Below are 72,089 nucleotides of genomic sequence, written 5' to 3'. Positions count from 1 at the left end.
GCCGACAGTTGAAGAGGGTGGTAATGTGTAATAGACAGACATCTATCCAGACCATCACACAGGAATTTCGAACTGCACCAGGATCCACTGCAAGTACTACGGCAATTAGGCGGGAGGTGAGAAAACTTGGATTTCATGGTCGATAAGCCGCACATGACGCCGGTAAATACCAAACGACGCCTCGCTTGGTGCAAGGAGCGTCAACATTGGACGATGGACCAGTGAAAAAGCGTTGTGTGGAGTGACGAATCACGGTACATAATGTGGCGATCTGAGGGGAGGGTTTGGGTATGGCGAATTCCCGGTAAACTTCGTCTGCCAGCGTGTGTAGTGCCCAGAGTAAAATTCGGAGGCGGTGGTGTTATGGTGTGGTCGTGTTTTTCTTGGAGGGGGTTTGCACCCCTTGTCGTTTTGCGTCGTACTATCACAGCACAGGCCTACATTGTTGTTTTAAGCGACTTCTTGCTTCCCACTGTTGAAGAGCAATTCGGGGACGGCGATTGCATCTTTCAACACGATCGAGCACCTGTTCATAATGCACCGCCTGTAGCGGAGTAGTTACACGACAATAATATCCCTGTAATGAATGGACCGACCTGCACAGGGTCGCCCGCATCTCGTGGTCGTGCGGTAGCGTTCTCGCTTCCCACGCCCGGGTTCCCGGGTTCGATTCCCGGCGGGGTCAGGGATTTTCTCTGCCTCGTGATGGCTGGGTGTTGTGTGATGTCCTTAGGTTAGTTAGGTTTAAGTAGTTCTAAGTTCTAGGGGACTGATGACCATAGATGTTAAGTCCCATAGTGCTCAGAGCCATTTGAACCATTTTTTTGCACAGGGTCGTGGCCCTGAATCCTATAGAACACCTTCGCAATATTTTGGAACGCCTACTTCGTGCCAGACCTCACCGACCGACTCGATACCTGGCCTCAGTGCAGCACTTTGTGAAGAATGGGTTTCCATTCCCCAAGAAACGTTCCAGCAACTGATTGAACATATGCCTCCGAGAGTGGAAACTTTCATCAATGCTAAGGGTGGGCCAACACCATACTGAATTCCAGCATTACCGATTGGGCGCTACGAACGTGTTAGTCATTTTCAGCCAGGTGTCCGGATACTTTTGATCACATAGCGTGTGTAGTATGCAAAATTCTGAATAGGTCGCAGAGGGAAAACTCATTGACTGAATACAAAATGATATTATTAATGCAATATTGCGCATTTTGGCTTCTGCCATCAGGTATCTTGGAACTCCAAGTAACAAGGTGATAAAATAGTTACATGTTGTAGTGGTAACAAAAATTGAGCAGTGCGTCTCCGATGAGACAATGCTATACCCACCTCCTAAGCTGGCGAGTATTGCCACCGCAACTGCTGCATACTTCTGTTGCGACCTTCGGCCAGGACATTGGCGCGGGCAGGCTTTTCCTTGCACCAGTAGCGCCTGCCGTGCGGTTATTGCAGCAGAATCCGGCGCCACTTGATTCCGTTGTTTACGGTCGGACGGAGAGCTTAGGCCGGACCACGGCCGGCTCCAAATCCACGTTCACAGTGCGGTCCGTGCCAAAGCCAGCCGCCCATACAGCCGCTCGTCGCCAAAGCCCGCTCACACCCACCTACCGAGGGCCCACACACGCGCCCCAAATCTCCCTAATACCTGAATGGCGTGGCAGTGGGTAGCATGTTCCATCCATTATGTTTCTCAGTTTTACAATATCTTCAATTCGCAGGGGCTCGGGGTACTTCAGGAGTAATAATAAATATTATAGGAAGCGGTGGTGTAGGCTAATTCGAGTGAAACGTTCCATACAATTTTTAGTTGTTATGAAATGTATTCGCCGGACTGGGACTCGAACCTGGACCTCCTGCTTCACGCGATCCGTCGTCTTAACCAGTTTGACTGTCCGTGCAAAACTCAAGGCCAGACCCAAACTTTCAGATGTCGCCGTTCCTACGTCACAGCCTGTGCTCGTACAGAGGAGGCATTTCAATTGAAAGTCTCTGCTTGGTATCGACGAATAAATACGATAATGTACTTCCTATTTTACTAAGAAGAACGATGCAATATAGCTTTATCGGTTGCACAAGTACTTATTTCACCAGTTCGTACTCTGCTGTGGGTTTGTTTAACAGCTGTTATTTTTGTTTTCAAGGACAAGTTGTGAACTTGTGCTTGAGTTCATTTAACTAGATTTTTCAATTGTTATTATGATTATGATTCATCGATTCAACTGCAACATTTAAGCATGCCACACGTTTTACAAATCCTGATTATCCCAATGCAAACGGCCTTGCCGCAGTGGATACATCGGTTCACGTGAGATTACCGAAGTTGAGCGCTGTCGGGCGTGGTCGGCACTTAGAATCGGTGACCATCCGGGCCTCCATGCGCTGTTGCCATTTTTCGTGGTGCACTCAGCCTCGTTATGCCAATTGAGGAGCTACTCGTCCGAATGGTAGCGGCTTCGGTCAAGAATACCATCATAACGACCGGGAAAGCGGTGTGCTGCCCCACGCCCCTCCTACCTGCATCCTCCTCTGAGGATGACACGGCGGTCGGATGGTCCCGGTAGGCCACTCGTGGCCTGAAGACGGAGTGAGTATCCCGATATGGTACAAGGGCTACTCGGAAAGTGAGGTCCGATCGGGTGCGAAATAGAAACCACAGTGGAAATCCGATGAGGATTTGCACGGATGTGTTCGTCAATGTCATGTCGCTCATCAGGTCTGAGCGCACGGTAAGAAAGTAAAAATACCTATAAAATAGTGTCCCCGCCAAGTATGAGGGGCTGGTGACAGATTCCGCCTTATGACATGCAGCCCACATAATGTAACGGGGTGTATTCCTTCTTCATAAAAATTCTCACCCGCAACTTGCATGGTCAATGTAGGTGCTCCTGCAGCATTTTCGACAGGAAGTCTTTGACCACCGACAATACAGCCCATAATTGGCTCCCTCTGAATTTCATCTTTGATCATTTGAACTGCTGGCTACGAAGACATTTTGGCACAGACAAGGAGCTGTACACCAGCTTAGAGAATTGGCGAAAAGTACAAATGGCTGCCTTCTGGGTATTAGAAAGTTGGTACCACGCTATGGCAGATGTCTAATTCTGAGCGGTGACTATGTAGAGAAGTAGCTGGAAGGTGTAGCTAACTGTTTCAAATAAACTTTTTTTTTTCATTGTGGTTTCCATTTCGCAGCCGATCGGACCATTCTTTCCAAATAGCCCTCTTATATACAGGGTGTAACGGCTATAAGCATAGGTAACTGTAGATGGGGTACCTTAATATATACACACATCAATGTGTTGGTTATTTTTCCTCTTAGACGAAGGAGGAGGTTGGTTGGTTGGTTTGACAATTAAAGGGACCAAACTGAAGGAGGAGGAGATTTGTGTTTATCGTCCCGTCGACAACGAAGTCATTAGAGAGGGAGCACAAGCTCAGATTGGAGTAGGATGGGAAAGGAAATCGGCCGGGCCCTTTCAAAGGAACCATCCCGGCATTTGCCTGAAACGATTTAGGGAAATCACGGAAAACCTAAATCAGGATGGCCGGAGACGGGTCTTCCAGGAAGTCTTCCCACAAACACTTCACATAATTTACTGCCCGATGTTTCCTACAAGTTCGTAACAACAACACTAAGTGGACTACCCCTGTCAGTATAGACTAGGCATTTGGTGTCCATGCATCCACACCTGACCTGGTGTCCAGGGGAAAGTATGCATTAATGGCTTGCTCTTGTCATATGTACTTGGAGGAACTACCCAACCAAAAAACATGCGAATTGTGATAACTACAATTATTAGCCTGCAAATGATGTAATGTTGTTCAGTATAGCGTCCTCAGTCACCAACAGAAATATCTGAACTTACACCCATTGCACTCCATATGTAAGTGTTCTGTAGTGGATACACCGCTGTTGCTTTTAGAGAATACGGTAGACGATTTTCTGACCTCAGGGTATCAGATTCAAGAGTGTTCCCAAGAGCTTTCACTAAAGTGCGGATGACTGGTATAGTACGCAGCAACTGCAGTTCATCTGATCGTGAAGATGAACAGAGAGTAGATGAAGCAGAAGACATTATTTAGGTGGTAAATCGTAGTCCTTCAACTAGGACACATACCGGAGTTCTGCGTACAAGAATATGAAAGAGATTATACATACATATTCTTTATCATTTACAACGGATTCAACATCTTTTAGGAGATTGTGGCAGATGATTAGAATTTTAGTGTTGGCTAATTGCAAATTACCGAGTAATCCGATTTATACTGCCTACTTGTTAAGCCACTTTTACTCATATCTTTCTCCGTTACATGGGTAATCCACATCGGTGGCGAAACGAAACCCCACGTGATTTTTGGGACACACATTTTCAAAAAGCCTATCTGTGGCATTATAATCAGCTGACTGGGCCAGATGTGTTGCCACATCGTCTCTTCTTCCAGTAGGAGTATATTCCAAGGCTATATTTAGAACTATTTTTTGTCCATCTTCAGTACGTGGTTTTCCTAGTTTTTTTTTCTATTCTGTTTCCCAGACTCTTATGAGCTTTCAGCATTGTTAGAAGAGGTATTTCCTACAGTACGATTGGACCGCTGAAAATTTTAATCATCAGGTGAGAGATCATCTGAATCTAGTGTTCCCATGAAAATGGATCAGCAGATATAGTCACTTTTTTTGACCACCAAAGTCCTGTGCCTTACTTATTTGGATTTTTGCCTTTGGGGATGGTTGAAAGACGAATTCTACAAAAAGCAAATACGAGCGTCGAGCTAATCTGTCTGATTTCAAATAAAACAACGCCGACATGAGAAAGGCTACAAGTGGTGTTGTCAACAGAATTCCAAGTGCATGGACGTCTTATTAACTTGTTCTTCATGGGCAACCTTGTAGCCTGTTCCGACCTTAGATTTCAGACCATCTTTTTATGTAACGATCAATGTCTCTTCTTCGAGAAGGAGGATATTCCTAGGCAAGTTTCAGGAATCTTTTGTCTTCCATCTTCAGTATGTGATCTTCACAGGTTTCTATTTTGAAATATAGTGTTTAGTCATTCAATGAAAAAAAATGTTATTTTTGTCTCATTTCTTCATCCCTTTCCTATTGCTTAGAGAGTAACCTATTACTGATATCCGAAATCTCATTTCCAGTATCCACACTATCTTCAGTATTTTATTCAAGCACGTCTTAGTTCGTTACAGCAGAATCAGTTCGGTGATAATTTTACAGTACTTTTCCTCTCAATGTTTCTTCGAATTATTCCTGTATTGAAATCTATGAAGTTTCTTTGTCACTTAGTCGTCGTCAACAAAAGAAGGTTCACGACCGAGGTAAGAAAAACTAGAGATCTGTTTTTTACATTGATAACCTATTTTATCTTTAATAGGATGGACCAATCGCATTGCAGTAAGTTTTGTTTTCTTCCTGGATATGTGCAGATAGTAACTTCTTCTATTACCATGTAACATATGCATGATGTTCGAAGTCTGTCTTCGTCTTGCTGTAGAAATAATTGGCCTTCTACCAATGGCCTTACTTTTATATACTTGTTGATAATTTTTATTCAGGGTAAAATATTCTGTTCCCAGTTTCTAAACACTTCAGCCATGTATATATCTAAGAGAAGTAGACAGAGGTTACAGCTTTGCTGTACACGGTTATTAATTAAAGTTTATTGTATTAGTTTCTATCTCGGACCTAATAAATTTTCGTCGTTTTACAAGTATTTTGCATTACGTGAATCATATGTTCCGGATGTCCATTATTTTGTGTTATCCTCCACGGCTACTCATAGATTTGTTGAAATTCCTCCCGTTAGTTTTCTTTTGGAACATATGCGGCTATCAATGTTTACACTGCCTATTTGGTGCCCAAGGGCTAAAATACTTTCATACAGGGTGTTTCAAAAATGACCGGTATATTTGAAACGGCAATAAAAACTAAACGAGCAGCGATAGAAATACACCGTTTGTTGCAATATGCTTGGGACAACAGTACATTTTCAGGCGGACAAACTTTCGAAATTACAGTAGTTACAATTTTCAACAACAGATGGCGCTGCAAGTGATGTGGAAGATATAGAAGACAACGCAGTCTGTGGGTGCACCATTCTGTACGTCGTCTTTCTACTGTAAGCGTGTGCTGTTCACAACGTGCAAATGTGCTGTAGACAACATGGTTTATTCCTTAGAATAGAGGATTTTTCTGGTGTTGGAATTCCACCGCCTAGAACACAGTGTTGTTGCAACAAGACGAAGTTTTCAACGGAGGTTTAATGTAACCAAAGGACCGAAAAGCGATACAATAAAGGATCTGTTTGAAAAATTTCAACGGACTGGGAACGTGACGGATGAACGTGCTGGAAAGGTAGGGCGACCGCGTACGGCAACCACAGAGGGCAACGCGCAGCTAGTGCAGCAGGTGATCCAACAGCGGCCCCGGGTTTCCGTTCGCCGTGTTGCAGCTACGGTCCAAATGACGCCAACGTCCACGTATCGTCTCATGCGCCAGAGTTTACACCTCTATCCATACAAAATTCAAACGCGGCAACCCCTCAGCGCCGCTACCATTGCTGCACGAGAGACATTCGCTAACGATATAGTGCACAGGATTGATGACGGCGATATGCATGTGGGCAGCATTTGGTTTACTGACGAAGCTTATTTTTACCTGGACGGCTTCGTCAATAAACAGAACTGGCGCATATGGGGAACCGAAAAGCCCCATGTTGCAGTCCCATCGTCCCTGCATCCTCAAAAAGTACTGGTCTGGGCCGCCATTTCTTCCAAAGGAATCATTGGCCCATTTTCAGATCCGAAACGATTACTGCATCACGCTATCTGGACATTCTTCGTGAATTTGTGGCGGTACAAACTGCCTTAGACGACACTGCGAACATCTCGTGGTTTATGCAAGATGGTGCCCGGCCACATCGCATGGCCGACGTCTTTAATTTCCCGAATGAATATTTCGATGATCGTGTGATTGCTTTGGGCTATCCGAAACATACAGGAGGCGGCGTGGATTGGCCTCCCTATTCGCCAGACATGAACCGCTGTGACTTCTTTCTGTGGGGACACTTGAAAGACCAGGTGTACCGCCAGAATCCAGAAACAATTGAACAGCTGAAGCAGTACATCTCATCTGCATGTGAAGCCATTCCGCCAGACACGTTGTTAAAGGTTTCGGGTAATTTCATTCAGAGACTACGCCATATTATTGCTACGCATGGTGGATATGTGGAAAATATCGTACTATAGAGTTTCCCAGACCGCAGCACCATCTGTTGTTGAAAATTGTAACTACTGTAATTTCGAAAGTTTGTCTGCCTGAAAATGTACTGTTGTCCCAAGCATATTGCAACAAACGGTGTATTTCTATCGCTGCTCGTTTAGTTTTTATTGCCGTTTCAAATATACCGGTCATTTTTGAAACACCCTGTATATATAATGGTGTAATTTGATATTTTATTTTTTTCGTTTTCTATTTAGTAATATTGCCATTCGTGCCGCAACGTTATCTTTACGTGAAACTCCACTATAAATCACTGCATTTCTTTTACTTCTTTAGTCCCCTGCATTTTTTGTCCCAGTGATTAAAATATTATTAATTTAGTTTCAAGACAGATCTGATCTTTAACAAGTTTTCATTCGTTTTTTATACGTTTTATATTTCACGTTCCCTCTTAATTACGATGTTGGTGTACAAAGGAAAATAAATAAAAAGATGCATTCGGGAGCTTCTCAGATGGTGGGTCCACCCATCGCCCCCGTGGTTCAACAGGCTGAGTTCTATGAAAAGCGTAGGTCAATGTGGAACTCACTTCGTATGGCGCCTCAGCTGATACCTGTGCGGTACGAGTGACCCTGCCAGTAGCTATGCTACTGCTGGCTTAGCTCTCGCCTGCGAGCCCGCCAACCTCTCCAGACACATGTTCAGTGCTTAAATAATGCGGTGTTCCCTGTCGAGGTGCACTGGCTTCAGATGTGTAATTTATGAAAAATCAACTGTGAACATAATCATTCCCCTTGGGTTGACACCTTCTGTGGTTATGTATCCTGTAACCGATAAAAAATGGCAAATGTTAATTGATATGTATTATTCGAATTAGTCTCTAATAATACGCACCCGCTTGTATAGAATAACTCGCACCCCGTTCACTTGGGAAACAGAAAGAAGAAACAGACCTGGACGGAATCAGCGCAGCGAATCAATTACCGTGACTCCCGGGTTCGATTCCCGGCGGGGTCAGGGATTTTCTCTGCCTCGTGATGGCTGGGTGTTGTGTGCTGTCCTTAGGTTAGTTAGGTTTAAGTAGTTCTAAGTTCTAGGGGACTTATGACCACAGCAGTTGAGTCCCATAGTGCTCAGAGCCAATTACCGTGACTGGTGCATCGGGAAGCTTGACAGTGGATTTTAGGTGGTTTCTCGCGCTCGCTTGGGCAAATACTGGATTGGTTTCGCAATTTCCACCTCACAAAATAAGACTCACAAACAGCAAACAAATTTTACACAAGAGACAGGAAGATGGCGCACACGGCTTCCTTGTGTAACGGTCGGCTGCGCTACAGGAAGGTCATGCAACTGTAAAGTTAAATCAGCTAGATATTGCATTATAAAATACATATCTATATCTCAATTGTTTATTGTAGACATTCGATTTCAGTCGAACACAAATGTTACTTTGTTCAATTAACCTTTAGGATCATTATATGAATACGCGGTGTCTCGACATTTGGACATGTCCGAAAGAACAGACACCTTGAATTCACATAATTGATTCGCCTCGATGAGCAATGATTCTAAAAGCTTCAGTGCAGATGCACCTTTACGTTCGACTTCCGGCAGGAATCTAAAATTAGCGAGAACAGAGGACATGGACGGAGACTTCGGATGGGTGGCCCCAGGTGGGAATGCGAGCCGGCCAGGTAACATGCCGAGAAAGTCTGCGGTGTTGCGAAAAACGCTGTGTCTGGGTAGCGCAGTGGTTAACTGCCTTGTGAGCTGGCGATACCGAGTTCAAGTTCCGCTACGCACACATTTTCACTCATCGCTGCTGATTCCGCATAAACTCCCGATATCTTTGTTGCTCCATTATGGACTGTGGGACAACGGCTGACATGCATTTCTTGATACAATTAATTTTCTTGATACAATTAATTTTCTTGCCACAATTTATTTACTTTATTATTCATTTGTATTAGTTAATTATTTTTAAAAAATTTCTTCCACTGGGCATATGATTGTATGCAGTACATTTCAGTGTTGTGATGCATGGCCTATTACAACTGTGTGGTACGGAATTATGAATAATAGCGTACACATATTTTCATCTATTATGCTATATTCGAATAAAACAGTGAAAACTATTAACAACAGCATGACATAGGCACAAGCATATTTACCCTAATGGTACATATAGTTTTAATGATATACAATATGTCCTTTTGAGCCACTTACATAGTTAACTTAGATACCTGTCAATCGTTAACATATATTCTATACGTTTAGAATAGTACATTTGTTCTACTCATTGTGCAAGGGCCTGAAGATGGCATCAATATAATGCCGAAACTGGTTGCATATAATAAGTTCATAAAATAAATTTCTACAATACATACGGCTGTTGGTTAATATTGTATCAAGAACACCCGATATAGTTGCTATCATTAGTTCCTTCTCTTCCCTTTCCTTTTCCCCCTGCCCTTCAATTTAAATTACATTTACGACCAGTCAACATGAAATTCAAAACACAACAACAGAGCGCACACAACCGTCCCTCATGTTGACTGGTCATATCGGATTCGCACAGACAGTTAGTAATGGAACAGTCTATAAGCTACAGTTGGTATGAGTGGTGGTTGATTTGCTTTTGAGATCCGAAGATCGTCTGATGTTGAGAGTTGTGTATTTTATAACGCAGTTCTTATCCTTCATATACTGTTCAACACTGCCTACACAACATATTTTAAGTGAAATGAATTTGCCAGATCCTGACAGCAGAAGACCTCGTATTAGAGGGGATTAACGCTAACAAGGGAAACTCTCCATTGCATCCAGCGCATACTTAGTGGTAAGGTGGCCCAGTGCATAGTCCGTCAAAAACAGAACACAGATCAAGCATGAAAATAGTAAGAAGGTGTACTGAACTGTAGAAAAAAAACCAAAAATAAGAACAGTGAGAGCCGCGCGGAGCAGCCACGCGGTTCGGGCGACTTTTCACGGTCTGGGCGGCTCCTCCCGTCGGAGGTTCGAGTCCTCCCTCGGGCATGGGTGTTCGCCCCGAACAAATGAAACGAACAAAAGGAGATGGAAAAAAAACGTGGCTTCTTGGTTAAGCGGTCACGGTTCAGACTATATGGCGGCCGCGCCGTATTCGGAAGTCCCTTGATCCTTTTTTTTTTCAAACATCATTAACTCTCCGTCCGGTCATTGAAATGTTTGTTCTCTTTCTGTAGTCTTGGCAGTTGGCATATTACACAGTGGTTATAGAATGTGAGCCACATGGTAAGAATATGTTAGCGTCGCAAGTAAACGTGATGAATAGTTGCAGTAGGCGAGGTACCATATAGGCGTCTCAGAGAAATGAAAACAACAAATAAACAAGCGTGAACTATGTTACAACAAAAGAATTCAAAAGACGAAACTTCCAAAACGGAGCCTAACTTCAAAAGAGTTAAAACATATGTTTCGACGAAACACAGAGAAACTGTGTGAGTGTGAAACTGTTAGTTCATTTGTTGCAGCTTATGTGACAAACTATTATGTTTTCAGAATTTCCTTGGGAGCTGGGATGGGTTGTTTGGGGGGAGGAGACAAAACAGCGAGGTCTCCGGTCTCATTGGATCAGGGAAGGATGGGGAAGGCAGTCGGCCGTGCCCTTTCGAAGGTACCATGCCGGCATTTGCCCGGAGCGATTTAGGAAAATCACGGAAAACCCAAGTCAGGTTGAACCGTCGTCCTCCCGAATGGTGCTTGGGAGTGATCACACTCACATTCATACGAACACCTAATCGGGAAAGTAGGCATATCTCGCTTACTATGCGTACGAATTAGGTGCGTCGGTAAGAGATTCCTATCACATGACACACGTACTGTCACTGATGCCGTGAATCACACGTCAGACCTGTTTTCCGGTGGCGGCTTCGGTTGACTTGCCACCTTGTTATCAAATGTTTGCGGTTCTCGTTTGAAAGTCACTTCCTTTACCTCAGATGTTAAGTCCCATAGTGCTTAGAGCCATCACTTCCTTTCGGCTGCTAATAGAGTAGGTTGCGCAGGATCAACTGACATTAAAGGTCCCTTCATTATACCTCGCTGTTGCAAACGGACGTTACACCACGACACATACACAAATTTGAATACAGCGAAGAGCGAAAAACAAAGTTTCTGGCACAAGGTAGGTTTGAACACGGCTCGCCCGCTTCGCAATCAAACAACGTGATATCCACGACGCCAGTGCTCTGTCAAGTTCCTATATCTTCTGTGAAACAAGAAAATCAATTATATTTAGAAGTAGAACATCTGTATGAACGAGAATCTTTAGCTTGTTTACGTTCTGCTCCTACAATGCGCGAAAAAGCGTGTGACTATCTATATATCCCAGTATGTACTGCAAAATTAAGGATGTGTATTGTGTATAGCAACTGCACAACAGAAGCAGACATCATACAATGTTAAACTGTAAGTTAGTTTCATATTATTAACGCTGATAAACCTATATCTACAATGTACCATGTTGTAACAAAATGGTTCAAATGGCTCTGAGCACTATGGGACTCAACTGCTGAGGTCATAAGTCCCCTAGAACTTAGAACTACTTAAACCTAACTAACCTAAGGACAACACACACATCCATGCCCGAGGCAGGATTCGAACCTGCGACCGTAGCGGTCGCGCAGTTTCAGACTGTAGCGCCAGAACCGCTCGGCCACCAGCGGCCGGCACCATGTTGTAACACAAAATTGTAATATCAACAGGCAAACAAATAAAAAACCTGATTTAAATCACTAGAAAGCACCTGGAGATGAGCCTCCAGGGCTCGAAATGCATAGTGCAGTAAATAACGCAACTTGTGACTGAAGGCGGTTTGTCCTTCATTTTACGAAACTTCCTCTGTATTGGACTTCCTTTCTTTGCACCGTTCACTATTTCTATTCTTTTTTTTTTTTTACTGTTTTCGTGCTTGATCTGTGCTCAGTTTCTGACTGGGCGCTCTTACCACTGAATCTGAGGCGGGTGCGATGTGGAGTTTCCCTTGTAAGAACAGGAATAACAACAAGACAAGGAGAAGAAATCTGTGCTGAAGCACTGTGCATATTCTACGTCCGAGGAAACGAAAGAAAAAGGTGCAGTGGAGTGTTGCAAAGAACATACGTCAGTAGTGGTAGTCGAGAACTGAGCGCTGGGCAACCGCTCATTGGGAAAGCAGGCAGGGGAAGCACAGGCGAGGGGCAGCAAAGGCGGTAGGGTAGGGCAGGGCAGTGGCTAACAAGCCCGAGACAAGTGTTGGCCGGCTGCGTCAACAGCGCCGAGCTGGTCTGGCGTGGCCGTAGCCGACCCTGCCGCGCTGCCGCCCTGCCACGGTCGATACGCCACGCCACGCTGGACTGCGCGCTCGACAACGGCTGGCCGGAGCCGGTGCAGCTTCTGGCTGCGGCGCTGCGTCTGCGGTTGTCTGTAGCTGCGGGCGAGTCACACGGCGTCTGCGTGATGCTTTCTGCACAAATGGCTCTGACAAGGGAACCTCTCCATCGCACCCCCGTCAGATTTAGTTATAAGTTGGCACAGTGGATAGGCCTTGATAAACTGAATACAGGTCAATCGAAAAAACAGGAAGAAGTTGTGTGGAACTGTGAAAAAAATAAGCAAAATATACAAGCTGAGTAGTCCATGGGCACGATAGGCAACATCAAGGAGAATGTGAGGTCAGGAGCGCCGTGGTCCCGTGGTTAGCGTGTCTGTGTTTTACGACCTCACCGCAAAACCGTGCGATTAGTAGACGAAAGGACGTACCTCTCCAATGGGAACCGAAAACATTTGATCGCAAGGTCATAGGTCAACCGATTCCTCCACAGGAAAACACGTCTGATATATTCTATACGACACTGGTGACGGGATGTGAGTCACATGACAGGAATATGTTGTCGACCCACCTAACTTGTACACTTGGCGAATGGGTAAAAAGATTCTTCTACCTTGCCCGATTTAGGTTTTCTTGTGGATGAAAACATAATAGTTTGCCACATAAACTGCAACAAATGAATGCTACAGTTTCACAGTCGCATAGTTTTCCCTGTGCTCTGTCAAAACATATGTTTTTAACGTTCTCAAATTTTTCCGTATGTAGACCGTCAAATCCTTCTTATGTCCAATCAAATCTGAACATGTCCTGGAATTTTGGAGAGCGAAGTTGATTATGTGTGAGTGCCTGAAATTTGATAATTGTCTGAAAATAAAAAATTAAACTTTTTACTCGAGGGAAGACTTGAACCAAGTACCTCTGGTTCCGCAGCTGCTCACGCTAACCACGGGACTGCGGTGCTCCTGAACTCAATCTATCCTTGATGTTGCCTATCTTGCCCATGGACTACTCAGTTTCTATATTTTACTTATGCTTATTTTTTTCGTAGTTCCACACAACTTCTTCCTGTTTTCTCGATTGATCTGTGTTCAGTTTTTCAAGGCCTATCCACTGTGCCAACTTATAAGTAAATATGAGGGGGGTGCGATGGGGAGGTTTCCTTGTGAGTACTATGGGACTTGACTGCTGAGGCCATCAGTTCTTTCTGCACATACAGAGGTGGAGAATACTTCTCGACGTGCCCCATATCCAGGCCCGTATCGAAGGGGGGGGGGGGGGGGGGCAAACCGCGGTATCTGCCCCAAGCGGTAATTTCAGGGGGCGCCAAATTCATACTATTGAAGAAAAATGTCCTGATCCACAACACACCTATCATCCAGCACACTTTGCTCTATCGATTATTCATGTCATTTTGACACCCATCCCAGTTGGTTTTTGAACATTTTTGAACACATTCTAAGTTCATTTCTGAACGAATCATAAGTTGATCTTTGCATGCGTGCGTACTGTACGTGATTTCTTTGTTAGGTGAATCCCCGTTGCATTTAGAATAAAAATAAGTTTCCTTTCATTTACGTCTATGATCACAAACTTTTTTGTTAACAGATTACGGGTTTCGGTCCATAATGAGAATCATCTACTGTTCAAAACGGTAGTGCTACTGACAACGTGACTCGTGCATGTGATGTTATTTATACAGGGTGAAAAGTATGAAAAGTATTTAAAACGACCAATTCTGGGACGTTATAAGGGACATCAATACAAATATTTTTCCCTGATGTCATTTTTTCCTTTGACGAGTATTTAAACCGGTAGAGGAATTGTGCTCTGGGTGGATAATCAACTGGTTCCAGGTTGTGGACACACTGTAAGTGAAATGGACGTAACAATTGCTCTCGAAGTACTGTTCTTACATTCGTCTGATTCGTCCCCATGTTACGTGCAAATGCACGAGTGCTGATTGAAAGATCCCGCTGCACATGCTGCAAGACAGCTTCCTCAAATTGCAGCGTTCTTACCGTGCGACGGTGTCCCTGTCCAGGTAATCTGCTAAATGACTCGGTCTCAAGCAGACGTTGGTACACAGCAGAAAAGGTCGTATGATCCGGGATACGTCGATTATGATATTGATGTAGATGAACCCCATGTGCAGCACGTCGGTTGAGGTGTGCTACGCAGTACGCACCAACAATATCATTGTACTCACTCCAGGTGTATCGCTCCATTAGTAAACAGAGACAATGCCTACAACTGAAGAGCGTAATACTCCCTCTAACAACTGAAGATCGTAATACGGTCTCTAACAACTGAAGAGCGTAATACGCCCTCCACCGGTTTAAATAATCATCATAGGAAAAAATGACATTAGGGAAAAATATTTGTTTTGATGTTCCATGCAACCTCCCAGAGTTTGTCGGTTTAAATACTTTTCACCTTGTATATATTTGACGGCGCTGGTGCTGATTTTGCATTTAACATCTGACGATGCTACTATGACTGCAGTACATTAGGACTTTGTTTTTATAAAACAGATCTGATGATGCTCATTATACACTGAAACCGGTAATACGTTAACAAAATGTTTGTGACCATAGACGTACATTAAAGGAAGCTTATTGTATATACGGGTCACTGATTATGTAGAAATAAAAAGTTTTCCCGCAGACAAAAGGGGAGGGGGTTACACGAGTTGACCCGAATGAACCCGAATGGATGAATGCCAATTGCTGTTCGTTTGTGTGGATGATTGGATGAGCGAATGATCAGTGTTGTCATAATTACTATCGGAATGCATAATTCAGATTACCAGAGTGGAAATAAACAGGAATAACGTGTTAGAAAGATTACATATTATCTTCTTGATGTATCCAAGAAAATGAAATTTTGACAGAAAATTTTTGCCAGTTCGCTACACTATCAGTTGGACAGTCCCCGGTTAGCAGCTCCTTTAAGCTCTACCGTAGGAAGATGGCGAAAACCGTGCCGTACGAAGACGTAGTAACGCCTAATCGGCGTAACTGAACCTGTGATTCTGGCATGCTTAGTGAAGCTAACAGGAGAATAAGTTTTCATAATGGCAGGAACAGTTGCAGAATTAGTGATGAGAAGATTGTGTGTTAGAACAAGGAAAGAGCAGAAATGGCGACATCACACAAATTATATGGAAAAATATAACGATTCCTAATTTATATAAAAAGTTCGTACTACTACTTTTCGATCTCATGGTTGAGAAACTGGAGCGTACGAATGAAATGTCAAACTATTTCCTAACATAACACTTTTTGCTTGTAGTAGGACTAATAAGCGTTTGATATTGGTATTTTATGAATTATGTTCTGTCGTGTTATTCATGTAAATGAGCTACATAAGAATGACCAGTTGTGCTAAAAGAGTCTCGCTTATTTGGCGTGTGTTACGTCAGTCTTGGAAACTACTAGTGTTAAAAGCTTTTTCAGTATTAGACAATGGCACTTAGATTTTTCGTGTAGCAAAATGTTTGACGAACTTTGAGGTAAGAGACTGTTTCACAGAAAGGAATGCAAGCCGTGTAAAGCTGTAGCAAGATCAGAGAGAAAAAAATACCGCGACCAAAGGATCGAAAAAATGTGTATTGTTTTGCTGGTCTCTTATCTTTATTGGTTTTATGTTTCTTATATTTAACTTTATGTCACGAAAGAGAGAAACTTATTAGCTAATAGTCAATGAAAAGTGCAAATTTCTGGAGAGTTCTTATTCGCCCTGTTACAAATAATCCTACCAAGTATTAATTGTGAGTCCTTTTTTAAGCGGGTAGGATTTCAAACCGGCCGACTAAGACCAGGAGGGGCACACAGCGTATTTCAATTTCCACTGTCCTGACTAAAGGCTTGATGGCTTCCATTACAAAACATACACGTTTGAATACCACAGAGCGAAAAAAGTGTCGTGAGACAGAAGAATGCTATGTGAAGAGACGTAGCACTGCGCTTTGACACACTTAAGACCGAATAACATGTCTTAAATTTCCTCGAACATATATGTTTTATATATCAAATCCTTTAGAAATATATGCGCTACAAAAAGAACAGATTTTTCAAAAAAATATTCGTTTAATTTCTGATGTCCTATCTCCAACTCTCAAGGGGGGGGGGGGGGAGGGGGCGCCACTATCAAGTTTTTGCCTCATTTCGGAAATATCGTAGATGCGGGACTGCCCATACGACAAACTCCAGGCGTTTCCCACCGAAGTTTCTGGCAACGCGAGGGTAAACGCCACATTGCGTCACTGTTTCTGAGTCACTCTAGAAAAATCTGTACGCTCAGGTAGCTGTCGCTGCTGCTACTTAAAGTAATGCGTGTTGTGATTGCCAATAATGACACTACAGTGGCCAACACAGCTAAGCTAACATTAATCAAACAGAGCAAGCCAAGCTAGGGCACGTTGCAGCCATCGCTCAGCTTGCCCTAAGTAGCCGGAGCATTACTTCTCCAGCCCACCTGTCTCAATACGCGACCGTTCACTCAGTTGTTAAAATAACAGTCTATAACGCAAAGATATTTCTTTATTATGACCAGTTTCGGCTTTAAGTTAAAGTGACCTTCAGACGTGAACACTGCAACAGTAGTAATAGGAGAATACAGAGAGTACTGAAACGTATGGCGTTACAAGAAAATGCAGAAATCATCTAGCACCTGTTGCTGGCGGCTCCCCGGCTGTTCTCGTGGTAGAGCGATTGTCACTGTGACTGATGGCCGTAGAGCCACGGATTAAATAACTTGCAATATCCGAGTCCAATACGGATTACGTCTGCACCACCCAATGGCAAACACAACACAAAAGTGAAATGTTGATCTTATATGAAATTTACAGACTAATTTCTCGTAGGCCAAATACAAATATACTGGTTGGAGAAAAATTGTGCCACAAAATTTTAACCCTGGACGGCTCATGCCAGTAGGAACCAAAATTACTAATGTTGTGTAGGTCGAAAACGCACCATTTTTAAACAACAGAAACTTGGGGCCACGCGCTCCAATTGGCCAAGAGATTGCCCTATTGCCAGATTCTCTGGACAACTCATTACCGCGAATGCTTTGCGTGTCGGAGATCACGATGTATCCAAGAAGGGACGTTTGTATGTGTGGACCGACAACCATAGATTTGCCCGTCAACCGACGAACGGCAACAGGGCAATCCCACGGCCAATCGGAGCGCGAGGCGCCACGTTTTCGTACTTTAAAAATGATGCGTTGTTGACATACAAAGCATTAGTAATTTTGGTTCCTACTGGCATCAGCTATCCAGGATTAAAATTTCGTTACACAATTTTTCTCCGCCCTATATAAGAAATTAAACCATTGCAAATTGTCTGACAATTGGTCTCCTATGTTAAAAGTAGGCTAGCTTACAAAACGAGCGAGGGAGCCGTATCGCCTAGTGACACTGGTATGAATAACAAAAACATTGTTCTTACCAATATTTTGGTGATAAACAAATGGACTAGAGAAAAGTAATTATAAGTACGTGCAGATATCACGCGAAAATATAATCGGGAAGTAGATTACATTAAAAGATAGACACATTAAAATAGATGTCGTAGTCTATTTGCTATACAGTATCTTCTAGAGTGTATTCTAAAATGATGCCGTTGTCAGGACAACGCAGTGGCCAAGATGGAAATGCTGTGTGGCTAGGGCCTCCCGTCGGGTAGACCGTTCGCCTGGTGCAAGTCTTTCGAGTTGACGCCACTTCGGCGACTTGCGTGTCGATGGGGATGAAATGATGATGAAAGGACAACACCAGTCCCTGAGAGGAGAAAATCTCCGACCCAGCTGGGAATCGAACTCGGGCCGTTAGGTATAACATTCCGTCGTGCTGACCACTCTGCTACCAGGGGCGGACAGTGGCCAAGACGGTATCCCTGAAATCAGAGGAGTGTGCACTCAAAGGGACACCTTTGTCACGGTAACTTAGATCACTGTTCTCCTATGGGTAATGTCGTTTACATTTATGACTCTTGCAAAGACAAAAGGTATAACTGTAACTGGGGACGCTTCTACGGCGTTTCGGCAAGTGAGGTACAAGATACTTGGGGCATCCACTCAAACCGTACTCATCCAGGCACGTAAAAGCACTGCTCGCCTGGTCAAGGTGGGGCATCAAATCGCCGAGTCACAGGGTCGGTGTCTGCTGTCCTGTGGACTTCCGCTTTGAGGTCGACATCGCTCAGCAGTCATACTGACAAGATCGCCTGCTGAGGGATCCAGCCGTAGCAATGATGCGTGGAGGGTCGAAGTGAGGTTCCACAGCCACCGGTCCTCCTGACACCTGCCATACGCCGAGGTAGCCCGCCAGCCGCCTTGCCTATAGATTAGCCAGGTCGAGTGGATTCGCCAGCATCCGACGATCCCCCGTAAGAAAACCCATTTAGGTGTTCGAACTCGGAAAATATCTAACAAAGTGGGCAGCTTTTAGAAACGGCAGCGCTATTACACTCCAGTTAAAAAAATGCGTGAGAAAAAAATCTCGCAATAGTAAACTATATAACTCGCCTGTTATCTATAGTTGGGGCATGAAGAAGATGACTCGCTGTAAGAATAATTTGCATCTAAGAAGTATGAACTGCGTTTCTCTCATTTAGATAAGATCACTGCAGGTTTAAATTGTACCTATACTTTTCATATTTTTATTGTCCAAAACGTTGAAATTACGTCTGTTCAAAATGGCAATACGCACCAGCCACAACCACATAATTCTCCTGCAAGAAATGTACTCCATCTTACAACAGAACTGAACAGATTACTTTTTAACATACGTTGAAACATTTTAGGCCAAGAACAACAGGGATATAAAAACTCAAAACACAGCGATCTTACTCAGTATCAATTCTTGCATCCAGATAAATTTAAATTTGATAAACTATTTTTTTTTACAAATGCTTTCAAATTATTAACAAGAGTACACTGCAGAAATAGCAGTAATGTCATTAACAGGCTATCAATAAGAACAGGCTATCTTTCCAAATTCAAAAAATTATAATCGCTTTTAATTTGTATCTCTTTATCACTTTGTTTCATATAAGTAAATGATACTTTATGATTTTGTTTAACTTAAAAAGCATTTATTTTTATGAAATCACAAAAATTTCTCTAGGTGGCATGATCTGGTTGTCTTAGTGTATCAGGTACTCCGAGTATTTTTATGTATCAAGAAATCGGATTGCTTGAGTGTAGAGTGGTTCCCGGTTTGTGGTGAAAACAGTGCCATTAACCATTTCGATTACAAGCTGCTGACCCAGCACAGCTCTGTCACTGAGGAAAGCTAGCCTCGTAAAGTCGTCCCATGCTTTGCGTCTGCTAGCTGTAACTATCCACACATCGTCACCGTGGACCGTAGACGCCCACGGCACGAGTCTTCCGTAATAAAGCTATTGGGAAATAAATAAGGATTCAGCTGTCTCGGAGCAGTCTGTAAGTTGAGCTGACCACCTGCCTCCAAATGGCTCTGCGCACTATGCGACTTAACTTCTGAGGTCATCAGTCGCCTAGAACTTAGAACTAATTAAACCTAACTAGCTTAAGGACATCACACACATCCATGCCCGAGGCAGGATTCGAACCTGCGACCGTAGCGGTCGCCGGGTTCCAGTCTGTAGCGCCTAGAACCGCACGACCACTCCGGCCGGTATCACCTGCCTCCAACAGAGAGCTTCGGCACTCCCACATCAACACCAATGCTAAGTGTTTTGCGAGTGCCTCGAAACACGTTCTGCGGTCAGACTCGGCAGAATGACGCTATTGGCTGCCGCATCACATGGTACCCCCTCCTCGCCACAGCGCAGACTCTCTACCTTTTTCTTTTTTCTTTTCTTTTTGGTCATCAGTCTACTGACTGGTTTGATACGGCCCGCCACGAATTCCTTTCCTGTGCTAACCTCTTCATCTCAGAGTAGCACTTGCAACCTACGTCCTCAATTATTTGCTTCACTTATTCCAATCTCTGTCTTCCTCTACAGTTTTTGCCCTCTACAGTTCCCTCTAGTACCATGGAAGTCATTCCCTCATGTCTTAGCAGATGTCCTATCATCCTGTCCCTTCTCTTTATCAGTGTTTTCCACATATTCCTTTCCTCTCCGATTCTGCGTAGAACCTCCTCATTCCTTACCTTATCAGTCCACCTAATTTTCAACATTCGTCTATAGCACCACATCTCAAATGCTTCGATTCTCTTCTCTTCCGGTTTTCCCACAGTCCATGTTTCACTACCATACAATGCTGTACTCCAGACGTACATCCTCAGAAATTTCTTCCTCAAATTAAGGCCGGTATTTGATATTAGTAGACTTCTCTTGGCCAGAAATGCCTTTTTTGCCATAGCGAGTCTGCTTTTGATGTCCTCCTTGCTCCGTCCGTCATTGGTTATTTTACTGCCTAGGTAGCAGGTTTCCTTAACTTCATTGACTTCGTGACCGTCAACCCTGATGTTAAGTTTCTCGCTGTTCTCATTTCTACTACTTCTCATTACCTTCGTCTTTCTACAATTTCTCTAAAACCATACTGTGTACTCATTAGACTGTTCATTCCGTTCAGCAGATCATGTAATTCTTCTTCACTTTCACTCAGGATAGCAATGTCATCAGCGAATCGTATCATTGATATCTTTTCACCTTGTATTTTAATTCCACTCCTGAACCTTTCTTTTATTTCCATCATTGCTTCCCTCGATGTACAGATTGAAGAGTAGGGGCGTAAGGCTACAGCCTTGTCTTACACTCTTCTTAATACGAGCACTTCGTTCTTGATCGTCCACTCTTATTATTCCCTCTTGGTTGTTGTACATATTCTATATGACCCGTCTCTCCCTATAGCTTACCCCTACTTTTTTCAGAATCTCGAACAGCTTGCACCATGTTTACTTGGCCTCAAATCGTGTACGTCGCAAACATGACACTTACCTTTTCCAGCTCGAGACGAGAGCCTGCATCATAGGGAGATATAACAGTGCAATGACGATTTGCGTCAGGATCTACTCACACTACCCTCGTGCCTATCACATAAGAGGTCTTAGACATTCACCAACAGCACTATCCACTGTCCCATTGAGACACAATAACACGAATGCCAGGTAACCTAAAAAAAAAACGACGCATGCTCTGTGTGTGTGTGTGTGTGTGTGTGTGTGTGTGTGTGTGTGTGTGCAGACATCTCTAAAGGTTTCGAATCCTCGCAAGAAAATATATTTTGCGTAGAAGATCATGGTGTACAGGGTAGCACACAATTGCTGGACGCAGTGGCGTAACTAGTAACTGGCATAATTAACGTCCGGGCCAAACTTTGACCTGAGAAGCGCTAGAGCATCACACCGTTTCCAGAACTTCTCTGTCACCATAATACATGCACGTACATGAAAGCTGATATACACCGTCTACATCTCCTACTAGTAAATCGTTATGTCAGGGACCATCGTATCTGTGGCAGTAGTTTTCCACTATGTATAGGCCCTAAGAATTTTTTTCTTCCAGTGGACTTTAAAGTTCTATTTTTCCTGTCAGTTGATTTCTTTACTGACGTCGCAATAGCATCGTGAATGACGAGCCTTTGCAATGTAACTTACTCGAAATTTACGTTACGCAATTCCATAACTTGTGGGCCTCAAACACCATGCCCAACTCGTACCTCTTCCTTAATTTAGTCTGAGAGCAAAGTTGTCTATTGTCATTGTATACACTCTGCGTACCTTTCATGGCGTGCGACATTAACGAAAAGATTTGATCATTTGCATTTCAGACTGTTGGAGGGATACTGAATGGAACTGGTGTGAATTGCACGTAACTATAACGAAGACAATGTAAAACTATGGTCGAAACTGGGAGAAGTCGTAACTTTTTCCCCCTGGAAGCAGTATAAATGTTTTACACAGCAGGTACACAGCAAATTGCAGGAGTCCTAGGAACTTCATTATGTATTGTATTTTATTGTATGTTAAACGGGGATCTAGAAACGACGGAGAGGCTCCGTCCCCGCCTTTGTCCAAAATCCCACGACGACTACCGAAGCCCACTTCACCCCTCCGTCGCCCCACACCGAACCACTCTTTCAGGATTATTGTGCGGTTCGGTCCCCAGTGGACGCCCCCCCCCTCCCCGAACACCCCCTCCCCCCCACCCCCTCCCCACCCCACAGGGAACGTCTCACACTAGACGAGTGTAGCCACTATGTTTGCGTGGTAGAGTAATTGTGGTGTATGCGTACGTGGGGAACTTGTTTGCGCAGCAATCGCCGACAAAGTGTAGCTGAGGCGGAATAGGGGGAACCAGCCAGCATTCGCCAAGGCAGTTGGAAAACCGCCTAAAAACCATCCTCAGACTGGTCGGCTCACCGGTCCTCCACACAAGTCCGCAGGCGGAATCGTGCCGGAGACCAGGCGCTTCTTCCCAGCCCAGAAATCTGTGCATTAGACCGCACGGCTAACTGTCCAGGCAACTTCATTATGACTAGAAGTGTAGCATTTATTTTTCGCTTAACGTATTTTTGTCCTCAGTTACTCGAGTGGTTGGCCAGTGATTGTTTACACGACGTGCAGCACAAGCTACTGTACATGCACATGCATATATTTTACAAATATTAATTACTGTTCATATGACATAATGGTACATACAATCTGCAGATGGCTAAGCTCGAATGCCGGTCCGACATAATAAATTTCAAAAATAAATCCTGTGCAGTCGACGCCGACTACTTGTCTTCATGAAGCTCCGGAGGTTCTGTTACTGTTTCAAAAGTTTCAAGTGACCCACAGCAACAGAGAAAAATGCTGTGTGATCTTCGGTATCCTGTTTGTGGTCCCATATGTTCTCCTCCTCCTGTTTTTACGAGTTAGCATTATTCCTACTGTTTGTGTTGTTGATGTTACGACTACCAGCATAGAATACAGAAACCTCCCTGATGAGCGTTTAACCATTTCAAACCCACTGTCTACAATTGTGTACATTAATTTTTGCTGTGTATTACGTGCAACATACACCTTTTTTCTCATTGGAAACCTCATGTTCTCATTTGCGAATGTTCAGTCGTCTCATCGCCGGCCGGAGTGGCCGTGCGGTTCTGGGCTCTACAGTCTGGAGCCGAGCGACCGCTACGGTCACAGGTTCGAATCCTGCCTCGGGCATGGATGTGTGTGTTGTCCTTAGGTTGGTTAGGTTTAATTCGTTCTAAGTTCTAGGCGACTGATGACCTCAGAAGTTAAGTCGCATAGTGCTCAAAGCCACTTGAACTCAGTGCGCAAGTGCTGCCACATGTTGTGCATCACTATAAAAATATCAGTAAGTCAATGTAGCAGTGCGCACCAGCTTCGTTGAATAATTCAGTGCTATTATTGTTATTTTGCATTTTAATTATTAAATGTTCAGTTAATTTATTACAACAGTGAATATTTCAGAATCAATTATTTTCGTCCACAAAACGAAGCCTCGTGTACGGAGTATGTTTTGAAAACAGGTACATATATATTTGTATAAATCTTGCATCTATAATCATTTACAAAATTATCTAAGAGCGACTTTCTCCAAAAAAATTCATGTCTGAAAGTGTTAATAATTTATTTTCCCTTTCGTCATTGTGTCGTTTTCAAGCATAGTGGGATACGCCCTCTCTACAGCGTTAACTCGTCATATGCCAGAACTCTCCTCATTTTACCACTGTTGTAATCCAACCACCACATTGGTTACATGAGTTTGTATGGTGTAGAAGAGAGGGTGTGCTCACACTACCATGCGCATTTCCATTCAGTCGTTGGAAACTGTGTTCCAGCGAGCACGACAAACGTTGTAGATAGGCTTTGACATCCCACTAAGCTTGAAAATGACAAAATGTCAAAAATATTTATTGCGAGGGCAGTTTCAACAGCCATAAGCGGACTGACTACTTTTAGCAATCACAATCTTTTGCCCCATTTCTCATCAAAAATTCTTCATTCAGTGTTGCATAGGTACTCCTTAAGGTTCTTCTTATCAAATGTTGCATATGACGCAGTACGATCTCTATGAGCACACATTTTCCCGCTTAAGAGGGAAGTGTCCAAGTAATTATTCATTCCCTATTGCTGTCGTATTTCTTTGCTCTATCTTGTATAAGTACAAGGTCGTAGTAAATCGTTTGATCGTAGTGGACGTTAGTCCTCGAACAAACGGTACGGGAAAACAAAGCACATATTGTCCTCGCTTTATTTCTTCTGCGGAGAGGAAAGAAAAGATGGACGCTATAAATCACAGTACACTGGGGTTAAGAACTTCGACAATGAAGTGTTTCCTGTGTTTTAAGGTTGTGACACGTGATTTATTACGCCAGAAGCGGATTGTCCACTACCTTTTCGAAACATTTCATTAAATCAGCTTTGCGTCGGCCGAACGCCCCTGTGAACAATGTAATCCACATTTTCTGCAGCGCGGGCCCTGTTCGCTCTCTGAAACACGACACGGTGGTACAGTCGCTCGTTAATCCACCGCTGCCGCCACACTGCCTGTTCGGCTACCATGTCACAACAACAAAAATAATCGAATGAAACTTAATTTTTTACCAGTTACTCACTAGATAATCACATTCGCAATCAGACTGTGAACACGGCAGGATCAGGTGTAACAACATTTCCATTTCAGAATTTATTGTACGTCAATATAGATGCTATGTGAGCCCAATTTTTGCCACGACAGTCGTCTCAATGTGCTTCAGCAGAACTGTCTTGCAAAATGAGGTTATTCCACTCCTTCATGCACGTCACATTTCGCATACGTGTCGTAAGGGCTGAAAGCAAGTATGTATTTAAACAGTTAAAAAAAAACATAAAAACGCTTCATCCGAGCTGTAACCGAATCAACAAAATACTACGCTACAAGTCCCTGTTTATAAAAACCGTGCGCTATGTGACGAGTGCTTACTGTATATGAAAAATTATTTACGAATATATTTTGTGATATCAAGACCGTGTACTATGGATCGACCACCACAACTGTGTCTGATACTTGACATTTAATTGTTATTGTGGTTCACTGTCTAATACTGGTTAATAAATTTAAATATGACGTTGATTGGACTTTCGGACTGGAGCCTACGTCGTGATCATAAATGTACTTGAATTCTATTTTTTAAAATAATTCCTTCTACTGTATGTCGTAAATGTCTTGTACGTCTGTAGATTCGTCTCGTTTGATGACAAATGAGTTAACATATTTATCCGTATCTCACATGGAATATTTATCGTGCTGTTTTTTCTTTCGGGTAGATATCTTCCATCGATTACTGTATCGTGTCCCTCCCACAATAATAAGCACATCATCAACTTCCGCAGCATTGACGTTTTTCTTGCATATTCTGTTAATTTTTCCGTGTGCGCTGTCACTGTTTTTTTTTTCCTTCTTATCAGGAATAAATTTTATTTTGTTTACAATAGTTTTCCACTGTAAGGAATCAACACACACTACGTACCTAGAGAGCAGCTGTGCTTCTGCGCAGCATCCATCAACGCATCAAATTCGTCCGCCGACAGAGCTGCCAGCTGCCAGCAGAGCACTGTCAGCTGTGGTCTATTGCACTGTGCCTAGTACTGACACGGATGGAAATTCTTCTCCTAGTCTCAACAAAAGAAGAAGGGCCACTGATATTCACGCAGTTCCTGCACTTCAACCATTCTTAAAGTTCCAGCATTTCCTGCAATTACACTACGGAGCACACTTTCGCGAATTGCATCCACAAGACTACAGGTCACTATTTACGTATCAGAAACGCTCAACTACGAATGGCAGCATAATTACGTTCAATTAAATTAAGTATCGTATCACCACTATAAATAAATAACTTCTCTGGCAGTGTGGATGTTTGGACTGAATTGAGAGTAACATTCAGTTATTTCCCAACAGAACGGGTCGCTTGAAATGAGCAGATCAACTGGTGTTCAACGAATTACATCTGATAAGTTTCGGGCATAGAACATCTTCAGAATGTCATACACAATGTCTCCATACAATGCGTAGCGTCAGTCACGTACGTTCTCATTATCAGTGCTTAACCCAGTTGAGTACTGATGGTAAGGACTATGTATGTGATGCATTGCGTTGTGTGACATTCTGAAGATGTGTTACTCTCGAAACACATCAAATATAATTTTTTGAATAGCAAATGATCTGTTCATTTAAAACAACCGTTTCAGTAGTGACATACGAGGAGGGAGGGGGAGGGGCGAGGATTCCAGAGCTCCCTATTTTTGTACGTAGTCTCCATTACATACGAGGCCTCATATCACCTTACTGGGAGTGTCTTCATCCCGCATGGTACTACTCTACTGGTTGACGTCGGAGCCAACATCATCCTGCATCTATAAACCCCATCATCCACATACTTCTTCCCGTGGACTGCCTCCTTTATTGGGCCAAGCAGATGGAAATCGGAAGGTGCTAGACGGGGGCTGTAGGTGATTGAGGAAGAACAGTTCATTAAAATCTTACGCTCTCCAGTTGGGTACGCAGACTTGTCTGAGGCCTCGTGTTGTCACGGAGAATAGGATTTCGTTTGCATTTTTGTGGCGACAAAAACGCTGAAGTCGTTTCTTCGATGTCCTGAGGGTAGCGCTGCAGCAGTGACAGTGCCATGCGGGAGGACGGAGAGGTCTGCGCGAAGATGACAGACGCCTCGTCCAACGACTCGCTTTGGTTTTGTTCACTGCCAGCTCTCGGTAAATATTCGGCAAGCGCCTCTGCATATCTGCGATACTCGGTTTTTCCGCCAAAAGAAACACAACAACAGTTTTCTGCCTGGAATGCACCTCCTTTGCACACGCCATTTTCAAGGCTACGCATGATGCCACCCCATATCGGAACATAAAACTTCTAACAACCCTACCACATCAAAGGTCAAAATTTAATAGTGGATGTGGTGTTGCTCACGCTGCTAAATACTGCATTTTCGAGTAACAACAAAGTTATTATGTGGCAGGTGTCGTTAGAGCACAGTTAATAAAGTCATTTCATGTAATAATAAATAAACTAGGCACTATCTTTGCGTATTTCCCACGCTGGTCTCGTTGTAAAATCATGGCTCAATCGTCGAAAATCTAGGTGGTGATGATTCCAAGCTCGAATGCAAAGAGGCCTAGGTTTTTATTCTGCGATATTAAAAAGTTTTATAGATGTACTTCACAAACCATTCTTGAAGATTACACTTTTGCAGGACAATGGTGACGTAAAAAAGTAATTAGCACTCCGAATTTAAGTTACACTTCCTTTTAATTGCCTTTATTGCAATATCACATAACACACAAAACATCACTTCACAATACAAAACATACTTGAAAACATCTTCCTCACTGTTAAAGTTCACATTTTATAAGCTGACGACAATATGCGTCTTTCCAACATGACGTCCAAGACTTGACTTTCTAAAGGTCCGACTCTCTAACAACTAACTAATCGCTTACGCGCCCAAAAATCACAGTCACAAGAAGGTCAAAGATCATTGTGACAAAAGAAAGAATACACATAAGAATAACATCATTGCAACATAAACATATCGATGTATCAAAGTGCCTCTACATTAATGAAATCAAATCTGAATTTTGTCTCAGACATATGTCAACTACTTTACAGAAACACAGTAGAATATTGCTGGTATCGAGAGGTTCAGGTGAGCTGCCGTAATGGTTACGTAATTCAAGTACAATTACAAACCGTAGGGGCGATGTCCCGTAACAAATTCAGTTTTTTTTTTTTTTCATCCGAGATTGCCGAGAAAAAAAATTTGTTTCATTCTTTACTGAACGCCTCTCGTATGAAGTTTGTATCTGATCATGTGATCATGCTAGTTCTAACCACTTCCGGCTCTACTGTTTGTTGTACGAGTACTAGATTCACTTGTTTCAACTGGCTCGCGCCAACCATTCAGGTCACGTGCGCTCTCCGCTCCCCGCAGGTAACTTCCCGAAGTGGACCCTTGAACGCGTAGCGGCCGTTGCGATAGCCAGGCTCAGACTAGCCGCGCCTAGCTGCACAGGCAACCCGCCACGCACGCCACGCCACGCGACACGGCGCCGTTGGCTGCAGGCCGCCCGCAGGCACGCCCCAGCGCGCGCGCGCGGCCAGCTGTGCGTGCCGCCTGAGCGACAAATCTGATTTACGCGCCAACAAGCGTAACGTGGCCGCGTAATGCGAGTCACGCACAAAGCCGCGCGCCGCCTGCTGCCTCGCCGATGATTCCGAGAGTTTCACCGCCGCCAATCGCGCACTGTTGCGGTTACTCGGTAAAAGTAAACACGATAGTTGCTCATCTCCCTTAAGCTCTCAGTTTCATCTGCGCCAACTTCTGCCCTCGTCATGCCCGAATCTCTTACGCTATAGGCGTCTAGGGGAGACAGAGGCACATTTATGCAGATCTCTTTTCGGAACTTTCTAAGCCGTTTGGTTAGATTAATCGAGTTTTAAATTTTTGATACTTGTACACTGAAGCGCCAAAGAAACTAGTATAGGCAAGCGTATTCAAATACAGAGATATGTAAACAAGCAGAATACGCTGCTGCGGCCGCCAACGCCTATATAAGACAACAAATGTCTGGCACAGTTGTTACATCGGTACTGCTGCTACATTGGCAGTTTATCAAGAATCACAGCATCTCCGAGGTAGCGATGAAATGGGGATTTTCCCGTACGACCACTTCACGACTGTACCGTGAATATCAAGAATCCGGTAAAACATCAAATCTCCGACGTCGTGGCGCCCGGAAAAAGATCCTGTAAGAACGTGACCAACGACGACTGAAGAGAATCGTTCAGCGTGACAGAAGTGCAATCCTTCCTCAATGGAATGACCATACAAAATTAATCGTCGGTAAGGCAAGAATCCTAAGGAAATGCAGTCCGAAAACAAAGGAAGTAGGTTACAGTAAACTTTTTCGCCCACTGCTTGAATACTGCTCACGGGTGTGGGATCCGTACCAGTTAGGGTTGATAGAAGAGATAGAGAAGATCCGACAGAGAGCAGCGCGCTTCGTTACAGGATCTTTTAGTAATCCCGAAAGCCTTACGGAGATGACAGATATACTCCAGTGGAAGCCTCTGCAAGAGAGACGCTCAGTAGCTCGGTACGGGCTTTTGTTGAAGTTTCGAGAACATACCCTCACCGAGGAGTCAAGCAGTATATTGCTCCCATCTCGCGCAGAGACCATGAGGATAAAATCAGAGAGGTTATGGTCCACACAGAGGCATACCGACAATCTATCTTGCCGCGAGCAATACGAGACTGGAATAGAAGGGAGAACCGATAGTGGTACTCAAGGTACACTCCGCCACACACCGTCAGGTGGCTTCCGGAGTACAGATGTAGCTGTAGATGTAGATGTAGATTGTTGTAGATTTCAATGCTGGGCCGTCTATAACTATCAGCGTCCGAACCAGTCAACGAAACATCATCGATATGGGCTTTTGCATCCCAAGGCGCAGTCGTGTACCCTTGATGACTGCACGACACAAAGCTTTACGCCTCGCCTGGGCTCGTCAACACCGACATTGGAATGTTGATGACTGGAAACATGTTGCCTGGTTGGACCAGTCTCGTTTGAAATTGTATCGAGCGGAAGGACGTGTACGGTTATGGAGAGAATCTCATGAATCCATGGACATGGACTCTGCATGTCAACAGGGGAGTGTTCAAGCTGGCGGAGGCTCTGTAATGGTGTGGGGCGGGTGTAATTGGAGTGATACCTGACCCCTACGTCTATATACGAGTCTGAGAGGTGACATGTGCGTAAGCATCTGTCTGATCACCTGCATCCATTCGTGTCCATTGTGCATTCCGACGGACTTGGGTAATTCCAGCAGGAAAATGCGACAATCCACATGTCCAGAATTACTACACTGTGGCTCCAGGAACACTCTTCTGAGTTTAAACACTTCCGCTGACCACCAAACTTCCCAGACATGAACATTATTGAGCATATCTGGGATGGCTTGCAACGTACTGTTCAGAAGAGATCTCCACCCCTCGTACTGACTGCTCAGTTCAGCGTCGTGGGTCGGCGCAGCTTGCTCCATGGAAGTCTACGTGGCGTTCTGAAGTCTGAAGATGATCTTTAAGGATTGAAACCGGTCACTTCAATTAAAAGAAATTTGCGACCAAGACTGTTTTTAATTACATATATTTAATTATACTATTGATGGTGCTCAGTCCGTCGACTGGAGGAGTTAAGAATGGCGTTCCTCTTGGTACTGTTCGAGAGAAGTAGGGTATGTGCTGGCATCTGATTTCACCCTCTCCCTTCTCTCAACATCATCATAAAACACAGACATACCCCAACACTATAAACGTATCCGTCACACTCACGCACACGCTACAAATACACGTGCAACTTTCACGTTTCCGTAATGATGTGCCCAGAGGACGAACACCCTTTCCGAGAGGCGGCGGAACCCACCCAATGGGATACCTCAGCCAATAAAGCCATACGATATTCACGTTTAAATTGCAACCCTAAATTGATGAAACGAATAGATCTACTGAAAACTAAGGTTTAACACATTACAACAGGTGTGGAAATTAACTAGCCTTAGTAGTTATTTTGCGAAAAACTATGTTTCCCTTATACGAGAAGTCGAAACAAGCTGTGATACTATTTATGTGACCTGAGGCTGATAAATCAGTGAAAACAGTTCTAATTTTTGTTCAACCACTGTATTTCATTCACAAGTACCACTCAGGAACTGGGGTAGAAGCAAGTCATTCGTTCCCTCTTTATTAGTAGCGTGCCGTCTACAACCTCATACCCCCTCCTTCTCGAGCTCCACTTGCTTCACCTGTACAACTCGCAGCAAGCAAAGTGACACAGTGGTTGCACACTAGGACAGAGATTCAAGTTCTCCTTCGACTCTACAAAATTATGTGTTCCGTATTTTCTCTAAATCACTTAAAGCAAATTTCTGGTATGGATCCTTTGCTAAGGACAGATTTCCAAATTTTCGCCACTCCGATCGCGTACTCCGTTTTGAATAACTTTGTCGTAAAGCAGATGTTAACCTTTAACCTTCATTCTGTCCTTCGTTATTTCTTATAACATGCGCCACCTTCTAAAACAAGAGCATCGTTCCTCTTCCTCTTCTAACAACCAGTGTAACACTGCTCCGATGGTCCATTAGTTCATAGTCTAGACCCAGTTTCTACAACATTTTATGTGACATCTCCGCTCCGGAGAATTCCTTCGGCCACAACAGTGAACCAAATTACAAATGGTTCCACTACTTGCCACTATGGCTTTGTCACTAAGCAGCTTTGGAGGTTCTGTAACTTTCAGAAATCATTCTTTCCTTAAATCATCCGTTATTGGCTTGTTTCATCCCGTCCATCTTTCTCTTCTCTCTGTAACAATTACAGTAAACATTTTCTAGTCTAGTCTGACTTACTCTCCTAGGTACTTCTTCACCTGTGATTCGTCCTCTTCATTTTCTGCAATTCTCCATTTCACTATATTTGAAATGCTGTTCGCCCCCGGTAGCTGATTGGTCAGCGTGACGGATTGTCTATCCTCTGGCCCCGGGTTCGACTCCCGGCTGGGTCAGGGAATTTCCTCCACCCAGGGACTGGGTGTTGTGCTGTCCGCATCATCATCCTGTCATCTTCATCCACTGGAGGTCCCCGAAGTGGCGTCAAATTGAAAGACCAGCACCCGGCGAACGGCCTACCTGACAGGAGGCCCTAGCCATACATTAAAAAATAAAAAAAAGTTTCAAATGCTTCCAGCATTTTCTTTCTCAGATTTTCGTTGGTTCTGCTTTCATTAATACACAATGTTGTGAGCTAGACGTAGTGTCTCAGGAATTCTTCCTCAAATTGACATCAACATCTGATAACGATGGAGCGCTTTTATTGAAGGAATCTTTCTTCTTCTTTATAATCTACTTCTGATATCTTAATTACTTAGTTTTTCTGTGTAATGTTGCTTTCTGTAGAAGAAAATTCTTTCACATCTTCCATTATTTTGTGTTTTCTAACATTGAATTTAAACAATTCGTTATTCCTTTTCCATCTCTCTTAGTTATCTCCCTCACTGCTTTGATTTTCCTTATGCCGTATTTTGTGGTAAATATGCTATCCATTCGTTTCACCACGTTATATAATTTGTCATTTACATCCAAGCAGAAGAGATATGTCGTGTTCGAGCTTTACACTTTCACCTATCTTCAGGAATTGTTATTTCACTTCCTTAGTTGTTTCTTCGAAGTACAAGAGTGGTGATAAGCTGCATCATAGCAATACACCCTTCTTCAACATCTCTTTATTGATATTTTACAACACTTACTATGGTTTTTACAGCTGTTGTTGATTAGTAGTCTCTTTAAAGACTCCACCTTCAAATCAAATCAAATGGCTCTGAGCACTATGAGACTTAACATCTGTGGTCATCAGTCCCCCAGAACTTAGAACTACTTAAACCTAACTAACCTAAGGACATCACGCACATCCATGCCCGAGGCAAGATTCGAACCTGCGACAGTAGCAGTCGCGTGGTTCCGGACTGAAGCGCCTAGAACCGCTCTGCCACCGCGGCCGGCACCAACTTAGAATGTCGAGGGGTGCCTATAGTTTCACAAACGCTTTGAACGTACTCTTATTTTGCTACAGTCAGCCTTCCACTACTAAAAGCAATGTTACATTAGCTTCAGTGGTACCTTTCATCATCCTGAAACTCAAATTTCCCTCGTACAACACGTCTTCAATTTTGTTTATATTTTTCTTTATGTTACTGTGGTCAACAGTTTACCAGCATTAACCATTGAACCATTAACACAACCATGTAGCTGCGTGCGTTAGCAAGCCTATTACTGGCTTCAGAGAGGAGTTTCGGTCTCGGGATGCATCCGCCTGGCGAATTAGCGAGGAAATTTCGGGAATACACTTGTCTAGGTAATATATTTAAGTGAGTAACATTGCAATATCACAGTTTAGTGTAAGCGCGAGATAAGCCATTGCAAATATGAAATGCTTGTACTTAATAACCGGTGATACCGCCAGAATGTTGAATGCAAGTATGCAAACGTGCGTGAATTGTGTTGTACAGATGTCGGATGTGAGTTTCTGGGATGAAGTTCCATGCCTCTTGCACCTGGTAGATTAACACAAGGACGGTTAATGCTGGATCTGGATGACGCTGGAGTTGTCGTTCGATAATATGCAATATTTTCTCGACTGGAGACATGTTTGGTGATCGAATAGGCCAAGGTAACATCTCGATACTCTAGATCAACTGCGGTATGTGGCTGAGCAGTATCCTGTTGGCAAACACTGCCTGGATTGTTGTTCATGAATAGTTCCACAAGAGGTCGAATTACCAGACTGACGTACAAATTTGCAGTCATGGTGCGTAGGTAACCCCGAGAGTGGCCCTGCTATCATACGAAATCGCACAGCGTACCCTAACTCTAGGTGTAGGTCCAGAATATCTAGCGGACAAACAGGTTGGCTGCGGGCCCTCAACTAGCCTCCATCTAGCCAACACACTGCCTCAACTGGCAGCGAGATAGAACCAACTTCGATCTGAAAACGGAGCTGACCTACACCCTGCATTCCAATGAGCTTTCACTTGACACCACTGAAGACGCAACTAGGGGTAGTTTTGGGTCTGTGGAATGCACGTTACGGGGTGTTTGGCTCGGAGCACTCATTGAAGTAACTAATTTGTAACACTTCGTTGTGTCACTGTTTTTGTATGTCCATCCTTCTGATCAAAGGTTTGAGCGACTTCAGCAGTTCACTTACGTAGTAAGATGGAACTTCCGCAGCCATCCTTTCGAAGTTATTTGTTACATAGCTACCAGTTTTGGTGATTCAGTGCACGTCTTCAGGCCTTAAATGACGCGGTAGTGCTGACTCCAATCGTTTACACGTTTCCGTCAGTGGCCAACATGCATGAACTGGTTTCTATAGACTGTAACAACGATTTCGTGTCTCCATCCATCAACTACCACCTCAACTGAGTTGGTACTTGATGGCTGGAGACAGAACATATGCTGAGTTTCTGTAATCTCTTGAAAATTTTACCTGTCATGAAAATGGGATTTGTTGTCAATTTCCAGTAGCTTCTGTTTCAAAATGTATTTCAGTTGTAACTGGTCCTTGACAATACTTCTGCTTCGTTTGATTTCACTTACTGATTAATAGACTCCGGTAGAGCAATAATGTAACCCATACAATACCGAATACAGTAATGGTAAGATTCTCTTAATTAACGCTTTTAAAATTCAGTGGGACGTTTGTTCCTGGCTTCATGGCCATGATCTACTTTGGAACATGTTCTCAAATTTGGAGAAACATTAAATTTCCAAAGTAATTTTTATAATTTTGGGAAAGACTTCAGCGCATAAAAAATTAATGCCTTCTTTTAAAAATGGAATAAGAAAATAAGCAGTTCTTATCATAGGCCTGGATAGGGGGGGAAAGTCTTGTTAACCGAATCGTGCAGGTATCCGATATGGCGGCTGGCTGAATTTGATTTTAATGACAGTCGATGTGGATAGTTGCTATACTTCAGAGCTGTACAGTATCGTACTAAGAGAGAAAAAGAGTGAGTCCGATATGGATGAATCTGACACCCAAACTTCCAGGTGTCAGACACTCACATCGGTACCAGAAGTTGTACGTCAATGGAGTATCAAGTAAAACGCCTATTTATTTCGTGCTATGTGCTGTCGTCCAGTATAACATGCATAAACGGTAATTAAAAGTAGCACCGTACTACGGAGCAGAGAAATACCGGATCTGTCCATAATTCTTTCATAAATCTGCAAGGAGTGAATTGATAGAGCGTGCTGTCGTCGTAACAAAAGCCCCGCTTTCACATCCCAATGATTACAAGTTTTTTGTCTGTTTAAGAGTTAGAATGTTAAATAGGAGAATATTTTCCTGACGTGTTAAAGGACTTTTCGGAGTTCGTAGCTATGTTCTTTTGGCAGTCTGCTTTTGCTTCGTTAGTTGAATGTTATGTATTTATTATTGATCTTATTGGTTATGTACCTATTACTGATCTTATTACTTTTTATCATTACGACTACTAATAATATTATTATCATTGTTATTACTTCCGCACATGTGATGCAATTATTTCTTTATTTGTGTCTTCTGTTTATATATTCTGTTAAACTACAAATGCTCTCTATTGCTTTATTATTATCAAAGAAACGACGCGAAAGCAGACTGCCAATAGAAAATTGCTGTAAACTCCAAACACCCCTTTTACATGTCATAAAAAGTTGTCATCATTTAGGTTTGAACCTAGGACCCTTCGAATGAAGTTCCAACGGCTTGCCAACTTCCCACGGGAACTACACGTATTAATTACTCACAGTTAGGCTTTTCCTGTGCTCCTTAACTCTGGTGTTACTTTTAATTATCATTTATGCACGTTCTGCTAGACGTCAGCACATGTTTTTGTTATGGTCTTCAGTCCAGAGACTGGTTTGATGCAGCTCTCCATGCTACTCTATCCTGTGCAAGCTTCTTCATCTTACAGTACCTACTGCAATCTACATCCTTCTGAATCTGTTTAGTGTATTCATCTCTTGGTCTCCCTCTACGGTTTTTACTCTACACGCTTCCCTGCAATACTAAATTGGTATCCCTTGATGTCTCAGAATATACCCTACCAACCGATCTATTCTTCTAGTCAAGTTGTGCCACAAACTCCTCTTCTCTCCAATTCTATTCAATACCTCCTCATTAGTTATGTAATCTACCCATCTAATCTTCAGCATTCTTCTGTAACACCACATTTCGAAAGCTTCTATTCTCTTCTTGTCTAAACTATTTATCGTCCACGTTTCGTTCCATACATGGCTACACTCCATACAATTTTTTTCAGAAACGACTTCCTGACACTTAAATCTATACTCGATGTTAACAATTTTCTCTTCTTCAGAAATGCTTTCCTTGCCATTGCCAATATACATTTGATATTCTCTCTACTTCGACCATCATCAGTTATTTTGCTCCCCAAATAGCAAGACTCATTTACTACTTAAGCGTCTCATTTCCTAATATAATTCGGGCAGCATCACCCGATCTAATTCGACTGCATTCCATTATCCTCGTTTTGCTTTTGTTGACGTTCATCTTATATTCTCCATTCAAGACACTGTCCATTCCGTTCAGCTGCTCTTCCGGGTCCTTTGCTGTCTGTGACAGAATTACAATTTCATCGTCGAACCTAAAAGTTTTTATTTCTTCTCAGTGGATTTTAATTCCTACTCCAAGTTTTTCTTTTGTTTCACTGCTTACTCAATATACACATTGAATAACATCGGGGATAGGCTACAGCCCTGTCTCAATCCGTTCCCATTACTGCTTCCCTTTCATGCCCGTCTTCTCTTGTAACTGCCACCTGGTTTCTGTACAAATTGTAAATAGCCTTTCGTTACCTGTATTTTACCCCTGCCACCTTCAGAATTTGAAAGAGAGTATTCCAGTCAACATTGTCATATGCTTTCTCTAAGTCTACAAATTCTAGAAACGTAGGTTTGCCTTTCCTTAATCTATTTTCTAAGTTAAGCCGTAGGGTCAGTATTGCCTCACGTGTTCCAACATTTTTACGGAATCCAAACTGATCTTCCCTGAGGTCGGCGCCTCCAGTTTTTCAATTCGTCTGTAAAGAATTCGCGTTAGTATTTTGCAGTCATGGCTTATTAAACTGATAGTTGGGTGATTTTCACATCTTTCAACACCTGCTTTCTTTGGGATTGGAATTATTATATTCTTCTTGAAGTCTGAGGGTATTTCGCCTGTCTCATAAATCTTGCTCACTAGATGGTAGAGTTTTGTGAGGCCTGGCAGCACATAGTACGAACTAAATCAGAGTTTTGGTCGATACTCTGTCGACATAGAACATTTGGTAACGATGTGAGGGTCTGGAGGTTTGGGTGTGTAAGGACCCGTATTAATTGAGGGCCAGGTAAATGGGTTCCCATCGTTTTTGACCGCACAGCCTGCAACAACGACGAAAACACTAAGCAACACAGCCAGCTGCAGACGGGCATCACAAAAGCAGTGCGCCGACCGGTTTCAGCGGCGGCGAGCGGCCCTCATCGGCGCGTAACGGGCGCTCACTTTCCGCTGAGCCAACCGTACCCGCACGCACACGCAGACGCACTCGTACGCAGGCGATCGAATCTGGCGCCGCGATGCGTGAGACGTGCTCGGCCAGGCGTCGCCGCAGACGCCTGCGCCGGCAGACAAAGGCCGCCCGCCCCCTCCCCTCCCCCTTCCCGGCGACACCTGATTACCCGACCACAGCACCCAAACAAAGTCACGGCCGGTAGCTTTCCTACAGCTTTTGGCGCGTGGCGATTAAAAAAACGCCGCGATGAACCTGGAAAAAAAAGAGACTACCTACCAACGAACGGAAATTGTGCTGTAAATCTTCTATTTACGTATTCCGCTGCGAGACGACTGTTCCCCCAAACTTCAATGCTATGCTTCTCAACTACTGAATTTCTGACCTTTTGGGAGAGTGAAATCAGTACTAGTTTCTCATTTCTGTGTCACATTAGCAGATAAAGATGTGTCTGTCACGCCCAACAAATGTGCTGTGGAGAGAGTTAATATTCACTATATACTTATACGTGTGGTTTCTACACTAAGCGACGTTTAGTCAGTAGAAAAATCTCATCCACTGAAGCCTTGCGGAAAGGTACTATAGAGGAGGAGGGACCTGAAGGAAAATAATACAGGTTTTTGAGGACATAAAAATCGCAATCCATCATATAATAAGAACACTGATGATTACGTATTACTATCCTCACCGTGTTGTCATGACGTTTGTCATGCACCTGATTTGCTCACAGACAAAGTGGCGTTTTTTTAGTTGTCCCAACTGAAATACACTTTCTGACAAGTCACCAGATGAAATGTTTCTCTCAGACACAATTACTTGCTATTATTTACGTGTAGAATTCGAGATTCTGATACGTGATGTATCTTAACATTAATTAGAGCCACAAGCGTAACTTACAAACAGTGGACGCAGTACACGGCACAATTCCTGAATTAGAGTGTGCGAAAGGCCTTTCACTTCGTAAATGAAACAGTGTGGCTGTAGTATAGTTTAAGTGAAGCACTGATCAATTCTATTTCAGGTTGTCTTCTGCACTATTAGAGAATCCCGTGGTAGAGTTCCGGGCGTAGTCCAGGTGGATAACAATCGTTCGGATTTCGGCATCTTCACTTGGCTGTCCAGAAAGCTGTCAACAGCGAACGTGCCTCCTGCATGCCACACACCAGTTTTAAAGCCCATAGGGGCGTGGCCAAGTTATGACGTGATGGTGCTTATATATGGGCCCCCTCTATTTCACCGCTTACGTTTTGAATGGGAAACTGTCTTCCGCCGTCCGCTGTGGCAGAGCGGTTTTAGGCACTTCAGTCCGGAACCCCGCTGCTCAAACGGTCGCAGGCTGGAATTGTTTCATAATTTCAAAGCTGCTTCCACAAATACATGGAAATGAATTTTTTTCCATTCTCCATACTAACAAAGTACTTTTTTTGGTTCCAAACATAAAATTGGAAAATGAACACCCTGGCAATCTCGGATTTGTCAGATGGTATTGTTTAGATTTAAGAATCTTCAAACGGCTTTTTACTAAGAAAGTTTTATGAACTGATGGGATTCACTATAAATGAAAGCTTTTCAAGTCGCTTTAGGTGTTAGGTAGTCCTCCGTTGGGAACACTACCACAAGGTAAACGTTAAACAGAACGCATTGGGCGGTAAGACCATTAAGCAAATGTGAAAATGAAGATTGTTTATTATCTCAGTTCAGTTCGATATTAAGCTAGCGGTACTTCAACCTAGTTTTACTGATGACAACAGCCTGTAATGGATCAACATTTTCGATTGCAACTGAACCCTGGATCATCGTAGCTTCAGATTGGGCTCACAAGAGGATACACCTATAACGATGCGAAACCGTAGTGTGCTTGAAAAGTCTTCGTTCACTGTGAAGCCCATCAGTTCAAATAATTTCTTAGTAAAAAAAACAAGTTTAAGATTCTGAAATATTAAGAATGTTCGTTTTTACCTGCTGCTGCCCTAAGTACAAAATAGTGTTAAATGAAGATAAATATGAGAGCCAAAGAAGAGTGATGTGTTTCATCATGGGTCCGTTTATTACGAACAACGGCGTTCCGATCGTGTTCTTCAAATACCAGTCGCAGATGTTACAAGAGAAACGTTGCGCAATGGAAGGAGATTTACTGTTGAAATACCAAGAGCTTAGCTTCCAACAAGAGTTAGACAATGTATTAATTATTGATGTATGGGAAAATAAGAGGTTTACTCAAACTCATTCTTACCACACACTTTTCACGAAAGGACCAATAAATGGGGAAATCATAGCGCTAGAGCAAGTACCCTCATCTACATGCGAGGTATATACTGCAGTTGCACCCCAGGCCGCTTGCCGGTGTGGCCGACAGGTTCTAGGCGCTTTAGTCCGGAACCGCACTGCTGCTACGGTCGCAGGTTCGAATACTGCCTCGGGCATGGATGTGTGTGATGTCCTTAGGTTAGTTAGGTTTAAGTAGTTCTAAGTTCTAGGGGAATGATGACCTCAGCTGTTAAGTCCTATAGTGATCAGAGCCGTTTGAACCATTTGACCATCCCAGGCAAGTCAGGCATTATCATTCATCACATCTGTAGGAACCTGTGACATATAGCTGAAAAGTCCAAATCTGTTGCTCTGCAAATACCTGTGTAGTATAGAACGTGGTTAACACGCACGTTTGATACACTTAAGTGGTGCAACAAGCTCACTCACTGGCCAGTCGCCAGTGGAAGTTCATGCATGTAGCAGAAGTAGATCAGAATGACGAAATACACCGATGCAGCAAACCCAAACTCAAATTTTATGCCAAAGATGCGAATTTCCTCAATTCCCTGCACAACGAGGTCCTCAATCTGAATGTTAAGCTTGTAGCTAATTTTATTTCTGCTACTCCTCAATATTTTCTCATTCGTTTACTCCTAGTCCTTAATCTCTGCCCATTACTCGTTCCATTCAACACGTCATGTCGCTCTCGCTGACATTCACAGAGGACGGCAATATTATCAGCGGGTCTTAGTACTGATATCGTTTCACTCTGGGTTTTCTACTTGCCTTACGCCCTATTTATTTTTGCATTTTTCTCCTGTTCCTTCGTTGTCCTTGTAAATTACCTTTTTTCCCCTACAGAGCATACTTATCTTTATATAACAGTCTTTCTTTACATTCTATATTCTTTATATTTCAATCTTTCTTTATATTTCATTTTTTCTTTATATTTCATTTTTCTAAATCGACAAAGGCTAAAAACGCTTTTCGAATTTCATTACAGTCTCGTTTCTGTTACCAAGCATACCGTCAGATCTCCGTCTCTTCTGCCTTCACCTCTACAAGGGCCAAACAGATTATCACGTAACAGACATTCACTTTATCTTTTCCATCATTTTTTGTGTATTATTCTTGGCAGTATTATTCTTGTCATCTATATGGATGCAAACATCATCAAGCCTATTTATAAGTATTTCATTCATCTGCCCTTTATCTTCTGGGCTGTGTAGAGGATATTCCTCTGCATGTCTACTGTTCTCATAGACGGCATGTAGCAGTGCTAGAAGTGGAGGATATATGAAGCGTGTAGGGAGGACGCCGAAAACGGTGAAGCAGTTGTAAAAAGGAAACGAATCTATCTGACGTCCGAAAGGCATGATCACAGACTTTCGGGGCAAGGATGAAGCGTTTCCGAAACGGCTAGGTTTATAAACTGTTCGCGTGGCGCTGTGGTGAAAGTATACCGTACATGGAAAAACTGCGCTATCGAAAACCGGCGGCGAGGCATTTGTGGTGCGCCACGGGCCGTAGATGACAGGGGGGAACACCGGCTAAAGAGATGTGTACGGACGAATAGATGTGCAACTGTTGCACAATTGACCGTCCAGATGAAACTAGGGCCTACTAACTTTCTCTTAAACGACCGTCCGGCCAACAATGCTGCTTATACGTCTCCGCAAGAAGCGCCTGATTCACGAATCCACTCTGACTACTGTTCATCGGCGACAAACGCAACTGGATCTCCGAGGCCCCATCGGACAGATGGCCTTTGGAGTGTAAGTCGTGAAACATCAGAAATCAAACACTCTGCAACAATCGTTGGAAGGATCCAGACCAGAGAAGGAAGCTTTACGGTCTGGGGAATGTTTTAGTGGCATTTCCTGCTTCATCTCGTCATTGTGGAAGGCACAATGGATCAATACAACTACGCAACTGTCCTTGGGGATCTTGTCCCCCCTTATACGTAGTCTGCTTTTACTCGCCACTATGGCATCTACCAGCTGGACAATGCAACGCGTCAGTCACTTTGCAGTGTACGTGAGTTATTCGAAAACCACCTGGGTAAGTTTCCCGTACTCCCACGGCCACCAGACACACCAGATTTAAACTAAATCTAGAATATGTGGGAACACATCTGTCGGGCAATTTCCGCAACTGATCGCCAAACGAGAAACCTTGCGCAGCTGATCACTGTACTGGACTCGGCAGGGTTCCACACCCCTGTCGATACCTTCCAGAATCACACTGACTCTCTCCCTGCACGTCTAGCAGAAGTCAGCGTGGCACAAAGTGTTTATTCAGGCTCCTCACAGATATTCCCATAATATGACAGTGGGGCTTAACATCTGAACCGGCCGCGGTGGCCGAGCGGTTCTAGGCGCTTCAGTTCGGAACCGCGCTGCTGCTACGGTCGCAGGTTCGAATCCTGCCTCGGGCATGGATGTGTGTGATGTCCTTAGGTTAGTTAGGTTTAAGTAGTTCTAAGTTCTAGGGGACTGCTGATCTCAGATGTTAAGTCCCATAGTGCTCAGAGACATTTGAACCATTTTGAACTTCACATCTGTCATCTGTCCCCTAGACTTGAACTACGAAAACCTAACCAACCTAAGGGCATCACACACATCCATGCCCGAGGCAAGAATCGAAACTACGACCGTAGCAGCAGCGCGGTTCCGGACTGAAGCGCCTAGAAACGCTCGGCCACAGCGGCCGGCGACAGTGTAGGAAGAGTGCGCCAGTTCACGGCGTTTTGGTACGCTAGCGTTGCCTTCCATCATCTTGAGTGCAGTCTTCTGTTAAGACGGTCCAGTATGATCAGCATTTTTCGCATTAGGAAACAAGCAACAGCTGCGATGGTTGCTTTAGTGCCATCACATTGTTTTTCATCGCGAGAGTAAAGCATCGGAACTCCACTGACCGCAATACTGTAATCTGTGTCGTTCGGAACTTGCCTTTCTGCACACAATAAAACGGGCAATTTCTTTCTTATCACGAGGGCAAGGAAAGTCCCTCAAAGCCTTGGTTCGCTCTTGATCTATTTTAACCCCTTGGGTAAAAATGAGATGGCCCAAAAATGAAATCTCCGGTACACACAGGGTAATCTTCGATGGCTTGACAGTAAGGCCGGCGGAGCGCAACCTCCCAAAAACTTGATCCAGATGAGTTAGATGATCGGAGAAAGAAGAGCTATAAATCACCATGTCGTCGAGGTAATTATATACACATGCAAATTTTAAATCGCCAAGTACGGCATCTAGAAGGCGAGATAGTACAGCAGCTCCAGTTGCGAATCCAAAAGGTACCCGATTGTATTCGTATACATTCCAATCAGTACAAAAGGCTGTGATTGGTTTAGATGAATCGGCCAAGGGTAGCTGATAATAAGCTTGATTTAGGTCCAAGAGGGTAAACACCGTAGCACCGCTGTCTCTATGAAGCGGACCTTTTCTCGTTCAGATTTCGAACTTTGTTTGATGTGGTTGTTGTTAGTTTCATTCCTTACCCTACATCAAGACGACATCTCGCCAAGTCATTCACAATGGTCGCTTTCTAAAAAGCTATCTGTGTCTTCCTGTAATAAACATTCAGGTTTAATCGCATTGGGGGCCAATCAGTGTTCTGTAGCTTTCACCCTGTCCCTTTTTCTTTAATTTAAAATGTCATTTACGTGATGAAGCAGCTGCCAAGAGAAGTAGCCCGACGTATTCACGATCCAGGGGCAGAAGATTAGCAGGTGAATCCTGTTACCTGTCTGATTGGGAAACGATTATTAGCAGTGATTTCTCCAGGTTTATTCATATCTTTTATCAACTATGGACCAGTCGCTACAGATCAGACCTTTGTATCTACTGTATTAATTTATTTCCTTCCACTAGATTAATTTGGTCGATCCACTTTATAGAGCTCCTGACAGTTACTCCCTGATGTATACGGCCGCCTTCTTATGTGTAACACGTTACGATGATTATCAATTGCCAGTACCTGTAATCACAGTCGAGTCTTCAAAGGTCTTCCTACATTTTGCAAGTTTTTTGGCAGCCTGAGGATATGACGTGGCCGGCCGTGGTGGCCGAGCGATTCTAGGCGCTTCAGTCCGGAACCGCGCGACTGCTACGGTCGCAGGTTCCAATCCTGCCTCGGGCATGGATGTATGTGATGTTCGTAGGTTAGTTAGGTTTAAGTAGTTCTGATGACCACAGATGTTAATTCCCATTGTGCTCAGAGCCATTTGAAACATTTGATACCACGTGTGTCGAGGGATCAGGTCTTTCTCTGAACTTATATATGGTTGGTAATGAGTGTGACGATATCTCTGAAGGAGGCAGCACTTACACCATCACCAAACACCATAGGTAAACTGTGCAGAGTGTTTGTCTGTCAATGGAAGGGTTGAACCGCGCTGGGTGACCTGCCCCCTTGCCGCTGTGCATTCTGTACTGCCATGTGAAGCCATCAGAGAACGTATTACAGTTCTGAAGATCATAGATTTGGAGATGGGTGGAGTGGAAGCAGCGGGAAGGGGGAGCGCGGGGGGGGGGGGGAGGGGGAATTGAGCAATACCAGTTAACTGCCACCAATCTAAAACATTAAAATAACCGTAAACGTTCTCTCTCAAGGGTGAGCAGAAAGGACATTCGCCACCAGCGAGTAGACTTAACAGTGGAATTTGCGGCAACTATGGGACACGACTGGACCGGTCGTCGAAGTATTGAGCAAAACTGGAAACATGAACTCCTGTATAAACGCGAAATACACCATTAATCAGTCACTTCGAGAAAACCTGAAAGTTTGTAGATGTTACCTCTCTGTAGCAGGTAAAACCCTTTTACGAAGGTATCCCAGTGCTGGAAATCAGATATACAGTAGACATCTGTTTCGAAGAACGCACGACATCAAAGAAACAGCAAACTTAATCTCTTACGAGTAGCGGGAATGAGATTCAGCAGACAGAAAGGAACAGAAAATGTCGGGCGTTTCACCACCGAAAATGGGCAGCGGCCGAGCGCTCGCCTCCTGGCCCTGTTCTTTCGCTGTCTATTACGTACGTATTGGCAATTTCGCCGCGTAACAAGGAGTGTCGCAGCGGGAGAGCAATCGCAGAAAAATGCAGCAATTACATTTTTCCATTAGTGATTTGTGGGCGAGGCGGGTGGCCAGCGAGTTGTGGTGGGCGCAGAGGGTTACGTGTGGAAGGGGTAGGGGGGAGGGGTGGGGGTTGACAGCGGCGGACGCAATATCTGCCGCGGGCGCTGATTGGTCGCCGGCTCGCGCTCCGCCCCACGCCTTTTTATAACGCGTCCAGGGTATATTTCATACCCCACCCGGTTACACGCAGATAGATGTAAGAGGCGCACTGTCACCGGGAGGGACCACATTTTTCTATTTTTCTCAGACATATGCCCTCTCTAGCATCACAATTCGCATATTATAGCTTATGACATGGAGGCATTTTGGAAAGAAAAAGTGGTCATCTAATTGTCTTGCATTCCATTCTCTCGAAATACCAATTAAATGTCGCGTGGCTACAAGTTTGTGGCGTTCCGTTACATTTGACACGGCTTCGGCGACTCGAGCGCTTGTTACGCTACTTGTTTTTCCAAGCTGCGTTTCATTGGCCTGTTATATAATTACAGATTGTCATTTTTGTAATTATTTTCTATCGTATTAATGAGGTATTTACTATTTTCAGTTAACAAAATACACATACAAAACGATAAATTTAAGACATAAACGAAATACAAGTAAAATAAACAGAATTGTAACGAACGTTCAGGGATTTTAATTAGGCACTTGAAAATATTCCGACAGCACACTGTGTACAAATTATTATCCAGAAATGGTACTTAAAAAACCAACTTTATTACGCAGGGATGTGTGTCTCTTTAAACGCTCTTTAATTTATATTGTAACAAAAGTTTTCATTTTTCAAATTTCATTACTAATGGTGGGGTATTTTGCAAAATTCAAATTGTGGCAAAAGGTGATTATAGAGTTTTCAAGAATATTAATTATTTATCAAGTTTCAGATGAAAAACGTTTTTTGTATATCATAATTTCGAAGATATTCCCTCTAAATCTAGTATGCCAAATTACCTTTCGGTAGGTGTTTTACCCCTTCGAAGCGAAATTGGTTACAAACAAAAAATACGTGTTGCACTGTTTTGCTCCTTCTACACAAGTGACAGGTTTCATCAGGAACGTTTGCTGACACTTGGAAGTGTTCCCTTGTGAGTCAAACTTGTTCCAGAATTATCAACCGCAGAAAACGAGTGGTGATAACAGCCAACCGAACAAAGCACCTCAATTTCAGTAGGCAGAGGCGGTAATGACTACACAACAGAGCCAGCCTGTCATGTCAGTCATGCTACCGCAACGTCATAAAATGTTATGTAGTCTTTTCTCAGGACTTCAGTCTGTCCATCATCTATTCACATAGCGTGCTTTCCTGTCTTGATGGTTGCATGAACATTGCTCTCGATCAAGCTGAAGAGTATGTCAGCTGCACCTCCGGTGGATTTACCTTGTCGTAAGTCAAACTGACCGTCATCTAACCCATTTTCAGTTCTCTTTTCCATTCTTCTGCATATTATACTTGTCTTCAACTTAGATGCATGAGATAGTAAGCTGATTGCGGGATAGCTCTAGCACTCATCGCAACCTTTCTATCTTTGGGCAAATGTGTATATCTTTCCGAAAGTCTGATAACGTGTCTCCATACTCGCATATTCTGTAAAACTACTTGAATAATCCCCTGCTGGGCAAATCTCATAATGATTTCAAAAATTGTGAAGGAACATTATCTATCCTGGCTGTGTTATTTGATCGCAGGTCTTCCAAAGCTCTGTTAAACTCCAATAGTGGGTTTCATTTGTCCCCATACCGACTCAGATTTCTTACTGAATCACAAAATCATCAAGCAAATCATCTCTCACGTAAATGCCTTCAGGGAATTCTTTCCACCTATTCACTCTCACCACAACAGTTTACCCTGGAATTCCTCATGCATGCTTAATGCTTGAATGTCGCGAGCTCTATCTTCTTATCTCGTGTTTTCTACTGAAAATCTCGTGCTTGTACTCTTGTTAACTTTACTATTACAGAGATCGCCTAAACTTTATTTTATTTCTTTTAATTGGTCCTGTGCGCAACAAATAACTTACTTGGTCTTTCTGCTGCCACTGCTTGATCTGCTTCATTCCATTATTTATTCCTTTTTTCAAAAACTATATTCTGCTAGCGATTCTTTCTCATTCAGTTAACAAAACGCTAGAAACTCTTTGAACAATCGCTTCGTATGCAAATCTTCCTCCATCGGCATCAAAGCAATATTACAAAGTAATCAAACTCTTGAGAAAGATTGAAATACTTCTTAATTAAATACATAGTGCAACAATTCCCTGACAATTACAAAAATCAATACTTAATATATTCGCCTGACAATGGTTTCCCTTAAGAATTCATCTCCTATCATTATAAAATTACCGTCCGCTGCTAGCACATACACAAACCCTTATCCTTAAATTAATAAGCGCGCTACAAATTATAAAAAAATATCAACTCAGTAACAGATCCTGTGTCGCTGTTGGCGGACACGGCAGTACGGCAGTACGGCAGCTCGGCGACGACCCCTCGCCCAACAGACGTGCGCACCACACCAGGCGGGCTCCTACACTGGCTTCCAAACTGCCACTAATTAATCCGTGCGCTGCGAAGCGCGACAACAATATCTTAGATTCCAGAGCTTGTGTATGCGCGCTGTAGCCAACCTTTAAATGCTAAGGGAGTATTGCCAACTCTCATGCTGACCATTTTGCATTTAATTTCGCGGCAGTTTCTTTTACAAAAAAGAATCCAGTTGTGATGAAGCAATCCTTGCAACAAGATTTCTTTTTCGATTTTTTTTTTCAATTTCCTGCAGCCGTATCGCCTCGGCATCCCTGCATTTCCTAAATACTCGTATTTACTTATTTATTTCATTCCTAAGTGACTTACATCGGTACATTCTTGTATATTGTGTGAACATTTTTGCACTTCCTTCCTTCTTCGGTTAATTAGAGTATTTCTACTGTTATCCATGGTTTTTTCGAGGTTACCTCCCTTTTACGAAGGGCGTGCAATAAACAATTTCCGTATTTTGTAGAAAACATTACATACGATTTATCATAGTGAAATAATCTTATTGAGATTGTAACAGAAGCATTGTAGAATGCCATTAAAATTATTTCATCATGAAAAATCATGTGTAACGTTTATATATAAAATAGGGAAACTAACTTAATAGATACCCCTCGTTCTCCAGCATGGGGTGTAATTATCGTATAGCAGCGAAATTTGGTACACAATGTAATGCGTTAAAGTGGAACCGATTTACGCTGGAAAACCATTACTTCCGATTTTGGCCACCAAGTGCAAATCTGGCGCTCTCAACGCAAGGAACACGTATAGAAATATTTCCACATGTAATGGACTATGAACGAGACGAGGGCAGCAAATGTCACACTAGTGAGAAAGGAGTAATGTTTATTTTATTGTTAACCGCCGCTTACATGATTTGTTCAGCAAGAGCACCAAAGATGTCGGCAAGATTCTGCATGCGTAAAACTACTTGATGGACAGTTACTCGCAGCGGTTCCGGGGGAATCTGATCAACGCGGTCCTGCATACTGACCTTCAGATTACGTAGATAATGAACCCTTCCCTGGTAAACGCATTCTTTTAGACATCTCCAGACCCCAAAGTCACATGGACTCATATCGGATGATAGCGCAAGCCATGCGTCTGGAAAACCTCCGGAGATAACATGTGCTATGTTCCTGGAAGGTCGCAAAAGCAAATCTTTCGGTGCACGAGCGACCTGAGGTATTGCGCCGTCTTGCATGAAAATAGCAGTTTCCACACAGTTGCGCTCTTCCAAAGCAGGAATTATGTGCTGTACAAGGAGGTACCGGTAAGATACAGACACCACGGTACACCCGATAGGCCCTCCGGGTGGTTTTTTATTTTTTTCTCTCAAAGAAGAACGCACCGAGAATAAAGTTACTTCTTTATCCACACCAGACAGTCACATACGCCCAGAGTAGCTGCTCTTCGTACGCTGCACGTGGTTTAACAGCACCCCAAATTCGGTATTTCTGTATATTCACTGCAGCCTATAGTGCAAAATGTGCCTCGTCACTCCATACAATATTACTCGGCCACGTGTAATCGACTCGCGCCAGAAACGGAAGAGTACATTCAGGACGTTGCTGCGGATCACCCGGTTTCAGTTGCTGCACCGTCTGGATCTTGTGCGTGTATCAATGTAATTCTCATATAGACCGCAAAGCTTTCTGTATGGATGACTATGGGATGCACAGTTCTCGTGATACTGGACGAGAACCAGCACTACCCGGGGCACGTGCTGCGTGGTCAGTTACGGCAACAGCAACCTAATCAATAACTTCCACCGGGATAGGACGCCTTCCTCTTCCAACTGTCACAACAAGCTCACCCGTGTTTAGAATTTCATTATCATCGTCTTCAAACTACACTGCTGGCCATTAAAATTGCTACACCAAGAAGAAATGCAGATAATAAACGGGTATTCATTGGACAAATATATTATACTAGAACTGACATGTGATTACATTTGCACGCAGTTTGGGTGCATAGATCATGAGAAATCAGTACCCAGAACAACCATCTCTGGCCGTAATAACGGCCTTGATACGCCTGGGCATTGAGTCAAACAGAGCTTGGATGGCGTGTACAGGTACAGCTGCCCATGCAGCTTCAACACAATACCACAGTTCATCAAGAGTAGTGACTGGCATATTGTGACGAGCCAGTTGCTAGGTCACCATTAACCAGACGTTTTCAATTGGTGAGAGAGCTGGAGAATGTGCTGGCCACTGCAGCAGTCGACATTTTCTGTATCCAGAAAGGCCGTACAGGACCTGCAACCTGCGGTCGTGCATTATCCTGCTGAACTGTAGGGTTTCGCAGGGATCGAATGAAGGGTAGAGCCACGGGTCGTAACACATCTGAAATGTAACGTCCACCGATCAACTGGACTGCGAACAAGAGCTGACCGAGACGTGTAACCAATGGCACCACATACCATCACGATACGGCAGTATGGCGATGACGAATACACGCTTCCAATGTGCGTTCACCGCGATATCGCCAAACACGGATGCGACCACCATGATGCTGTAAACAGAACCTGGATTCATCTGAAAAAATTACGTGTTGCCATTCGTGCACCCAGGTTCGTCGTTGAGTACACCACCGCAGGCGCTCCTGTCTGTGATTCAGCGCCAAGGGTAACCGCTGCCATGGTCTCCGAGCGCATAGCCCATGCTGCTGCAAACGTCGTCGAACCGTTCGTGCAGATGGTTGTTGTTTTGCAAACGTCCCCATCTGTTGACTCAGGGATCGAGACGTGGCTGCACGATCCGTTACAGCCATGCGGATAATATGCCTGTCATCTCGAGTGCTAGTGATACGAGGCCGTTGGGATCCAGCACGGCGTTCCGTATTACCCACCCTCCTGAACCCACCAATTCCATATTATGCTAACAGTCATTGGATCTCGAAAAACGCGAGCAGCAATGTCGCGATACGATAAACCGCAATCGCGATAGGCTATAATCCGACCTTTATCAAAGTCGGAAACGTGATGGTACGCTTTTCTTCCCCTTACACGAGGCATCACAACAACGTTTCACCAGGCAACGCCGGTCAACTGTGTTTGTGTATGAGAAATCGGTTGACAACTTTCCTCATGTCAGCACGTTGTAGGTGTCGCCACCGGCGCCAACCTTGTGTGAGTGCTCTGTAAAGCTTATCATTTGGATACCACAGCATCTTCTTCCTGTCGGTTAAATGTCGCCTCTGTAGCACGTCATCCTCGTCGTGTAGCAATTTTAATGGCCAATAGTGTATTTAAGGACATCAGGCCTCTCCTAAGACCTTCCAGTCGGAGATACTCTCTCGATGTAACACTCGTGCCGTTCACAAAATTTTCACTAACAGTGCAAGGTATCTCTGCTCGATAGCCATACTGTTCACTCCCGTTATGGCTTGCCAAATGACAGTGTGGATGGCATACCATCAGGCAAAGAGTCTACAGCGCCAGATTTGCATCTGGTGGCCACAACTGGAACAAATTTGTTTTCCTGTATATATCGGTTCCGCATTAACGCATCAGCATACTATAAAGATTCGTTGACATACGATAATTATAGCTCACACTGAACCTCTGTTAGAAGCTGCATTTTAATTATAACCATCCGGTACTTGTATGTTCGGTCCCTGCGGTTGCTCTAGTTAGACGTTTCCATTGCGCTTCAACCGAACTTCCTATTGTAGCATTCACTGTCCTGTTACATGCTGCATTACACGTTCAATATCATTACATAGTTTTTTTTTAATCTCTTATCTACTACATGCGTAATCGGGATGTATACCTGAACAAATTATAACGTGATGGGCTTACTGTTGATTTTAATGATACTAAAGCTAACAATGAGGCAACGGCCTTGCCGCAGTGGATACACCGGTTCCCGTCAGATCACCGAAGTTAAGCGCTGTCTGGCGTGGCCGGCGCTTGGATGGGTGGCCATCCGGGCCGCCATGCGCTGTTGCCATTTTTCGGGGTGCACTCAGCCTCGTGATGCCAACTGAGGAGCTACTCGACCGAATAGTAGCGGCTCCGGTCAAAGCAAACCATCACAACGACCGGGAGAGCGGTGTGCCGACTACACGCCCCTCCTATCCGCATCCTAACCTGAGGATGACGCAGCGGTCGGATGGTCCCGATGGACCACTTGTGGCCTGAAGACGCTTTAAAGCTATCAATGAACTATTCACAGTAGCTCTCTCTCGTGACGAATGCTACTCCTGTAACACAATGATCTGCTTCTGTTAATACGTCTGGCCAGAGATCTTTAACCTCTATCACTTTTCCGATCACTGAAAATTCTAGATTAAGCTTTTGCATTTACTTTTTCAGATTTTCTAGCTTTTTTACCACACTCAGGCTCGAAGAAACTTTCAATTTCGTTAATTATTCAGTCATTTCCTCAAGACCGCCTTTCCATTCGCAGTACCCTTGAATGTGGTACTAATCCAGAATCTCTTTCTAATGGAGATATCATCACTGCAGATTTTTTCCCGCGAATACAAGCTATGTGTCGATAATGAAGTGGTTTCCATTGCTTCTGGATACACACACCATTGATCATTGTTGTTCTTCTGCCTTTTAGGTGTAGTTTCCTACCCAAAGGGCAAGAACGTGACCTGATTGTCCATTCATCCAGCCCCTTAGACAAGATCCTTGGCCGAACGAGAGCAGCGTCTTGTACAGGGAGTCATCAGCCGCTACTGCATTCACAGTTTAAGCAGTCGCTAGAATCGAACGAGTCACGATGGACACTTTTCTACTGGTCTTAGGTGCTGTCCCTAGCCCACAGTGACGGATTTGTCATTAAGACCATCACTGTGCCGTTATGAAGAATTTTCACTGCATTCTAATAAGGCTGCAGATCTTCCAAGAAGTTCAGGTTAATCTATTACTGCTGAATACTGTGTTTTACCTCAGTGCATGTATTCCTCATATGAAACCTCTCAGAAAACAGGCGTCAAACTGCCATTCGAACTCGGTCTAATGTGTGGCATTTCAGTCGACAAAATGCTGGAACTTTTAAAAGAATGGTTAAGGGAATGGTTTTAGTTTGAATGAGGTTCACTGAAATCCGATGTCTTCTGTGCGTTTCATCCAGACCAGGACGCGTAAAATTTCTTGTGCCCTGTCCCCAGACATTCACTGAACCCACGAAGCTGGAGAAACACTTGATTCGTTACCGAGTTGCTACGAAAAATGTACAAGATGTCTTAAGATCCATAGACTCAAATAGATGGGTTACTGAAGAGTGACGTCACAGCACAATAACGCGATAATAATAAACGACATTAAAATTTAGAAGTCAACTGAAGAATAATAAATACATATTTTGTAAGGAAACATTTTTGTCCTAAATATTATACTGCTACTAAATACTTATGTTTACACTATATTATTTCTTCAGTTCAAGTACTGACCTTCCCATAGACATGAGTCACCGATTTATTCTTTTTTGAAAAAAATGTAGTTGCTCATAACAATGTTACTAAATCGTGTAGAATACCTTAATGATGTACGCTTTCCTCTAGTCTACATTTTCTTTCTTGATCTCATTCATTCATTAAATCACAAAACTGTAAAGTTTTATTCAATTAAATAATACAGCTGATATGCTAGGTTACAGGATTTAATTTGAAAATTACTGGCTCAGTTTATTCAAGATACCTTGTACAAAGCAATAGAAATCATGAGGCGCTCACAATGTGTCAAAGTTAGTAATTTGCCCCCGACAAACATCGCCCGCTGAACCGACAGATACTCACAAGAAACGCTGGGATAGCTACAGGAACATGACATATGGTCGCTTGGTTATGAGGATTTTTGAACAGTTATGTAGAGCAAGTTGCTCAACAGGCGCCTACGCGATTGAACGTTTTGGATTAACATAACGAAAGAAAGTGGGATAATTCAAACGCATTGAATCAAGAAGGGAATTAGTAATAGAAGCAAAGTCACATTACACGCACAACTGCGAAAGGCACTGCTGGGCTTTCCTTGGCGATATCAGATTAGTCACCTCAATGGCTGGCAACGTGTGCTTGTGTGAGTGTGAGCATGTGTGTGTGTGTGTGTGTGTGTGTGTGTGTGTGTGTGTGTGTGTGTGTGTGTGTGTGTGTTTTTGCTGACAAGTCGTCTCACAAATGGCAACTCAGGTAAACACAGACTAGGTCGATTTAACTAATCTTGTGAGTGCCCTAAAACAGGATCTAAAAAGTACTTTCATCTGTATATGTACATGTTCCTGTGTCTGAGGAATGACGGTAGCATCGTTTTCGTATCTTCCAGAGAGTGTAGATTATTTGAGTACTGTTGACGAACAAATCTAAATTATAAAGACATGTGGTCGTCTAGGAGGTCAGAACATTTCACCGTTCTTTCTAACTTATCCTTTCCGAACACGTTATGAAATTGTGTCAGGATTGCATATAGCTTTTAATGATTTGTTTGCTATTTAGATTACGTCGTCACAGACGGGTGAAAACAATTCCCTGCTCAGTTTTATTGTACCTACATCGCTGTTCTATCTGAGAGGCCTTTGCTGCAACTGAGATCGGGCATCACGAGAATAGTTCAAAGACTGTTGTTGTGATCCGATAACAATACAAGACAGGTGTGCTGCGAGAGACCATCTAAAAGCAAATCAGACTTTCGTATCCCGGTTCTAGATTTAAGAATTAAAAAAAAAAGTATTGTGCGTGACATCACAAAATACCTGGAAGGCGTAGGAGATACAGGTAAAATGTGCCGACGGTCGCGAGGCTTGCAAAATAAATTTACTGCTCTGACGAACCGTGGCACTAGAACTCCCACTGTATTTGTGCTTTACCCAATTCAAAATGTCCCTCGATTACCAGTAAACACGCCATGCCGGGCGATATGCTTCAGATAATAGCTTCAAGATTTTAGTCGTCTCTAAAGAATAATCGTTAGCTTGGGCGAATGGTATAGTACCTTACGCCAGTTTTTAATGTCTTCTCTTAATGTTCCAATTTCTACATACATACTGCACTAAAAGTCTTCCACAGTCTTTGTCTGCCTTTTACCGTCCATTGCTCTATCTATTTCCAAGTAAAATATTCCTCTTCAACCTGTGTTCATAATTTATCTATTCTCATTTTTTCTTCTTCCCGTCAGTTTTTCGTCTCTTTTTTCCAGTGGTCTGTGTTTGACATCCATTTAATGCTGTACAGCAGTCACATGATTTCAGGATCATCTTCCACACTTTCATGACAATACCACAATACCAACAGAGCTCCGTAGTTGAAAAAATCCGCCTTTTTCTGTCCATCTGCTTCTGGTGTGTTCCTTACTCTGATCATCTTACATCTTGGTCAGGACAGTTCCACATCATTTTCTGCTGCTATATATTTTCCAGATTTGATGTTAAGCATGTCATATTGGCTTCCCTCTAGACTTCTTCCTCAGCATCATCATTACTGCTTTATTCACCCTTAACCCACATTCTGTGCTGTATATTCCGCCACTTTCATTCACAACAACTTCTAAGTTTCCAAACTCTTGGCCAAAGTAGCTATGAAAATGAACAAATAAAGCACTACCATCCACAGATGGACTATGGTGCTCGACTGACCTCCGTGACATCCTCAGCCAATGGTGTCATCTGGTGCGTTATGGAAGGGTGCTCCCCCGGTCATTAATTCTCTTTGTGTTTCAGTTCCATACTAAATCACTCCAAAAAGCTGTCTCCCATTAGTTAGCTGGGATCTTTACCGTTCCTGTAAGTGTGATGATCTTTACACAATGCCTCCTCCAATTTTATCTCTTCTTCTGTATAATGCTTTATTAGTTTGTTATACGCTTGAAATCAAAGACTAATACATATATTGCCTAATCGGAAAATTGTGAATCTGAAGTAAATCGCATTACCGTACCAGGGACCTAACATACAGTCGTTCTTGCCCGCCAGAATAAAGATTTCAATTGACGGACCTTACGTTTCAAAACGCGTTAGCTAGCAAGGGAGTAATAATTCTTCTGTAACTCAGCACTAACTGCGAAATCAGATGAATCCTGTCACTATCTCTTACAGGTTAAATTAATTTACTAATAATATAAATAATATTTCGTTGTTGCCACACATCTAAAAATAAAAACTTCCCCTAAAGCACACCAATACTTAAGTGGCCGCTGGGGGATGGGGGGGGGGGGGGGGGCGCCACAGTGGACGAGCGGCGCTTCAGTCTGGAACCGCGCGACCGCTAAGATACCTGGTTCTAATCCTGCCTCGGGCATGGATGTGTGTTATGTCCTTAGGTTAGTTATGTTTAAGCAGTTCTAAGTTCTAGGGGACTGATGACCTCAGAAGTTAAGTCCTATAGTGCTCAGAGCCATTTGAACCATTTGATCACAAAGAAAGACGAAAATTCATGAATAACGTAGGTACAGAAGATGAGTTGTCTTTATATATGTAGAAGAGCTAAAGCTTTGAAATTTGTGGTAATATATGCTGTTAATAAAATTACCAGTGACCTACGGTAAACCAGCTACAATTACTTACAATAGGAGAGAACATATGCCAGTGGTTACACAATGCTGTATCGATACTAACTTGACAACGCCGCACGATTTGTTCTGCAATCGGATGAGAAGTAGTTACGTACAACACAACAGAACATGTAATTGTTAATTAAAAACTGATCATAACTACAGAATAAAAGCAGTTACAACAAAGAGCGTCTTCCGTTGTACGTATAAAAGATCTGAAAAAAACGGAACTAGTTAGTTATTATGCATCGCTAACAAATTAAGAGCTAGTTCTGCTGAATTTGCTACGTGTCTGTACAATAAAAGATCAGACGGCGAAGTTTACTTAAGGATTCACCGACGTTAAACAGATAAAACATGGAGTTATATATCTTTGACATTGTGTCGGCAGCTGAGGGCGATTTTAATATCAGGCACGCCAAGATACCTAGCAAATCTTTTTAGTGATTACCGGTTTCGGAAGATCTGTGCTGTCATCATCGGATGTGTTACAAGGTCCGATGATGACGGTAACTGTTGAAGCCTGTAATCAAGAAAGACATTTACAAGCGATCTTGGCAAACCTGATATTTCAGAACAATAAATGAGTAACTGATTACACAAATGATGATCTGATTGTCCACAAAACAGATAAAACAATGAAGGTTCTCACATGACGTACAATTTCCAGTACAGCTTCCTTTTAGTTTGTTACCAATTTTAGATAATTTTAGTCGTGAAAATACTGTAGCGTAGCCTAACTGTTTTGATTAACTGCAGGCATCCTGAAGATATTGTACGAACGGATCATGCCGTAACACAACAAATAATCCTGTTCATTTTCTCAGCAGTGACTTCCAGACCAGTTTCCTTTAAAACTGAACATTTTAAGCCCTCATCACCACTGATCGTAATGTCATCCGTTAACTGACTGAGCTTCCTGTGTGTGTAACTGAAGACAATGATGTACGTGTCTGCATGCCATTGTAATCTCCACACCTTCCCTTAATTTCTGTAAGTAGCTTGATCACAATCACACTGACTAAGCGAGAGGCCATGGCTAGTTGCGCCTCCGAGCACAAGAGGAAGCTGATGCCTGGCTCACTGTCAGAACAGGATACTGAAAGACGGTGCCCGTTTCAGTGAGATCAGACAATTCTGGTAGGGGAACTAATTAAAGCGTACGTGTTTGATGTCAAAAGCAAGTATAATGAGACGAACACTATAACGACAACATTTGAATCCAATTTTAATACCACGAGTAACCCAGACGAAGGACTTTCGTACACTACACTCATGACACATCCAAAAATCGAAGTACGACAACTACGAGTATGCGAGCAGGGCAAAGTGAATCACACGTGGCGAATGCGAACAACATTCTAGTCCTTAGTGTCACTACGTTGTAGTTCTGCAGCAAGAGAAATATTTATGCTTACCACGGTAGCCTACCATATACTGCCAATTCCAAAAATGAGATGTAATCTTCGTTATGCGTGTTTACTTCATTTGAATCCTTTAAAATTACACTTGAGACACTGGACTCACTGACTAACAAAACATGGGTAGTTATTTTATACATGTCACCGGTACATAAAAACATATTTAGTCTTCCTTGGCTGACTTGCACAATCTCGTGTACTGGTCCATACCCTGTTGACTTCCCGCTATCGACAACAATAACGCTAGTCATTCGCTATTGGCGTAGTCTTCGCGTTTCATTGCGTCTGTTAATATATATATAAACTGAACATCACATTAGCGTAATCTTGGAGCATATTGTCGAATGGGAAAAGTTGTGTACATCGTTCCGCGTAGTCAGCGCGTACACAACTTTCCCACTAGAGCGCCATCCGCTAAGCACAACAGCGCAGACGCAGCGCTCGTCCGTCTCACACTACGAGATGGCGCTGCCTTAGAGACGGACCAAATTCTGCTTCCGCCGACCCGCGTATTAATATGTAACGCAGCCAATGAGATTGCTGCTAACGTAGAACCTTTTCTCCTCGTAGATCACACTCGAGCAGTGATACCTGAACGCGCAAGGTATTATAATGAGTGTACAGACCTCCGATTAGTCAGTCTGCGTTTGTCTGCACCAGTCTGTACCAGTCTGCATTAGTCTGTACCATTCTATAGTCAAGTTTCAGTCTGCACCTAATAAGATTACCATATTCCTGTACATACCCATGAAGATAAATGTATAGACACTTTCTCAAGTATCAGAGATGTGTGAGAATAAGATTAACATACCAAGACCAAACTTCAGATTGTCAATTGTAATTAGCATCCAGAATCAAGTTACATAATGTTTATGCTTGTTATTATTTTAACAAATGTGTGTGAAAATTAGTCAAGTTCTGTTTAAAGTTGGTCACTGTCAATCTGCTACTCTAAGTGTGCAAGTGGCATTTCTATCGTCTGACCTAACGGCAGAAGATAAACACGGCACGATAAGACCACGAGACATATTGCTGACACTTGCCTACTTCGTTAGAGCGACAACTCAAATAATCTGATGGTGTGTGTACCGAAGGTCTTACAGTACGCACAATACAGGAACATAAAATTCCACTTTAAAAAAATAGGTTTTTACGAGAAACAGATTGACATTTTTCGTTGACACTTGGCAAACCATGAAACACGTAAAGTATGTTGTCTATTGGCTGAGACCATCCACTCCATGTTGTACCAACTACACGGCAAATATCTACCGAAACATTTGAGGTAATCTGACTCATTTCCTTTGGGGAGACATCTGGTACTCGTACTCTGTTAATTAGCGGTACCAATATGGAATTCTAAGGAACTGCCTGAGGTGCAGAGATGTACTTTGTTGACAGTTCATCCTATCGAATCATACAAATAAGTGTCAAATGAAATGTACAACCATCCCCTATTGCATAAAGTCGGGAGGAACAAATAATAAGGGAAACCTTCTTGCCTCAGAATAAATGGAGAGAGACTGTCAGCACTACGGCCCAGCGGTGCCACTGCTCGTAACCGGCTTCTGGGTATCTGTGTCACGGTGCGCAACATTTCAGTGGCGAAGGCGACTGGCGTCAGGTATACCCCGACAATAATAAAAGCAGCAGCTCGCCTTGGAATAAATCGGAGAGCAGGCGAATTTAAGACAACAATTCCGGAGCGTGCAGGAGCACCTAATGGGCTCTGAAGTACGTAACGTATGGGCACCGAGCTAGGGTCCTGGTCCCGGTTCGCGTGGGCGGCGCTGCACAGCTGCGCGCGCTGCTCTGGCGCCGTGACGTCACGGAGCCGACCCGCCGCCCACGCGAAGCGAGCACCGCTCGCGGCTGTTTCCGGGCACGTAATGAGGAGCGCCCGGATCTCGGCGGCCACTCCGCACCTGTGGCCCCACCAACGGCTCACAGAGGCCCGTCTTGTTCACATGCCTGCAACCAGTCTGTGGCGAAAATATGACTTGCAGGAAGATTGTGTCCAAACATTCCAAATACATAGACTATTAATTAAAATTATTGCTATCTTACGTCGATCTTATTCAACACTACGAGCTTCAACGTCTCCCCTTGCGGGTGAATATAAAGATCCCAATCTTCCTGCAGCCCGGAAGTTTTTCTTTGTTGTGGTTCAAATGGCTCTGAGCACTATGGGACTCAACTGCTGAGGTCATTAGTCCCCTAGAACTTAGAACTAGTTAAACCTAACTAACCTAAGGACATCACAAACATCCATGCCCGAGGCAGGATTCGAACCTGCGACCGTAGCGGTCTTGCGGTTCCAGACTGCAGCGCCTTTAACCGCACGGCCACTTCGGCCGGCTTTCTTTGTTGTGGTTCTCAGTACCCTTTGCGATTCCGCTTGAATGTCCCCCAGTGTATCATATGCTTTTCTTCTTCGGGGCGAGAAACAAGTCGCACAGAGCTGCGTCTAGGGCGTGCGGCGAGTGGCAGCGTGTCATTCTCAATGGAGAGAAGTCTTCTGAAGTACGAGTGATTTCAGGTGTGCCGCAGGGGAGTGTCGTAGGACCGTTGCTATTCACACTATACATAAATGACCTTGTGGATAACATCGGAAGTTCACTGAGGCTTTTTGCGGATGATGCTGTGGTATATCGAGAGGCTGTAACAATGGAAAATTGTACTGAAATGCAGGAGGATCTGCAACGAATTGCCGCATGGTGTAGGGAATGGCAATCGAATCTCAATGTTGACAAGTGTAATGTGCTGCGAATACACAGAAAGAAAGATCCTTTATCATTTAGCTACAATATAGCACGTCAGAAACTGGAAGCAGTTAATTCCATAACTTATCTGGGAGTAGGCATTAGGAGTGATTTAAAATGGAATTATCATATAAAGTTGATCGTTGGTAAAGCAGATTCATTGGAAGAATCCTAAGGAAATTCAATCTGAAAAGAAAGGAAGCAGGTTACAGTACACTTGTTCGTCCACTGCTTGAATGTTGCTCACCAGTGTGGGATCCGTACCAGATAGGGTTGACAGAAGAGATAAAGAAGATCCAACGGAGAGCAGCGCCCTTCGTTACAGGATCATTTAGTAATAGCGAAAGGGAGACGCTCAGTAGCTCAGTACGGGCTTTTGTTGAAGTTTCGAGAACATACCTTCACCGAGGAGTCAAGCAGTATATTGCTCCCTCCTACGTATATCTCAGACCATCACGATAAAATCAGAAAGATTAGTATGCAGTGTTCCATCGTTATGGTGGAGTACCCAGTCGTTCTAACGCCACTTCTATGGACGTTTGCTCCTCATGTCCTCTCTCAAATGACTTAAAAATTGTGAAAGAAAGCTTTAATTATTGTCTGACAAGCAGGAATGAACTCTGTTTTTCAAGATACTCTCAATACAGAAACAAAAAGAAACAGATCAACGAGGACATAATGCTGCTGTGCACTCCTCTAGATGATTTTGGCTGAGGTGAAAAAGAATCCTTCCATTTTGACGATTGGGGCTTAGTTTAAGGTCCATAACCATAAACCCAAGTTTCATCACCAGTGGCAATATTTGAAATAAAATTCAATGGGTGTTGCTTTTGATCGTCTTGAAGCAGTTGAGATTCAAACTTCAACAGAATCCTAATTTTCAATTATTCTTATAGTATTCATTTACACGTATTTTAACGTTTTTGAGGTCTTGTATAGTATGTCCATGATTTTGAAGAATCGGATCCCTTACGTGCTGAAGGTTATCTGGTGTTACGCTAGCTGACGTCAAAGTGGAACGGTCGTAGTTATGCTTCCACACTCGTAAATTTTTAAACATTTACACAAGTCCTGCATCGTTGTCTGATCCAATAGACTGTCTGCGAAACCTTATTTCCACTTTTGGAATGTTTCCGCAGCAGTTTTACTAACAAGGAAATATTCTTAAACATAAGAAAATGATATTAATTAACATGGGCGGGTCCAGTTCTGTTGAATGATTGTGATTTCAATATGGACTTGAGAAACGATGCAGTCAAGCTGAAGTCCCTAGCAAATAATCAGTTCTCTTTGCCAAGGCTTACTAATATACTGAAATATACCTGACAGAAATCAGAATATGCAGAGGATCAGCCGTAGAAATTTGAAATACTGCTGAATTTCGTTTTGCATTGTCTTCTCTGTTCTGTATATTACACGAAGAAACTTCGTTCGTTTCGTGTGCATGGCGTAATAAACGTTATGTTTCAAGCATGTATTTATAGATATTCGTTATTGTAATTATTTGCTGTCATAATAACGAGTTACTTATTATCTTCAATTGACAACATACACATATGTGAAATGGTAAACCAAAAACAAACAAACATTGATGTAAAATGTAAAATAACAATTTGTAACATAAAACAAAAATAAGTAAAATAAATAATTAGAATAATAGTCAATGTTTAGATATCGTAACTAGATATGTTGAAAACACTCCGATAGCACATTGCGCACAGTTTATTTTCCATAAAAGTTATTTCAGAAACCAGCTTTGTTACACAGGGATGTACGTGAATGTTTCTTTAATTTATACTAAAAGTTTTCATTTTCAAAACTAATTAATGGTGGTGGGATATTTTCCAAGATTTCTAATTACTGTTAAAACTGATTATACAGTTTTCAAGAAAATTAATTAGCTATCAGCGTTAATACGAATAATTCCGTCTAAACGATATACCCTCTAAACCTAAAACGACAAATTATCTCCTGATGTGTGCTTTACCCATTAAAAGTGAATTGGGAAAAAACAAAAAATTACATGTTGCACTATTTTGCCCCCAACTCCCTACATACCCGCGAAGTTTCGTCAGGAACGTTTATTGGCATTTGGGAATGTTCCCTTGTAACAGTAAAACAGAACTTTACGTACGCACGCTGCTCCTTCAGGTCAGTCATTGAAAACAGCTAACATGATACCGGAAATCTCGCCAGTAACTAACGAAACCAATCATACCGCTGCCAGTCAAGGAGGATGTATGGGGAAACACCTACTGGTATTTAACTGTACTCGAAATCATTTGTGGACAAAATTCATATTTCGGGAATTTTTGGATATCACTTCGTATTTATGAAATTGTTGGCCTCAACAATATTGCAGCTGACGTATCAACCAATAGAAGCGTTGGCCTCCTCTTACCATCATGATGTCTGTCAGGGTTGCAGAATCACATGGTGTTTTGTATTGTCGGTTCGATTGTATTAGAATGCAGTATATTGTATTATATTAGCGACGCGAATGTGAATTTTTAACCAACATGTTAGTAATTTGAAGACAAGAGACCATTTCTATCACCGGCATAAAAGAATTTTAAAAAAAGGGCTGCATAATTTATTCAGCAATAACATATGTATTTTGTTTTATTAATAACGTTGTTGTAAACAATTTTAACAATTCCAATAGTTTTGCCCTCTACGGTATTTTTGAGCAAATACAGGTATATTTAGCGTCCCATTTGAGCTGTGGAATACTAGGGACTGGTTTTACTATAGAGACGGTTGAACGTGCTGTGCCAGCTGGAGTGGCCGAGCGGTTCTAGGCGCAACAGTCTAGAGCCGCACGACTGCTACGGTCGCAGGTTCGAATCCTGCTCGGGCATGGATGTGTGTGATGTCCTTAGGTTAGTTAGGTTTAAGTAGTTCTAAGTTCTAGGGGACTGATGACCTCAGAAGTTAAGTCCCATAATGCTCAGAGCCATTTGAACCATTTGAACGTGCTACAAAACAACAATTTTTTAGGTTTAGATTATTATACTGGTAACGATTGTGCGAATATTTTAAGTATCATACAAAAAATGAACAGGAGAGACTACATTTACCATCTATATAGTTTGCAAGAAAACATCTGTACCTTTTTATGCAGTAGTAACGAATATAATTGAGTGTACTAGAACCATTATTGTAAACATTTTTAGCTGTCATTGTGTAATGCTTTTTTTATAATGCTTGTAACACTGTGGCCAGACGACTGTATGTCTCTCTGCTGGTATGCACTGACGCCCTGCAAAATGTCACTTCCTGAGCACATTCTTTGAGTGTTACCCCTTCCCGCATTTTTATAGCAACTCTCGTTACGTCTGTGAGAGCGAAACTACACGCTGTGCCATTAAATACATTGCGAAAGATCTTGAAAGTCGTTTCATAACAGTATTTTAATTATCTGACGTGTTAAAAAATGTTTTGCTGTGTGCATTACGCATTTTCCCGTGTGTGAGTGTGTGTGTGTGTGTGTGTGAATGAAAAAAATCCCATGTTGTACGTAGCACCAATTTTCTTAAATATTTCACATGTATCACCGACACAACGGTAAGTAATAAAACAACAGCTGTAATACACAAAGTGCAACAACGTTAAATAGTCATATACCTTCTTACTTTGTTGGTACTGTTGTTATAGGTATTTGTAAATGGCCACAGGCCGAAACTGGCCGTGATGTAATGTGTTGAAAACATCCTCCTCAGATGGAGACGAAACATTTTAAGGTGAAATCCATTCGACCGTGGCGTAGTAGCCAGCAACATTTTAATAATTGTTACACGATGCAATAAAGCAAAGTATTTGACAGCGTAAGGTGGATGTTTAAAGCTATTTTATCATTCATGATTTGCAATGGCTGTTTTTGGTCGCAAAATGGAAACCATAGTGAAAATGAAGTACATTTTGTACCATTTAGTTACACGTTCCAGATAGTTCTCCACTTAGTCACCACTCCGACTTAGCGTAGTACTAACTTCCCAGTACCTTCGTCACAGAATGTGGCCGTTTGTCATTTACAACTCTCTAGTCTGGTCTGCAGTTTGTTGACTGTGCCAAATGCTGTTCTCATAGCCAGCGGTTAATTTTAGCGAATAGATGAATCACAGGGTGTCAGGTCGGGGCTGTATGCTTGTGGGTAGTCCGCAGCTCGTGGTCGTGCGGTAGCGTTCTCGCTTCTCGCGCCCGAGTTCCCGGGTTCGATTCCCGGCGGGGTCAGGGATTTTTTCTGCCTCGTGATTACTGGGTGTTGTGTGTTGTCCGTATGTTAGTTAGGTTTAAGTAGTCTAAGTTCTAGGGGACTGATGACCATAGATGTTAAGTCCCATGGTGCTCAGAGCCATTTGAACCATTTTTGCTTGTGGGTAAACAGCTTCCCATCAAAAACGCTGTAGCTGCATCTCCGTTGCTGCATCTCCCTGCAATCTGCGGCAGTGAATTTTCATGAAAAAGGAAATGCATGACAGATACACTTAGGTGAGTTTCATGAAATGAAGTGAATTCCCAGCTTGATACTATTTTCTAGGAATCTTTACGTATACATTATGTGCTCGTAACTGGACACTGCGACGTGGCACGATCTACGGGTATACTAGAGACTCTGCGTCTTTCATCTGCACAAAGCTTCACCAGTTTTTCACTGCAGTTTTAATTTCACGACCCATCAGCTTTTGAAAAAAAAATAGTCTTTCTATACCGCGGCGGTGGAGCCACACAAGAAGAAACTAATAAATGTTTGAGGAAACCAACATGGCGAACATCGGTTTCAAGTTTGTGACATCATAGTAACTCCCTTTATTACACCTGCACGGTTTTAATAGTTTATCCATAGAAAACACATGTTTACACACAATATGTAACTGTATAGAGAATATACGAGGGTTATTTGGAAAGTAAGGAACGATCGGTCGCGAAATGGAAGCCGCAGTGAAAATGCGATGAAGTTTTGCATAGGTGTGTTGGGCAGTGTCTCTAGTATGTCCGTCGATCACGTTACGTCGTTCTTTTCAGTTCTGAGCACACAGGGGGCACATAAAGATACCTAGAACAATAGTGTCTCCCGCCAAGTACGAGGGCCTGGTGAGAAATTTTGACTGAAGCTATGCAGCCAACATTACATAACTGTCGTGCATTTTCTTCTTCAAGACTATTCTCAGTCGCATTCTGCAGGGGCAATGAAGATGCTCTTGCATCGTTTTCGGTTGGAAATGTTTCATGACCCACAATACAGCCCGTAACTGTCTCCCTCTGAGTTTCATCTCTGTTCACATGAATCGCTTGCTACGAAGACAACTTTTTGGCACAGACAACGAGTTGTAGGCCAGCGTAGAGAATTGGCGGGAAGCACTGGTGGCTGTTTTCTATAACGAGGGTATTGGAAAGTTGCTACAACGCTACGACAAATGTCTAAGTCGAATATGCGGTTATGGAGATAAGTAGCTGGAAGTTGTAGCTAACTGTTGCAAATAAAACAGTTTTGATTTTCACTTTGGTTTCCATTTCGCGACCTATCGTTCCTTAGTTTCCGAGTAGCCCTCCTATATAAATTCACATTTACAGAATTGAAAGCTCCAGCTGTCAAATGTCTTTTTCTCGTAATAAATTTTTAACAATTATCATGATAAACTAGAAATTTATTAAATTTCTTAAATTTAACCTTCAGCGATACAGGTAAATGAAAATTGACTGCTATTAAAATCTACAGTTTTTTCCATATACTCTTAAGGAAATAGCAGTCATTTTATTAAAGCGGGTGGCTTTAGTAACAAAGAGAGAAGACGCTGACTGAGAGAGGAAATAACTCACACTCGTCACCGTCTCCACCACTCCGAGCGTCTAGAAGAGGCAAAGTGTAGTCCGCCACAAATCTAAGATTAAAGAACCCTTTCCAAATAACAATTACTAAATGAAATTAAAATTGTTTGCACTTAACTGAAAATAAATATCACATAGTCACTCATATTTTCTCACTATGCAAAACAAAAACAATGAACTGCTGAATGCAAATATACTAGTATATTCTTCATGAGAAAAATACATTCACTAAGCCTCTTAATATTCGGCTATTAACTGGTTTTTAATGAAAATCAATGAATTTTGAAATCAACGTTGTAGCACTAATACTTGCTTGGCGCAAGTAAAACATACGTCAGTCGGAGAAAAACACAATTCGAAGATTGACGTGCAGACTCTGAATAATACTGGCACTGCAACAGCACCTCTAAATTCCGTGCCATCTGGCTCATTGTCCCTCGCCTCCAATACCTACGCATCCTCTGTCTTATTTCTTTTCTCCCTGGAGTATACATCACGGTGATGACTCTGTCATTCTTAACATGCAACATATTTTCCAGAATTAATTAGCAAAAGAATGTTACATTACTTGCAGCCCTGCAACACGTCATTTAGTTCCACGTTTTAAATTAAGACTTTACTGGAAAAAAAAGAAGGTAATGTATATGTGTCATTGTACAACATAATATTTGATATATAAAACGCTTATTACTATTTCTCCTAGGAAGTCTGACGAGTTTTTTACCTCCCTACCTTCTGGCGGAAAGTCTTGTCACATTAATGAGTGTTCGCGTATCTTGCAGAATATCACTACATCACACAGGCATCATTTTGCAGAAGCTGAATATACACCACTCCCAACTGCAGTGATGAAAAACCTCCACCTAAAGAGTAAACTCTCTAAACGAATTGAAGAAGAAATAAATATTACTAGCGACTTTATACATAGTGTTTTATTTGTACCGTGCATAGAAGTGACCAAATTTTAAACTAAATCCTGTCGGATGCAACTGCACTTAAATAAAAATTACATTTATCTAGAGCCTTACATGTTCATCATAATGACAAAGTTAGGGAAATTGAAATTTATGTGGAAACATACTGACCATCAATTTTTCCTATGCAGTGTTGGTTGTCTAAATAAGAGTGATGGTAAATAACCCTCGCCCTTAATTCCATACGGTGGTTCGTGAAGTACAGCTGAGAGTCCCCCAGAGATTATGCCTAGGCAAACTGCATAAAAAGTTCTCAGTTCTTCGCCGCGTCAAATTCGAATAAAATTCCAAGCTTCCGATGATTGCCTATCGTCAGCGTCAGGAGCTAAAACTGACTGTCGTGAACTGGCGAGGTCCCCACTTTTATACCCACACATTTCCCGCTTAAAAGAGAAGTAATTCTTGGGATGCAGTTAAAACAACCCCGGAATACACAGTTGCTTCGCTGCTTATAACGTTAAGCACTCATTAGCGCTTGGAACGCCCAGACATGCTTGGAATCCCTTCTGCCTCACTGGACCTGTATACGATGATTACAGAAACTTGAAAGTTCGCCTGAACAACGTTATACGTCCATTAACCAACAAAGTTTTAATGTGTTAGTGAACTGCTCCGCTGTCAGAACTTTAGTTGTAGCTCCGTAGCTACATTCCGTGCACACAGATTACTTAACGGGCCATTGACTAGGAGCTTTCCGTTATGGAGGCCTAAGATACGGTACAGTCCCTCGTGTGAAAGTGATTTATCGTCACAGGGTAAAAATGTGAGTGTGGATGAAGTTCAAAAGCCTTCCTTAAATTAGCGTACAAGTATCTTCGTCTAAAATGTTGCAGCCGTTTCGACATTTTCTTGCACACTAGCTTATAATCCTCCAATCAGACGCTTATATTTCCTTCGAGAGAGCCTAATAATTTATCAGTTATATATACGGGTAATTAATGATCATCAGTTTTCTGTTACTGAAAGAAACTATACAGAACTCTGTACTTTTTGTGCTATTCCCCGTGGTGTATCATGATGCAGCGGCCTTCAGCGTATTGCATTCAAACGCGCCCTCGGACATTTATCATTAATCTCTCTTAGCATTGCGTCACTACACTAACAGTATACAGGGATCCTCTATTAATTATCGGCATTAGGAAGTTAAATGGTCGAAATATTAAATTTTGCTCTCTGACAGTAAAACGCAGGATAAATCCATGCACACAAGTATAATACATGATAAGGTCAGCCCATTTAACTCCAAGTGATTTATCGTCACAGGGTAAAAATGTGAGTGTGGATGAAGTTCAAAAGCCTTCCTTAAATTAGCGTACAAGTATCTTCGTCTAAAATGTTGCAGCCGTTTCGACATTTTCTTGCACACTAGCTTATAATCCTCCAATCCTAACTTAGAATGAAGCCTCATGTCCCTGCATGGCGAGCACGTCCTTTGCTATGTGCTCACAAGCTCCATGTCCGCACATTCCCTTCGACCAAGCCAAACCTTAATCGGAAGGAATAATATGAGTAGAAATTGAAACTTAATTATCAAAGAATAAATAGTTCAAAGTTTATTAAAACTTCTGCTGACTTACAGTCTCCGTAGATTAGCATTTCTACCTTCTCTTCGTTGGCGCACATTGTTCTCACACAAACCTTCAACTCAAGACGGTTGGCTGAATGACCAGTTGCATTTTCCTTGTGTTAATGTTTCTTTACTGACGACTTCAGCAGGTGGATGAGTTACGTTACCCCGGTACCTGCGTTGTATAATGGAAAAGGAGAGTGAACGTCTTTTTTGTTTTACGTTTTAATGACTTTACATTTATGTTACTGGTTACAGTGTCATACGGTTTGAACAACTATTAAGGAAATGAAATTGATTACCGAATAATATATATTTGATACTATTTAGTAAAACCGTATTGCTTCACAATAAACAATGACATAAGAAAGGCAACTATGCTAGTCAATGTACGACTAGTGCCTAAATAACAGCTGGCGTATACACTTTTTATTTTGATTCTGAACAAAACATTATTTTGGATAGTCAGGATAAATGGGACAACCTATATACCGACTCTTCTTTAGGTTGTGCTCCACGGGCAGTATAAATATCAATTTCAGGTATCTAAAAACACAAATCTACTAAAATATTCCTTTTTCTTGCAGCTACGTTCGACTGTAAGTAATCGCCTCGCAAATTACAATTTTAAAATGGTGTACATCACATATCTTAATTCTACAATAAGTCATATACCTATTTATCACAGTCAAAGTAAGTGTGCAACCTATTTGGAATAGAGCATGACATCACCTAGCCCAGAAAGCCTTAAGTAGATGCTCAACATATTTTAATGTTTCATACATGTGGTACACATCTTTCAGAATTGTAAAGACTGCCTGACGAGTACACACTGGTAGCTAGACAACTAATGCATTTTGCCGTTTACTATTTTTCCTTTGCATCGTCGAACCGGAAAGAGCACGGAAATGTATCGTCAGGGGGAATTGTCTAATCTTTAGGGACGAAGATTCTATTAATCTGAACTAGGTTTCGCAAGTTTTCCACGCCACACAAGGCGTAACTGTCTCCGACAGTGTGACATCTAGAAACCTGTGCCACACGCTACTGGTCTGTTCCGACTCATTGTTCCCCGCTTCTGTTTACCCGGCGTAGCACTGAAATCCCCGTCTGAAGAACGGATTAATTAAATTGCCGCAGTGCGCAATTCTCCGCCGAATGAACTTCGCTGACCGTCGCAGCAGAGGATCGGGTGGGATACTATTGACAGCAAGTATCATCATTCCGTTTCAATGTGAACATATTTGGTTTGTGGTTAAGCAGTCGCTACCCATATGTCCGGTGATTAAATGGGTCTCCGGTTCTGTTTAAACGCAACCCTTTGTTGCCTCTCTGCACTTTGTGAAGCAGATGCGGACTGGAGCGGCACAAATTGCTGAATTTAGACCAGCTCCGCGCACCATGAGAGAAAGCGTGCTGCGCTACCTGGTACTGATGTGCAACATTTACCTACCGACTTTTGGGCTCCGTTGTGTCTTCCAGTGGAAAACCGATGGTAGAAGGTTGCGGCAATTGTGTTAAACGATACCATTAACTACATTTAAATATTACTGAATTAATTCAATTGATATATTACGAACATTTATTCAGTGAACTTGTTTAGAAAGTACATTTTTAGTTATGTTTGATGCTGGTAGTTGTTCAAACATAAATCCCACGAAGCGTCCGTATGTGAAGTGGTAATCTTATATGACGAATAGTATTTGAAACTAGTAACAGTTATTTTAACTGAGTTAGCTGGAATATTCCTGAAACATTGCTAATAGCACCTAAAATCCTACATTTTTTCTATTTCCTGCACGTTTTTATTTTTCACGATCGAAGTTATTTTGTTTTCTCTGCACTTGTGGGTAACTACATGAAAATCTGCTCGATCACTACATTTCCCCCACGTATTCCGTGTTGTAAACATTGTACAAAATTTACATTTTAAATTGCTGTAGACGTTACTGAAAGAACTTTGACTCACTTTTGTGTATTGTACAGAACACTATTAGCAATCTTATGAAATGAGAATCTTTTTAAATGTTGCAAAATGAGGCTGTTAAATTTAGCCTTGAAAGTTGGGACGCTGTTCTAGATCAGAGTCGAGATGCATAAACGCAATACTCATTGTAAAACAATTGTTTGATCATATTATACAAGCGAGTGCAATGTTCATTTTATTTTATGAATTCTTAATATATGCTATCGTTGCGTGTGGCCACTGCGCATAACGATAACGCCATCATAGTTAGAACAATAAGCTTGCGTGTGCACCAGGCTATATTTATTACTAGTAGGTCACCTAACTTTGGAAGAGTTGTAGGACAGTATAAAGAATCTTAGAATCTAAGTAACGACTGAGATTAACGGATAATTATTAGCTGTTAGTGACAAAATCAAAGCAAACACTAAAGGAGAACAAAATTCCTTACAACTCGAGTAACATTACCAAATGACGCTAACATTGTGGGGAGGTAACGAAAAGTGTGGGGGACTCTAAAGAGAAAGTGCAATGAGATCTGCTCATATGGGTAGTTTACAGACTCAAAACTGACGACACAATAAGGCGCCACAAATTATAACCAAATTATGCAGCACAAGTTGTACGGCAAAATAGCCAAGAAACGAGCTGCTCGGAATATGGACCATGCTACTGCGACTGCGATACTTACATTTACACGAAATCAGCAGACCATGTGCCCATCAGCACCAAACGGCGACCAGCAGACGAGTGACCGCCACGGTGGGAGGCGAACGAATGATGGAGAAATATAGATCTTACTCCACAACTCTCCACTTTAAAAAAGAACTGTATCGAGGCGACGACTCAATGCTGTTGCTAATTTTATGGAAGAAAATATGGCTTATTTCATGAAATAAAAGGACACACAGCATGAACTTCTCGTACAAAGTACACTTTAACAATAAAGAGACTGTTACCGTGATGGAGATTCTTCGCGCCTAGCACGGTGGTGGGACGACTCAATTCGACTGGGTACACCAGATTTTATTGCAAAACCAGTAGACATTCCCATGCTCGGTGTCTCCGTGTCTTTTATGTCCGAACAGAATACAAACAAAATATCATGATCAGTTACTCTCTGAGCATGTAAACTGCATGATCACGCCTTCTGCTCATTATTAGGAGAGGCTCAAGTTCTGCTGAGAAAACCATGAAGCAGGCCACAGCCCACTCCCGCGCAAACTGACCAGCTCCCAAGGGACCTTCACCCATTCTAATGAGTTTCACTGATGGTCTCCTGCTGACCAGGAGGAAGCAGAGGCCACACTAAGAGAACAAATTCACTGTGAGAAAAACGCAAAGCTTCTCTCCCAGCAACAGTGCCTAGTAAAAAATAAAATTAACTAATACAAAATAAAATTAACCTCGAAATGGCGCCAAAAAGAAATGAATATTATGTGGCTATATGTGAT

Source organism: Schistocerca nitens, chromosome 6, assembly GCF_023898315.1.
Source record: "Schistocerca nitens isolate TAMUIC-IGC-003100 chromosome 6, iqSchNite1.1, whole genome shotgun sequence".
NCBI classification, from domain to species: Eukaryota; Metazoa; Arthropoda; class Insecta; order Orthoptera; family Acrididae; genus Schistocerca; species Schistocerca nitens.
Note: the sequence above shows the minus strand (reverse complement) of the source record.